The sequence below is a fragment of the Cibotium barometz genome, chromosome 33 (genome assembly GCF_041138505.1).
Source record: "Cibotium barometz isolate CiBa-2024 chromosome 33, ASM4113850v1, whole genome shotgun sequence".
In the NCBI taxonomy this organism is placed as follows: Eukaryota; Viridiplantae; Streptophyta; class Polypodiopsida; order Cyatheales; family Cibotiaceae; genus Cibotium; species Cibotium barometz.
The window spans coordinates 42,959,786-43,031,874 of record NC_141078.1 but is presented as its reverse complement, the minus strand read 5'-3'; the positions used below and the strand labels follow the sequence as shown (position 1 = coordinate 43,031,874).

At 42.3% G+C, this 72,089-nt stretch overlaps 2 protein-coding genes and 1 pseudogene across 3 annotated transcripts; 2 read left to right on the top strand and 1 right to left on the bottom strand.

Annotated features, from left to right (window-relative positions):
• Nucleotides 1-24,621: 24,621 nt before the first annotated feature.
• LOC147619595 (glutamate receptor 3.5-like) lies at nucleotides 24,622-27,055 on the bottom strand (annotated as a pseudogene).
• A 6,189-nt stretch (nucleotides 27,056-33,244) lies between these two features.
• LOC147619593 (Thioredoxin superfamily protein) lies at nucleotides 33,245-53,076 on the top strand. 2 transcript variants are annotated; one of them, XM_086773263.1, is made up of 2 exons: nucleotides 33,245-33,787; nucleotides 52,477-53,076. In XM_086773263.1, exons 1-2 carry the CDS (start codon nucleotides 33,263-33,265, stop codon nucleotides 52,696-52,698), a joined length of 747 nt encoding a protein of 248 aa, XP_086629389.1. In that variant the 5' UTR covers nucleotides 33,245-33,262; the 3' UTR covers nucleotides 52,699-53,076. The 2 variants fall into 2 exon arrangements, with proteins under 2 accessions (XP_086629389.1, XP_086629388.1); XM_086773262.1 differs by having other exon boundaries at nucleotides 52,450-53,076.
• LOC147619594 (uncharacterized) lies at nucleotides 47,833-48,330 on the top strand. Its single transcript, XM_086773398.1, has one exon. The coding sequence runs from the start codon at nucleotides 47,869-47,871 to the stop codon at nucleotides 48,328-48,330; it is 462 nt and encodes a 153-aa protein (XP_086629524.1). The 5' UTR covers nucleotides 47,833-47,868.
• Nucleotides 53,077-72,089: the final 19,013 nt, after the last annotated feature.

Sequence of the window (72,089 nt, the reverse complement as noted above, 5' to 3'; positions counted from 1 at the left end):
ACATTCCTAAAAAACCTAAGATAAACCACACAGGAGGCTAAGTGAGTTTGTATAACTCACCGAAATGTTGGCCTTTTTATAGTTGAAGCAGAGCAAAGGGTGCTAGCTACCATAGCCGTGGGCCTTCATGGAGGATCTATGTGAGATCTTGTGCAGAGATCTGTGTGAGATTTTGTGCAGAGCAACCTTTCGCATGAAACCAAGGGTTATCGGTGTGGTTACACCTAATTATGGTGGTAAAGCCAAAAGGTATAGGGCTTAAATTAAAGCCATTGATAATAATTTTTCCCAAAAAAAATATATTGAGTAGGTTGTGTTAAATAGACCACATGAGTGTGTGTGTGTGTGTGTGTGTGTGTGTGTGTGTGTGTGTGTGTGTGTGTGTGTGTGTGTGTGTGTGTGTGTGAGAGAGAGAGAGAGAGAGAGAGAGAGAGAAGAAGAAGAAGAAGGTGGGGGGGCGGTGGGAAAAGAGAGAGGGGGAGAACAAAACCCCTTACCTCTTCTTGGTTCGAAGTGCCCTTGCACCCATGGATTCCACACAACTATCATCATGCATGTAAAAAATGGTGAAAATAACAACATAGTACAAGGTAGAATGTGCATTACCACCTATTAACGTAAATAGACATTCACACTTGGATTCATGCCCTTGTGTGTATTCGTGTGTGCAACACTCCCTTGGTCCTGGATAAATACAAACAATGAACCCCTATTATAACGTTAAGCCTTGCTTTCCTTGGCTTTGTGCCTCTAGTGAAAAATCATACCCATAACGTATGAGTGGTAATATTTGTTCATTACCCTCTCCCTTGGCTACCACAATATATACACATTGCAAGCCTTGTTGTAGCTAGTTATGACCTAGAGCCTTGCTTACTTTTAGATTTGTGCCTCAAGTGGAAAATTCATATCCATAATTTGTGAGCAACAGTGTACTCCTCGCTGTTCTAGATGTCACCTAGAAGATGCGAGATTACAATGTGCGGGTTAACACCACAACCCTACTTAGTCCTCCTCCTACTCCTACTCCTACCCATTTACACTCATCTTTCAGTAAAAGTGATGTGTCCACCCTTGAAGATTTTGATGCTAGTGCTCACTTATCCCTCACTTCACACTATAGGTCCCTAGGTGGGGATGACCCATTACTCCCTATTGTAGCTATCACTTAGAAGATGCCAGATTACAATAAGCAATGTTAACACCAAACCCTACTTAGTCCTAATCCTCCTCCTACTCCTACCCATTCACTCTCATCTTTGAGTAAAAGTGATATGTCCACCCTTGGAGATTTTGATACTAGTGCTCACTTACCCCTGACTTAAAACTATAGGTCCCTAGATTTTTGAGTCTTTGGCTTATCAACTCTTATGTTAATGAGGTGTTAATGGTCAAAGCTTAAGGCCTGAGGTTCAATGCTCAAGGCTCAAGGCCTAATGATCGACTCAAGGAAATTTCCTATACAAGATAGCCATTTCTTTCTCCCTTAGATTCTTCTTGTTAATAAAGGTGGTTCCTAGTGTCTACTCCTTTCTAAGCTCCTCTAGATATGGAATGAGGGGTTTCTCTCCCATTGGGTCTCACATAACTTCCTCAATTCCTAACAATCTCTTCTCACTTCCTCTTTCCCACTCTCAAAGCTCTTCTCTCACAACTCACAAACTCCATTCCCTTCCATGTATCCACTCCACTACACTCCAATCTACATTGCAATACTAGCAAGAAAGTATGCTCTTCTACTCAAGAAATCTCTATGTAGGCTATCTCACACATGGTCATAACGTAAAGCTAAATCTTGTGATATTCTCAATCTCACTTAAACAAGAGCATAAGTCAAAGCTAAGACACACACAATTGCAACGAAACTCACAAATCATAGAGAACATTCACAATTAGTAGCATAACATGAAGGATAAGCAAAACGAAACATAAGAGACTAGTTCACGGTTGTAGTAAAATGCGTGTGTGGTTCTTAAAAAGTATAAAAAAGTATGTGTGGTCCTTAGAAAGAATAAAAAATGCATATGTGGTTCTTAAAAAGTATTAAAAAGTAGAATAAAAATGCATGTGTGGTCCTTAGAGAGAATATACAAATAGATAAGATAAGTGATGGGTGTTTTACGCTTGTCCTAGGCCTAAAACTCAAGTATACCTTAGTCTAGCTCTCTATCCCTTTATTCTTTTACAAATAAATTAAGCTTAGGCACATTTTTATCATACCCTTATGCCATCACAAGCTTTCATTGTGACATTTTACCCACTAATTGAATGGACAAGGCCAATATGATTTCTTGCTTCTTGTCATGATGTAGTCCGGTTTTGCTAACTAATGTAGTCCAATTTCGCTCATTTTGTCATAGGTAGCCTTTGGTTGATGTAGATGCATTATCCACCTTAATTGTGTGGAATCTTCAATGTGAAACCTTTCATTTAACCCTTAGTGGGATGAAGCCTGTGCCCACAAAACACAAAACACAAAACACAAAACACAATGAATTTAACTCCAAAATCGTCCGATATTGGCTCATGTCTTACCCACTATGCTATTGGTGACCTCCTTGCCTAAATCTACTATTTTAAGAAATCGCTATTGGCAAAAAGGATAGTGAGTCTAGCTCACCAAATTTTCATGAGCCTATTTTATGCAAAAAAGGGGTGAGCCTTTTTTCTATAGATGAGATTCTAGAGGTGTGAGTCTAAAGGAATAATCCCATAGACGTATATACATGAGCCTAGAGATATGAGTCTAGAGGCATAAGCCCCTAGACGTGAGCCTATATACATGAGCCTAGAGATGTGAGTTTAGAGACATGAGCCCACAGAGGCATGAGCCTAGATACATGAGTCTAGAGATATAAGTCTAGAGGCATAAGCCTACATATATGATCCTAGAGGTATGAGTTTAAAGTCATGAGTCTAGAGGCATGAGTCTAGAGACATGAGTTTATAGGCATAAGTCTAGAGGCTTGAGCCTAGAGACGTGAGACTTAAAAAAATAACCAAAAAACTCAAACTCAAAAACAAAACTTGATTTTTTGTAGCCTGAGCAGCAGAGCTAACATGTCTAAATTCATTTTTAGACTGTTTTGAGAGAAACACTCACCAACGTGAAATCCTTTGATGTGAACTAGCTAATCTGGACTAATAGTTGGAAACAATAATGCAATCTATTGTAGTGCATCAGAACACGACTCCTCAAACCCACCTAGCCCTCGGTCCTATCAACCCCAGGACTTAACAGAGTGCTCCCTTGTTGAGAAGGCAAGGCTCCTCTAGATCTACCTTGATCAAGGAGCTTTGGGATGATATGAGCCACCTAAACACATATATGAGTGAATAAATAACATAACTCTCAAAATGAGAGCCACCAATGATCCTTCAAGCCCTTGATCCACCAACTCACTCCGTAAACAATGCCATCAACTTCGTGAAAAGGGTATTAAACCGCCTTATCTTTTGGTGAAGCTCCAGTTGAAGGAATGGGAGCACAACCAAGAACCTCACGGTTGGATCCCTTAGGAAGTGATCAAACTATGTTGGCGGGATGCCAAAATGTTTAAAACCTTTGGTGCTGTAAGACTCCCTTAGATCTACCTCAAGTGAGGAGATTTGGAATAAGATAGGCCAACTAAACATAGATATAAGTGGAGGAACAATGGAACCCCTAGAAACGAGAGCTGCTACCATGGTCCTTCGAACCCCTAATTCACTATCTAGCTTTTTAAAGAGCACCATTAACTTCATGGAAAGGGAATTAAATTGTTATATCTTTGGGCAACACTCCAGTCAAGGAACATGAGAAAGACTAAGAACCTCAAAGTTTGCTTCCTTAGGAAATGATCAAACTATGTTGGTAGATGCCATACTAATTCAAACCTTCTTGCTCAACTAGAGTTAAGTTTTCCCTAAGCTAGCCATGGCTAATAACCACAGTTACGACAATAATCGGGGCATGTCTCTTTAATTATACCATGGGTGAGACAAGCCCGTGAATCTTTCCCAAAGATTAATTCCCAAAATGTATAAGCTAATCTGATTAAGCAACACATAACCCATAAAGATAATTAACTAAACATAAATGGAGAAAGAAAGATGTTGGTGGGGCCATAACACAAGCCGTGCATGCAAGATTAAGAGACATAAAAAGTTAAGCATGAACACAATCAATGGGTTAAATCTCCCCCCACGCATATGCCCAAAATGCTTGAGGATTTGAAATCTTTATTATTAAGAGTCCCATAGTGCTTGGGCATGTCGTGTACATTTGCATGAGGAAAACGTATCATATATCAGACATCTCATTACATGCTAAATGGGTAGGTTCACTTGTACCTCATGCTTACACTTTCCAAGTTTGAAATGCACGACTCACTACAACTACTAAAATGTATCAACTAATACAAAGACCTTAGGCTTAAATACTTACATAATTTACAAAGCTTTCACAATAACAATCCTAAGAGGTGTTTTCCATGCTAGCTTTCTCGAGCTATCTGCCACATCCATTCCTTCAATCTGAGTCCTCTTCACCTACATTAAATCATGTTAGCACTTGTATAAAATAATGTAGCATCCCATACACCACATCCTCATGCTGTGACACACATTGCACCAATAAATGGCCCCAAGCACATCATTTACACTAGTCATTTAACAAGGATCAACCTTTAACACATAAATGCTAGCATGATGCCCCAATATTAGGCATCCCCAAATATTGGTAAAAAATAGAGAAATACAAAGCGTGTCACATTCCTCTTGCTTGAGTTAGTAGTTGACCTCAATTGCGGGAAAAATAAGTTGAAGGATAGGTACGAAAGAAACTCTCAGGAAACCATTTAGCATCTTGAATAGGATGATTTTTAAAAGTTAGAAGATATTTTGCGTAAGTCTTACCAGTTCTTGTAGTAGTGTTTTGGTGGTCAATAATGGAATGAGGTTCTAACAATTCTTCATGTTTATCGAAAAGTGGTGGATCATCATAGATTGGTGTAGGTGGAAGTGGTCACTTATAAGGTTTAAGTAAGTGAATATGAAATGAGTTGTGAATGTTCCCAATGTGGTGGTAAGTCTAATCTATAAGTTGCATCGTTGATTTTATGAATAACCTTGAATGGTCCATAATAGCATGTAGCAAGTTTAACAGTTGGACAATCATCAACACTTTGTAATCTTAGTTTTTCAATATGCAAAAGAACTAAATCTCCTACTTTATATACAAAGGTTTTTCTTTTGAAGTTACCACTTTTAGCATATTTTAGTTGAGCCTTATGAATAAATTCCTTAACCTGTTGATAGATTTCATCAAAGTTTGTCACAAATTCATCAGCAAGCTTCTATTTGACTATCTACTCGAGTGGATGGAACAGGCAAAGTTTTATCGTACATGACTTCAAATGGAGCTTTTCCGGTAGCACTATGGGAAGTGTTTATAAGAAAATTGCAATATATGCAAGTACTTATCCTAACACTTAGGTTGAGAGTGGACATAAGCTCTCAACAAGTCTAAAATGGTGGAGTTAGTTACTTCAGTTTGTCCATTACTTTCAGGGTGGAAAGCAGTAGAGAAATATAATTTAGTACCTAAGTTAGAAAACAAAGCTATCCAAAAATAACTACAAAATTTAGAATATCATCAACTCGTGGTATTGGGTATCAATTTTTAATGGTGATTTTATTTAATGCATGATAATCAGTACACATCCTATAAGTGCCATTTTTCTTTTTGACAATCAATACAAGTGCCCCAAATGGTGAGCCACTTGGCCTAATCAATCCCTTATTAAGTAACTCCTCAATTTGTTTTTGAATTTCCTTTTGTTCTAATGGGTTCATTCTATAAGGTGCTTTACAAGGAGGTGAGTTACCAGGAATAAGGTCTATGTGGTAATCCTCAACCCTAGATTGTTGGGGGTAGTTCAATCATGAAAGAGTCCTTCAACTTAACAATGAATGGATCTTAAACAATGAGATTTGACGTTTCTTCTTGTGAATCAATAGAGTTTACTAGAATCAGAAAGGTCTTTTCATGTTTCCTTAGTGCCCATTTTGCTTGAGTGTGAGATAGAAGTGGTTGCAATTCACCCTTAGTTTCCCCTTGCAAGTGTACTTTTTCCCCATTATGGGAGAATTGTATAAAGTGAGTTTCATAGTCAATATGTGGTGAGTATGCGGTAGGTGTTGGTGTCTCCAAGGCATCCCAAGTATAATGTCATCCCCTTGCAATGGTGCAACTAGTATCTCTAAGTTTCCCCCCAAAACTAGCTCTGATCTTCTTCGTCTCTCCAACATAGTCGTTCTTTCTTTTTCTAAGTCTTCTCCAAATTAAGCTCTCATCTTCTTCTTCCGTGTGTCTTTTGCTACACAAAATGGTAACCTATAGAAAGCCTCATACTAGCATTTCAGCTATTACTGTATTCAATAGTTATAATATAGATGATGGGACATGGATACCATCTACAATTACAATCGGGAGCTGGGTACTTTTACAAAGAAGGAAGAGGAAGAGGAGAAATGCTAATGAATTTGTGGAGCCATTCAACAGATAAGTTAAAGAGTTCAAGGTATGTGAATCGAGCAAGCGTGTGACAGAGGTACTAATGCAACATGTTTTCTAGCATGTAGAATTGAGGGTGAAAAAATTTCCTCCCTGGTCTTCCACACGATATCATCCCAACTGTGAGTAGTATCTTAGTCAAAGCTTATATTGTTTTAAAAGTGTTTAATTGTTGTTATTATGCAATTTTTTATCCATTCAATCATGTCTCCTTATTGTTTTAATAGTGTCTAATTGTTGTTTTAAAAATGTCTAATCATTTGATTTTATGCAGATATTTATCCATCCAATAGGATAGACTGGCAACCAGCGGAGAGTATAAGTGGGATTTTTGACGCTTTCCATGCATATGTAGGTGAACAAATTTACAAAGGAAGAACTCATAGAGATCTTGAAGACCACAGCATATTTTTCTATGATATGCAATACTTAGAACCAAACACGTCTTCTGGATGGGGTCATTTGACTCCATTACCGCTCCCATTGTTTGGAAGCAAAGATTGGCCATTGCCAACTTCACAAACTAGTGAAAGTTATAGGATGAGGTTGTATCACGACATACAGAAGTCTCTTAAGGCATCTGTTGCAACAACAAAGAATGTCAAGCTTACTATTTTTATGCCTATCAAAGTGTTTGTTGACTTCTTCTTTAATGAAGAAATAAGAAATAATTCAACAATTTTATTTGCAAGTCAAGTAAGGCACTGGACTTTTTGGACAATGGTTGGGACAAGAGAAAGACAAAAGGCATCATTTCTATTTTGGAGAAGAATTCAATAGTTTGCAAGTACATTATTGGCTCTCAAAACTTCATTGCAACTTTTCACTACACCAGATATCATTATGTTAATGGCTACCTTCTTCCATTAAATCAAGATTTGGAGTCAGATCTTGAGAATACGCCTCTAGTATTGGAGATATATTTGGAAGGGCGATTGCTTACAATGCTAAACACACTATCTAAAACATCTCTTTCTCATATTAGAGAAGACCTTACATATACGAGGAGATTGAACAATTGCCAAAAGATTATACATTTATAATGGATACTAAAAAGCTCCTAAAAAGGTAAACCATTTATATTTACATTCACCATTTAGTATGTTGTGCAACATTATGTAATATAACACTAACAAAACCCCCTTTTTACAGGTGCCAAGGCGAAAAGAGAAAACGACTTTTTGCAAAGAATTTGTCTCTCATACTATTCACTTGATTAATCGTTGAATGATAACAGTATTGAGACATTGTAACTCCAAAAGCAATTGTATATATGAAAGATTTTTTTCTTACAAAACAATGTCAGGTCTCTTACAAAATTAATGTTAATGTTACAAATGTAAATATAAGTCTAATGATGGTGACACCGATCAGAAGAGTCACGGGCAAGAAGCAACGTCTCGTGATTGAGAGGTCGACTGCACTTGGGACTGAGGGGGGCGTCAATTTTGCTCCTCTTATAGCCTTTCCATTTCTTCCCATAGTGTTTCTTCTCTTTCCCTCTTCGCGTGCAGCTCGACCTACCTCCTGGAGTCCACCCACTCATCCACCTCTGCTTGCAACATGTCATACTCATTCTCAAGGCAGCCATATGTTCTTTGACTTGTCTTTGCCGCTCCTCGTCTCACTGACGTATTCTCTTTGCAGCTTCCCTTGCAAATTCATCCGCCCTCCTGATCTCTTCTTCTGCACGATCATGGACAGCCAAAATAATTCTTTGTACAGATTTTGTCCTGAATTGTTTTATGTGTGCAAGGGAGCATATTTGTTCAAACTTATTTCCTGTACACAAAGAAAAGCTTTATTAGGGACATTATAGCTATGTTTGATTATGCAAGTCCACGTTACAAACAGCACTTACATCAGGAATATCAAAAGTTTTCTTTATTAAAAGATAGGCATTTAGGGCCGTCCTCCATCCACAGCTGACATCATTTGGTTGGACTAGCACCCTTATCCTATAATATGTCATGCGTTGAACAAGGCTCGGCTCCATTAGGAGATGTTCCAATGCATATACAAACTTTTGAGCACATCTGAGAGGTCCAAAAACCCACACCAGCTTATCCTGCTTAAATAAATATACATGCTTGTGGAAGAGGGAAATGTCAATAGGGACTTACTCTCTAACGCGGCCATGATATTGCTGAACAAAGTTAGCAAATAAACATGTGTTTTGCTCAATATCGTACAACAACAAACTCCAGTGTTCGACTGAAAAAAACAAAGACGACATAGGTGTTATTAAAGAAAACACATATAGATTATCAAATATTTGATGTCAATTTTAAACTTAACATGAGACTCACTCTTCATGGTAAGCCGTGAAAACAATTCTTGCCAAGTCGAGGTTCACTAGTTCAAACCACGACATAAGGTTCAAAAATGTTGAGCTTTCATTTTGTAATACCGTGTGGGGAAATGAGAGGATCCACATTATATGTACAATTTTGGACCTCTTCTAGTAGTAGTAATATACAATACCTAAAGGCAACAATGAAAAGAATAAAGAATTAGTCCACTGGTACTTATAGCTCAGTCATGCATCATACTATATACATCATGCATTGTATATACTATACATACCATAGTAAAATATTGATAATGTTATCTATGATTTTGAATGCGTCATTCCTCAAAACATTTAAATCGTATGCATCCAAATGCCTTACAACTCTTTGGTCCCGAAGTGAAAAAGTCGCTCTAGCCGGCACAGCAGCCTCCAAAACTCTCAATTCTCTGATATTGTCTGCTTCAATAATCAAACTTAACTCCCTCTCTATCTTGTCTACATCTTCTTCTTCTGCAATAATTTCAACTTCAGCGGAGGGCTGTGGCTGTGCTGCAGTAGCCTCCGGTTGTGGTTGTGCCTTCGGTTCTAGTTGTTTGTGAGGTTTTGCTTGAGAGGCATCATCACTGAAGTGTTCAAGTCTCAACCTACTCTGAGAACGGGTGTCCCTGTCATGAGGAGCATGAGAGCTCTCAGATGGCCTTGTATGAGGATGGAGGGGGGAAACTGTAAGGATACGCCACATTCGAGGAGGATCGCTTACAGAAACAAGAACAAACATCTAGTCGTATCTGTACCGCAATCGACGAAGGGTATCAAAATCCCTCGACATTATTGTCAGCCTGTGGGCATGAGCGACGAGAAAGTAAGCATCTTTAAAAAACTCGATGATCCAGTCCCCTCAATGATGTCTTGAAGACACAATAATGTAGACACAATAATGTAGATGATCCAGTCCTCAATGATGTCTTGAAGACACAATAATGTAGATGATCCAGTCCTCAATGATGTCTTGAAGACACAATAATGTAGATGATTGTCACCGCATGCTGATACTCCATTGCTCACAAATTTCCCTCACAATCCTCTGGAAAGGGAGCTTGGATATCGTACACTGCACATGTGTCACTCAATGCGACGAAGCTCCTGCAAAACTGCCCTATGAGCTTGATACCTCCTTGTTCTCCCTTGCCCCTGCAGTGACTCAGTAGGTCTTTCAAGCCTCCGAGCAGTTGTCTTGGTACGAGCCATCTAAAAAAATAAACAAAGCGTTATGAGAAACACATTTAAAAAAGTCAATACCAAGCGATATAACAGAAATAGGATTCTAGAGTACATTGTATCGCTTGGTACTGACTCCATGACCCCATGACTCACAGTGGGTTCGGTACCACAAGCGATATAAAGCAGACATGATTCCCAAGGCCTTTGTATCGCTTGGTATTGACCCCATGACCAACGTTATCACATTTGGGTCGGTACCAAGCGAAAAAAAGAAGACAGGATTCCATAGGCCTTTGAATTGCTTGGTACTGACCCCATGACTCACAGTGGGGTCGGTACCAAGCGATATAAAGCAGACAGGATTCCAGAGGCCTGAATCGCTTGGTACTAACCCCACTGTGAGCGTTATCACAATGGGGTTGGTACCAAGCGATATAAAGCAGACAGGATCTTGGAGGCCTTTGAATCGCTTGGTACTGACCCCATGACTCACAGTGGGGTCCGTACCAAGAGATATAAAGCAGAAAGGATCCCGGAGGCCTTTTTTTCGCTTGGTACTGACCCCATGACTCACAGTGGGGTCGGTACCAAGCAATATAAAGCAAACAGGATCCCGGAGGCTTTTGTTTCACTTGGTACTGACCCCATGACAACTCATGATGGGGTCGGTACCAAGTGATATAAAGCAGACAAGATCTCGGAGGCCTTTGTTTCACTTGGTATACTGACCCCATGACTCAAAGTGGGATCGGTACCAAGCGATATAAAGGAGACAGGACCCCGGAGTCCTTTGTTTCACTTGGTACTGACCACGTGACTCACAATGGGGTCGGTACCAAGCGATATAAAGGAGACAGGATCCCGGAGTCCTTTTTTTCACTTGGTACTAACCCCATGATTCACAGTGGGGTCGGTACCAAGCGATATAAAGGAGACAAGATCTTGGAGTCCTTTGTTTCACTTGGTACTGACCCCATGACTCCTCACAGTGGGATCAGAACCAAGCGATATAAAGGAGACAGGATCCCGAAGGCCTTTGTTTCGTTTGGTATTGACCCCATGACTCATAGTGGGGTTGGGACCAAGCAATATAAAGCAGAGAGGATCTCGGAGGCCTTTGTTTTACTTGGTGCTGACCCCATGACTCACAGTGGGGTCGGTACCAAGCGATATAAAGCAGACAAAATCCCAAAGGTCTTTATATCACTTCGTACTGACCCCATGTCCAACGTCATTAAAGTGGGGTCGATACCAAGCGATATGAAACAAACAGGAGTCCAAGAGTCCAGAGGTACCAATATCTCTTGGTACTAGACCCATGGGCAACGTGAGCCAAGGGGGTCAGTATTAAGCGATACAGGACCAGAAGGACCCCGATGAAACCCTAATCGCTTTGTATAGACACTATTATCAACATTCACAAAACAGACAGCAAAACATTAATAGAGGGTATGAAAGAACTTTGAAATACCTATAATGGATGTAGGGGCTGATGGCGTTTGGCTTAGTTTGGGGGGCATTGAGGAGGCTAATGTAGTCGGAGACTTGGAGGACGATGGATGTAGCAGCGATGGCGTTTGGCTCTTGCTATTTTGTCGGAGACTTAGGTGAAAAAAATGAACACATGCAAGAAAGTCGATGAGTGAGCACATAGTACATACCATATTCATGTTTTGTTAATGCGGCCGACCTTTTAAATGTCCGCACGAGTGGTATGAGTCGATAACATCCCAAAACTCCTCGTGTGGTACTCGTTTTTTAAGTCCCAAAGCAGTGTTCGGGGAGGATATTTTTGAGAAACGTACCCAAATTCCCATTGGACTCCTCTCAAACTAGCAAATCAAGCAATTTGGGACATACATTTTTAGAAATTTACACTATTTCATAAAGTTTCTTTGCATGCTAAAATCCTTCTAGGTTTAAGTCTTATAGGAAATCCTAAAAGCTAACCGCCTCTGTGATAAGCTGAGACACCCATTTGCGTTGAGTTACCTACGTTGCCGTCCCTCTACATCGTTATCATCGCCCCTCTGCATCGTCATCGTCGTCCCTCTGCATCGCCAATGCCATCCCTCTGCATAGGTATGCCCATCTCTCCCTCCCTCCCTCCCTCTCTCCCTCCCTAAGGTTTCAATTGAAATCAAATTTTCTAGAGTAGTAGTGGGTTGCAAATGTGTAAACATGAAGACCAAGTAAGTTTATAGGCCTTCAAGTCGAAGCTTAGGGCACGTCTTAAATTTTCAGGCTTGGGAGACATACTATTTCAGCTTACAAAATACAACTAAAATGCAAAATATGTCGCTTGTATGTTTTTTATTTAATATATATAAAGGCTTCATCTTTAAAAAAAACAATAAAACTTATTGACCCCTTTAAGTCTCTTTAAATTTAGGGGTCAGTACCAAGCGGTGATGGGCTCATCTCTTTTGATGCTTAGGTTTATCAGTCCTCATTTCTTTCACAAGGGGCTTTGCTCGTATGAGAGCATCCTGTAATGTGCTTGGCCTCGTTGCTTCAAGGCGGGAATCTAAGGGTTCATTTAACCCTTGGCAGAATTGAGCCACTTGCTGGGAAGTAGTCATAGCTGGGGCATACTTTCAAAGAGTGATAAATTTGGAATAGTAGTCCTCAAGAGTTAAGCTGCACTGCCTAAGACTAAAAAACTCATTCATCTTTATGGATTCATGGGATGGGGGAAGATATCTTTCCTTCAATGTCTTCCCACGTTTGAGAATGCTCGGTGACTCCCTTGTCACGGCACCACTGTTTCCACCAAAGTTTAGTATCTCCGATGAGGCGAAACCGTGCAAGCATAGACTGATTTGCTACTCCAGTACTGGCAGCAGAGAAATAATCGTCCATCGCTTCAATCCAGACTTAAGCAACCTTCTCAATCTTTGAACCTTCTTCTTTAAAGAAGGGAGGTTGCATTTGCTTGAGCAGGAGCTTCTTCTCGTCGTGGATATCAATGTAAAGCGCATTGGGAAGTAGAGGGTGATCGTCCTGACCATCATTGTAAAAACAATTTTAAGATTACAAGATTCATACTTGCACAACACTTATTTTGGAGAGTAAAACATTGAAATCATTTTATTTCCAAATATTTACAAGGATGAGTTTTATTACAAAGATCTGAGACTAATATAATTAGTCTTATTTGCCCCCATCAAGGGAAATTCCTAGGCTTGACTATGACATAAGGGTAGAGCGGTCCACATAGGTGAAATATGGGGGTTCCGCTGCTGTAGTTTCTAAGACTCTAAAAACTGATGGTAAGGGTGGTAGACTCTGGATTGGGGTAGGTCCCAACATAGCTACTCTATCAGCAGGTAAGACTTGTATCACTTGGTCATACACCCAGCGATCTTGAGGTGTGCGAATCCCATCTATAGTCCAGAGGTGTCGGCCCTGGGGGTACCGACGAACCAAAATAAACGGATCATCTTCAACTTTTCAATCCAACGAATCCGCTTTAGGTCGGTGGTAAGGTTCCCAATTCGATCTGCTCGGATGAAGAAATATCTTGGTCTAGGACTCAAAAAATCTCTACCCCATCCTCTTTCAATACGAGAGAAATGAGGGAGGGACATCTTCTCTAATATCTGCACCATGGTGTCACGGAACTTGAGTGACTAGTAGTCTCGAAGATGCATTGGAAAACTAGAAACTTCGAGTAGACATCTTCGTCTTCCTACAATCATTCAAACATCAATTCAACTTGTTTGTTTTAGTAGGATGTTTTTATTAATTAGCATTATGTTAGGTAAAACATTCATTGCAAAACAGTCCTTAAATGGCAATTCCTAGGAGCTAAAATCGGCTCTGATACCAATTGTAAGGTTCCCCCTTCTAAAATAGGAAAAACACTTAAGATAGTCCACTAAGTCTTAACTTGGAGAAAATTTCCTATTTATCAACACCTTGACCATGTAGAGATTCAAGGATACGATTCATAGGTAAGACCTAGTCCTATCCCGTAGGGGGAGCGTGATCTTCTAAAGATCAAATCACCCATAGGGTAATTGATCATAAATTGGGCAACTACTAGACTTGATTTCTAGAGGCAACGCTTTTTTCCTCATCCATGCAAGGCACAGCCGCTGGCCTAGTCTTCTAGAATAGAGTTTCCCAAGAACCTATTTATCTAGTCTAGGGCTTTCACTTAATCTGTTGGAAAGCTACCCGGCTAGTCGGGTCTACCCGTTCGTAGAATGGTGCCATCGGGGCATTCCATCCTCCTCCCACTTTCCACCCTACTCACGTGTCAATTTGTTTTCTAATTAATCCTACCACACGGTTTGACATAAATAAACATGTTCCTTAATTAAGACCCTTTTCACAAGGTTTGTTAAAACAGTCTTTTTCCACAATACAATAATGCCAAAAACAAGATTTATAAAAGTTTATACATGAATCAATTTCATACAAGCCAAACCAGCTCTCTTATTCTTTTCCTTTATATTGCCGATGATCTAGAATTCGGCCTTCCAGCCTCTACATGCTAGGCGAAACCCTACGGGACCATACACCTCATCGTCGCTGGCGAGAACTCAAGCCGACCTATCGCCCTCTCACGCTCCATCGCTCGATCCTCCCGTCCCTCAGAGGGATGTCTACACACTAGGGTGGGCTTATTCACCGCACTAGCCTGGGCCCTTAGAACTAGACAGCATCATAATCGCTTCAATCGGCGAACCTTATTCTCCCAATGGTATGAGGGATACCTTGGGCCATTCCCGGGCTTTGCTTTACTAAGACGCCGCCCAGCTACACAAGCACGGAACGGAGTCAGCGTCGAAGCCAGGAAAAACTTGCACTCTTTAAAGATAACAATTTCAATACAATTCATTGAATACAACATCACTCAATTTGTAGCTTCATACAATTTTATGTCATTATTTTAAAAGGAAAAGATACACATTTATTAACACTAATATCTTAAAAAAACTCTTCTTTAAAAGATAACCAAGCTAACCTGGCCACCATTTCCTTGAGGAGCTTGTAAAGGGAGGGTTGGGGCCGCATCGGGAGCATCTTCTCTAATCTCGTTGTTGCGCGCACCTCTCCCGAGGCAATATTCTGACGTTTTCGAGAAGGGGCCATCTTGGACGTCGTCTTGTAGGGCTCACTGTCGCGGTCGAAACGCTCCAATCGGATCTCAATTCTGAGATTGTTTGCTCACCGTATGAGCAAAAGACCACAGCGCATGAACCCTCTCTTAAAGATCAGTGGCCTGCATGGCTCTGTGGGAAAGGTACGGTGTCGTTTAACAGGGAAAGAAGTAGTACGCATGTACCTTATCTGGTCTGGGGCAGCATGGGTGTCCACGTAGCGGTACGTGTGGACCACACAATGGGCGGCCGTCCTTTGGTTCTTGTGCGGCCATTGTACGGGCACCTTGGTAAGTGTACGGTCCAAATTTTGGGGTGGGATCCCCAAATTTGGGGTGCCAGCGTGTTAGACCGCCTTGGGGGAGCAAATAAAGGTCGTCGCTTTTTAACTAAAATGACTGAAATTTGCGTATAAGCTTGATCCGGTGTCCGTTTTGGATGATGTAAAATCCTATATTAGGATAAAATCGTACGTAAATTCCAAATTTGGGCTCAGAATTTGAAGATTCTAAGTATAAATGACTCATTTAATAAAATCATTGATTTTTATACCATAAAAACTCATAAATTTATCTATTACATGGACATTTCTTTATTAGTGAAGATGGGTATGTTACATATGATACCACCACTGATAATTTCATTTTTGAGGATACTCTACTATACATGGTTCATCCTCGATGGGAGCACCTTAGGCTCAATCCATTCAATGTGAGTAAATATATTTATATATGCCAAAGTCACTTCTAAGAACTTTGTTAATTTTGTGTCGAAGTGGTTTATAGGGTAACTCATCATCTAGAGTGGTGGTAATACATCGAGAGAGAACCCATGTGAATCATTCTCCTTCTTGCATCATGAGCGCACCAACAATCCTCTACTCTATTCAAGGCTAATTTTTTGGTTGGATTTGTCACACGGGACCCTTTTGTACTTCTTGAAGAACGACATCAATCTTTGCATCTTACGAGTAAAATTTCTACTCACTATACTCTGCATTTCTATCATACACCTTGTAGGTCTCCATTATTAGCGACTTTATTAGCAATCACCTTGGTTGCATCAAAGAGCACTTAGCACTTTGTAGGTTGTGTGATTTCTTGCTTGGGTATTATCAAAAATGGCAGACAATGGTGTATTTTGGATGTTATCTGCTAAGGATAAGCTTGATGGGACCAACTACTCGTTATGGTCCTATATGATGCAGCATGTATTGGTAGAGCCAAAGGGCTATGGAATGTTGTGGTTGGTATTGAAAACGTCCAGGTTCCTCTGATGAACATGATGCAGAAGGAACATATGTAGACACAGACTCAGTTTCACATGGTGCATTACCACAACATAGCATATCTCCTACACAGGAACAAACAAAAAGTGGGATGGAAGAGATGCACAAGCACATGCATTGCTTCCTTTGTGAGTTAAGAGGAGTATCATTTCTTACATTTGGTCATGTAGGACTGCTAAACATGCTTGGGATGCACTTGTGTCATTGTACCAGGTACGTAATGAAGCATGTGTTGCTTATACATGCAAGCAACGAGAGCTAGAGCTTGCTTTGTGAGTTAAGAGGAGTATCATTTCTTACATTTGGTCATGTAGGACTGCTAAACATGCTTGGGATGCACTTGTGTCATTGTACCAGGTACGTAATGAAGCATGTGTTGCTTATACATGCAAGCAACGAGAGCTAGAGCTTATGGATGAGGGAGACTCCATGGATAGTTTCCTTACAAAAATCAAGAATTTTAAGGAGCAGTTGGCCAATGTTGATGAAATATATCTTGACAGTTCATTGGTGCCTGAATGTGTTACCGGACTCGTATCAAGGTTTTACTTCTACCATCGAACTCATGATGAAAGGAAATCCAAATGCCTTGAAGTTTGAGGAGTTGGTTTTTGTGCTTTTGCAAAGAAGAGCAATCTAGGCAAAACAGATCTTTCATGCGTATAGGAGATTAGGATTTTGTTGGGCTGGTCAACAAAGAGGTAAAGTTGAAATCTGAGTCATCAGGCAAACCTGCAGACAAGGAAGGTGACAAGCCAAAAAAAAGGGCAAATGCAACTATTGCAGGAAACCTGGGCACTACATTAATGAGTGCAAGAAATGGCTAGAGAATGGGAAAAAGAAAGACTCAGGTATGGCTAGCTGATGTATCAACATCCAATGCAAAAAACTTGACTCTGATGAAATCAGTCATCAAGCAAACCTGCAGACAAGGAAGGTGACAAGCCAAAGAAAAAGGGCAAATGCAACTATTGCAGGAAACCTGGGCACTACATTAATGAGTGCAAGAAATGGCTAGAGAATGAGAAAAAGAAAGACTCAGGTATGGCTAGCTGATGTATCAACATCCAATGCAAAAAACAAAGAATCTGCAAACTATGCACATGATGATTTGGCTTTCATTGTGCAAAGCAGTTATGACCCTTCCCATAAGGATGTATGCATGGCTATGATGTACATTTTTGGTATTTTGATAGTGGTACTACTAAGTGTTATGGACTACCCCACCTCCAAGAGAGAACTCAATGCATTCACCTAAAGGAAGAGCAATAGAACACAACTATCGTAGGGCACTTACCAATGATTCGAACTTGAGTCCCTTGAGGCCTCCAAGCTCACTTGTTAAGCTCCAAACCTCCAAGCTCCACCTCCACGCTGTCACTGTAGTAGAGTCGCTCGCACCGTCGCATAAGGCAATCACTCTCTCTCTCACTCTCCCACACAAGCATGAAACATACAAGCATAGAAGAGGCACAAATGCTAGAATGCTCTCTCTCAATCTCTCTCAAGACACAAAGAAGAGCTCTCAATAGCACAAAGGGGGATTGTGTCTATTCATTTTATGAGAAAATGCCTTGTATACATTTGGCCTTTATTCACACTTGGGTGCCCAAAACTTCCTTAACTAAGGCCTTGGGTGGCCAATATCTCATAATGTACAACTTTTATAGTGCCTTTACATGACACTTATTAATGTCCTCAATTGGAGGAGCATACTTGTTAATCCAAAATGGGATTAACATCCCCCCTACTACCGGATGTAGGTTCTGCCCTCATAACCTGTTACCAAGGTCGAAAGACCTAGTCACCGAACTCATGACGGTAAAATTTTCGGCATGATTGAAGCTTTTTGAGGGTTCTCCTGAATGCTAAGTGTGATCTCCAAAACCCTATGTCCACCATGTCCTCGAATGTGACATGCATATAGGTAGGAAGACATCTTAGGCGATGATAGTACAGCATCATGCCCCTATCAGATGGACCTTGATTCATGTCGAATTGCAATTGCTCAGCTTCATATCCATCATATGCTTCCTTGGGTTGATCAATTAGGACACGAGCAATTTTAAGAATCTAACACTGGCCACTATTGCTAGGTCCAGAATACGACGCCATGCCCTAATCCAAGTCAGCATGTATTTTCTTTGCTCCTTTATGTCTATAAATGTAGCTGGCATGAAGATTGGGAAGTTATAGACATGCGAATCTCGCTGCTTGGCTTCTTGAAATTCCAGAGGAGTCCATCTTCTCTTAAGTGGCATGTACAAGGGATCAACTCGTTGAGTTGGTGGCACACACATATATACATGGCTGTATTGTGGAATTGTTAGGAAATCCTTTCTCCAGTCTGCTGGCTGTATTTCAAAATCTTCTAACTTGGGGTGTGCATCATATGTGATGATTATTGCATAGCCCCCTCGTGTGTGGAGACTGGGTGAGCTTTCCTCCACCTATGGAAGCAAATAACTAATCGTAAATGTAACCACTCTGATTTCCAACAGGTCGGCCAATTGTGGATTGGCTAATTGGTCTGTCGTGCCACGTTAGACCACAAGGTGCCCTCTCCAACCAAAGGTAGTAGTTCTTCTAAATTTGGGTGAGGTGCTCGTAGAGGGTAAGGTACATAATGTTGTTTTGTTGGTATGACATTGAAGTAGGCCTCTGGTAGAATCCTTCGAGTTGGCTCAAATGGTGTTATTTGCATTAACACCTTGAACATTAGCTTTGGCTTTAGTAGTGGATTTCCAGTTCATATGAAGCCTTCATACTCTGCACCAAACAATGACTCCAAAATAATATCATCAATAAAATCTTCAATATTGTCTTGGGGGGAAGAGTATGTCATACCTCTTGAGTTTGCCGTGTGGGGGAGACGGGTTAGGTGCTCGTACCTCCTCAAGGGAAAGAGGGTTAGTGGGAAATTCTATATGTTGAGGAGTGAGAGTATAAAAAATGCAGTCGGCTTGAGACTTATTAGTAGGCGGTGCATTAGGATATGGATTAAGTAGTTTACTAGCTACATTAGAATATACTGGGTAAGTAGGGATGGATGATGAAGTTTGTGTCTCTTCCTGACCATGGCCTAAGCTGGGGGGTGGGTGGCTAGGTTTGTGGGATTTCATAAAATCTTGAAGCTCAGTGTAATCCTTAGGACTTATGTTAGGATATTCAATATGGGTGTTATCAAAAGTGTAAAGGACACTCGTTAACATGGATTCTAAATGTTTGTAGATATTATGGTATAGTTTTAGAATACCAAAAGGGTGATATAAAGAAGACACATAAGTTTAAGTGCTGGTGAGTATTGTAGACTAGCCACCCATGGCTTATAATCCATTGATAACTTTGTGCTACCACCTCGTAGTTGGCCAGTGTTTCAAGATATCATCTAGAACAAACAGGTCTAATTTTTCAACACTGTTGTCCAAGATTTTTGAGTTTTGAAGTACCCGACACCAACTACGCGAAGGTTTAACACAATAGGGTGCAATGGATAATAGTAAATATCATGTGGATTAGTTAATACTACATCCCCCCGCAAAATTCCCATAATGATAGTGGGATCAGCATCACGCTCAGTATTTTGCTTAATGAGGGTTAGTTCACCTAGGCTGAGGTACTCGGATAGATTTATATCATATTGAAGCAATGAGAGGGTTAGTGTAGATAAAAATACAGTAAGAGTTTGAGGAGGGGCATGAGGAGTTACTGGCAAACTGACCTATCTTCGAGGCTTGCTCCATGAGTAGGCACATTTTATATGTAGGCTCTTGTCTTTGACTTCGGTCCTGTATGGCCAGTTGTCATTCCAATTCTTGTAGACAGGAGTCATTGGTGCTGAGGAGGTTTGATATGGTTGTTTCTCAGACCATCCATGCAACATCCAACTCCTCGAAGCGCCTTGTTGCTTGCTCTTGCACACGTCTGGCGGTAGCCTCCCTTTCCTGCTTTTGTGATTCTTTGAAGTCTTTCGGCAGCCAGTCTTTGACTGTCTTATAACTGTTGGGTGACTTGCGCCATTTCCTCTTGGTGTGCAATCACCATTCCCTCCATCTCAACTTGATTGGTGCTAATGGTATCATTAAGGGCTCTCACCTTCTATGCATGTGCCTTGTTTGTCTGTTCCCTTTCTTGTTGCAAGTGGGTAGCTCTGCTTTCTACCTCCTTAAGTCTTAAGGATAGCATCTGGATCTGGCTTTGTAGCTCCTCTTCTTTGGCCAGGAACGTATGCTAGAGCTCATGTACCTACTGGGCATGAATGGCTATTAACTCGTGTGGGTAACTTCCTTCAAAAGTTGCTCTTTAGCCTGCTCTAGCTGTGCCTTAAGATTCATATTCTCTTTAATTCTTTGGAAATTAGTTTGGCTGAGAACCAAATTATTGTTTTCTAGTGCTTGGTACCTAGCATCTTGCTCCTCGGTGGCCTTTAAACTCTTTATGATGTGTGGCCTCTACTGCTGCTGTCAGGTGTTTTTTTAAGGTCTGTACTTGTGTGTTGGACTCTTGAACTTGCTTCCAGAGTGCGGCATTATGATCATGAAGCATATGTGTTGTGAGGAGATGGCACCGCCATACTCGTTGCTCCTGCTCCCAAAGTGATGCACTTGTGCCCGCTGCCCCTTCCAGTCCAGCATGCGGCAGATTCAGTAGCTCATCCAAGCCTTTCACAGTTTCCTACAAGAATTGTTCATAATCTATATTCTGTAGGAATGATAGCTCTAGTATTCTTTCTTCATCCTTTAGACGCCTTCTTTTGCCCGAACTGGGTGTATCTATATCTCTTGGTCTTTTACCTGTATCTAGTGGTGCTGCTGGATCTTGCATCTATCCATTCATTCCTACACAATGCACTACTAGAATGCAAAGGCAATCATGAATCTTATGCAATGGAAGCTGAAACTCTAAGAGGAAGGAAGAAACAAAGGTATTTCCCCGGCAGCGGTGCCAAAAATGTTATGGACTATCACACCTCCAAGAGGGAACTCAATGCATTCACCTAAAGGAAGAGCAATAGAACACAACTGTCATAGGGAACTTACCAATGCTTCAAACTTGAGTCCCTTAAGGCCTCCAAGCTCACTTGTTAAGCTCTGAACCTCCAAGCTGTCACCGTAGAGTCACTCGCACCACCGTCGCAAGGCAATCACTGTCTCTCTCTCTCACTCTCCCACACAAGCATGAAACATACAAGCATAGAAGGGGCACAAATGCTAGAATGCTCTCTCTCAATCTCTCTCAAGACACAAAGAAGAGCTCTCAATAGCACAAAGGGGGATTGTGTTTATTCATTTTATGAGAAAATGCCTTATATACATTTGGCCCTTATTCATACTTGGACGCCCAAAACTTACTTAACTAAGGCCTTGGGTGGCCAATATCTCATAATGTACAACTTTTATAGTGCCTTTACATGACACTTATTAATATCCTCAATTGGAGGAGCATACTTGTTAATACAAAATGGGATTAACAGTAAGCACATTACTTCTCATCATAGTTTGTTCTCATCACTTGAATCTGCTGCATAGGGAAACACTATAACATGTGCAAACTCCTCATATCTTGTAAAAGGATTTTATAAAATTGTTCTTGCTACTGCAAATAGTGGAACAATTATGCTTTCAAATGTATTATATGTACCAGAGATCAAGAAGAATTTATTATCTATCTTGCTTATATACTTGTGCTGCCTGAGCAACTTTGCGAGCAAGCTTGATGATAAGGCTATTAAATATATTTTTGTGGGATACAGCTCAGAAAGTAAAGGTTACCATCTCTATCATCCTGCTACCAAGTGGATTATTGTGAGTAAAGATGTATTTAAGGTGGAAGATGCAATTCGACACTCTCCTTTGTTCAATGCAAGACACAATGGAAGATGCAATTCGACACTCTCCTTCCATTGTTCAATGCAGGACACATTGATATAGAGCATTTGGGTAATCCAAGGTATGCTAAAAATAAGCCCACATAGGTTACAAATCAGCATGTTTTTCATCCCATAGATCAGCCTATTGTTGAGGCAGATGTGGATGATGCAGTTGATGAGGAAAGAAGGGAAATTGTGGAGTCAAAAAGTATGTCAAAATGGCCAGTGCAAACACTACGTAACTATAAATTGGCCACTCCTTTGCCTAGGAGAACACATGCAAGTTCTCATCATACATCTCATGTTGATGCAGGTTATGCTCTTATTGGCCAGTTTATGTGATGAAGAGGAGCCTGTCTCCTTTGATGAAGCAAAAGAATTGGATAAGTGCTATGCAATCTAAGTATGATATGATACTAAAAAATGATACATGGGATTTGTAGACTTGCCTCTTGGGGCAAGAAGGCTATTAGTACAAAATGGATTTACAAGCTCAAACATAGAGTGGATGGCAGTGTTGAGTGACACAAAGCTAGGCTTATTGCAAAGGGTTATGCACAAGAGAAAGGAATTGACTATGGTGAAACCTTTTCACGCACACGTCATTTGACTACCATGCGGACTATCATTACATTTATAGCATAGAAAGGTTGGAATGTATTTAGATATAAAAAATTGCTTTCTTGAATGGAGATTTGTATAAGGAGGTCTATGCATCCCAACCTCGTGGATTTGTTTAGAAAATTCAGGAATCAAAAGTATGCAAATCGAAGAAAGCTTTATATGGTCTTAAGTAGGCTCCCAAAGCATGGTACGAAAAGATACATGCATACTTGGTTGCATAGGGTTTCTGCAACCACCCAACTGATAGTACCTTGTATATTAAGGAGACTAAGGATGTTTTATTGGTCATCATGTTATGCGATGATGACATGCTGCTCACAAGCCCTAATGGTGATTATATTTAAGCTTTTATAGCCAATTTAGAGAAGTCTTTTAAGATGTCAGATTCTTGGACTATTGCACTATTATTGGGGCATTGAGTTTTGGCAGTGTAATGATGGCATTATTATGCTACAGAGGAAATATATAGATGCATTGTTGAAGAGGTTCAATCTTAAAGATTGTAAACTTCTACACCTATGGAGCTAGGTGTAGGAGTTTACATAGATGCATTGCTCATTGAAGAGGTTCAATCTTGAAGACTATAAACTTCTACACCTATGGAGCTAGGTTTACGACTAAATCTTGAAGATGTAGGTGAATCTTTTGTTGTCGGCTTGTATCAAGAAGCTGTTGGATGCCTTATCTTTTTGTGTAAAGGTCTCAATATTGAGCAGATTTATGCATAGCCCAAGAATAAAGCATTGCCAATCTATCAAACGGGTGTTCTGTTACCTAAAGGGCATTAAGAACTTTGGGTTATTTTATCCCAAGGGGAGAAGATCATAGCTGTATGCATTTACACACTCAGACTAGGCTAGATGTTATGACACACGAGCCACGAGTGGTTTTTGCTTTTGCCTTGGTGATTCATGTATATCATGGCTCAAATAAGAAGCAACACACTGTGGCCACTTCTAGCTATGAAGCTGAGGATAGGGCAACGTATAGTTGAGTGTATTCGGCTCAAGTGCCTTATTGGGGTGGCTGATTTGGGTATTGACGAGTCCTTAGCCACTACCATATTCACTGAAAGACAGAGCGCTATGGGAGTTGCAAGGAATCCATTTTTCCATGCTTGCACACAAAGCACATTTAGATGCACTATCATTATGTCACGGAGAGATGCTCTATAGGAGAAATCTGCCTGGCTTATGTGCCAACACATGACAACTTGGCAGATTTGTTCATAAAGGCTCTCCCACGAGAGAAGTCTGAAGCTTTTCACAAAGATTTAAACTTACTTCCCTTTGGGGACTAGTCTAAGCTCCCTATCGCAGTCCAAAGAGCCTGGCACATCTCTGTACTTCTAGTGTCAACTCACTCCTTCTTCACATCATCACTCCCAGGGGGGATTTATAGCTATATTTGGTAGTGATATGTGTGAACACACTAGGACCATTCGGGGCACGTTTTCCCTCTTTAGGAGGTTTTTTCCCCCATGCTATTATACACCCATCTTGAGGTATACTTGTCTTCTTTGTACATCACACATTCATTATCTATCTATCATATCATTGTGTGCTCTCTTGAACTTCCACTGTGTGTGTGTGTGTATACATTCCTACAACCCTATTTCCAACACCAACAACATTAAAAGTTACAATAAAATATTTTTACTTACTTCAACACACTGATAAATTGTGTCTTTGGAGACCCTCGAAACTCTTCATTTACTTTATGTTCCAGCATCCAAATGACTAAGCTAGTGAATAAGAATGATAAAAGCATTGTGGTCCACATGATAAATGTGAATGGTCTAAGATAGGCCCATGGATTATTCTCCATGTTGTCCTTAACCTGGTACTAGTACAAGTAGCCCAAACTCCATGTATGGTTGAGTAAAATTGACTATTTGAAGGTGATGTGCAAGTATAGATACATCTCCAACAATAGCATCATAGTCCTGCTAATCAAACAAATGGCCAGTGCAAGTTTGACAAGTGGCACAAGATAGTTATGATAAGTTGCAAAGGTAGGTGAAGACACTTGGCAAAGGTAGGTAAAGACAAGTGGCAAGGGTTATTATGAAAAGTGACAAAGGGGGAGTATGACACGTGTCAAGAGACAAGACTTTTATTATTATCAGTAATGCGCCATTACTTGTAGCTCTTTTGACACATAAAATTACATTGAATACTCACATGCTATTACTCTTAACACACCATTACTCATGTAGCATACTCAGATGTAAGTATCCTCAAACCAAAAGGTAAGGAGATCTCAACCAATCGGGGGCACTATGCTGCCATACAAGCCCCATGTAAGTATTCTCAAGCCAAAAGGTAAGGAGATCTCAACCAATTGGGGCACTACTCTGCCACACAATCCCCATAGGAGTGGAGGAGATGAAAACACCATGGCTGAATGGTTCCACTCTCTCATTAATGAACACACCATCACTCTTAATTAATGCATAGACATATGCATTCTCTTAATAACACACACAGAGAATTACATGTGCACACACACTATTGCATGTGTGTACTTGTTATTCACGTGAATAGTGAGCCAAGGTACATGATGTGTATGCACCCGATGTTCCAATTTCAGAACCAGATCACTATATGTTGGTGTTGTCATCCCATTTTCGAGCATTTCATAGCGGTAAGACACAACATATGGGAGGTATTTGAGGGCAATCTTAAAAACCCGTATGCAGAACCCATCAAAGGTAGTCACATCATTGGAATCAGTAGTTACCTTAACCATTTGAACCATTAATGCAATTTGAGAAATTAGTAGGGTGATTTGAAGAGATATCCCTATGATTTGCCTGCCAGTAGCCTACCACATGTGGGCTTCTACCTACGATGTTGATGTGCTCAAAAGTAAACCCTATAAGGTCTCCTACCGTATCAAACTTGATAAGACCAGATGTGCCCATGAACTTTTTCTCCAAGATGTAATTCCTCATCACTATACCTCTTTCAAAGATCTTCATTTGAGCCACCTTAGATTCACCCCCGGATTCGAGGTAGTTTAGTTGGGGGGTGGAATCCTCTTTGTCATTCTCAGAAATGATGAAATGGCATAGGTGACTTCCCATACAACATCATAAGCATATAATCCATAGGCATTGATCTGGATCAGATCCTGCAAATCAAGCAAGTGGGTTGATGAGTTCTTCCCCCATTCAACCAAGAAGCTCTTCAGCTGGGGAGAATGAGCTATATATCTCCGCGTCCTAATGATGCCCTGTATGTATCTCATAATTCTGGGATCAAGGTGAAAGTCTCTCAAACTATTAGTAATGAAGTTAGTCACAATTCATAAATATCCAGAATCCATCATGTGCTGCGAGTATGCTTTTTGGAGGATCAAAAGCCCCACATCTTGATGGGTATGCAAGCGAAGATCCGAGTTTTCCTAATGGCTAGCTGTGCTAAAATATCAATGCCAGGTTTATCAATCCATGGGACAAGGGCTACTTTGTCCACTATTTTTCTCCCCCTAAACTGTAGTGAGTCACTCAATGTGGAGGCTCCATTTTTTCTATAGTCATCATCCATGTGAAATATCACCACTTCTCTCCATCCATAGTTTGCGATAAAGGCTGCCAGCTTCCATCTATAGCATGTCATTATGTGCAACTTGAATGAAGTAAGGGTAGTGCATCTTTGAGAGACTTGGGTCTGTTACTCCAAAGGAGACAAAGGGCACCCTTGCTTCCTTTCTAATGTGGGCTGCAAACTGTGAAACTACTGAAGATTGAGGGCCCACCACATCCACTACCTCTCTTTTCACAAGCCACTAGAACACAACCCACCCGTTAGCGCGACGAGCTCGAAATGATGGGTTTTTACAAAAGCGTCATTTACGCGATGACGAATGTCGTATAAGTGACTTTTTAAAGCTGAAAAAACTATGTTGCAACGATCATCACATGAACAATCGCATAAGCGACGTTATTTGTTGCATCACTTACACAACGCTATAAACAACACTTGTAAACTACTAAGCGTTGCTTAAGCGACGCACTGAAAAGTTAAAAAAAAAACTCAAAATAGATGGCTCTCGTGAAAACGTAAGAGCCATCTATTGCAGCAGCCATGCTCGACGCCTATCCCTAACATGTGCCTACATGAGCCAATGATTGCATTGATCTTGGGATCCCTTACTTGAAGAGCTAATCCTTGCAGATCATATGCCTTGTGATTCACATGGTGTTGGGAAGGAAAATCCCAAACCACTCAAGATCTCTCAAGGGCTTTGGGAAGACTTAAAAGGGCATCTTAAGGAAAATCTACCAAGTCGTCAAGTGGTTGATTTGGACACCATTTCAGGGTGCAAAGGGGCTAGTTTGGTTAGACTAAAGACCCTCATTCAATCAAAAACAGTGTGGACTGAATTCAAAGTGTTTACATAGCTTAAGAGCACTACCTAAGAGCTTCCAAATGAGCCAACAAGTTCCCAATTCCGTTACTGTTTTGGATGGTCAACCTCACATAGTTGACTTTTAGTTAAAAGTTAAAACAAAGAGGTATAGGGGTGCTCAAAGTGGTGATTCAGGGTGATAGGAGTGTTCCTCTCATCAAGACGAATGTGGACAACTAAAGAAATCCCAATTTGGTTGCCATTTTCTATACTAACCACTTGGTAGCATGGAAAACCATGGAAGGCCATCGAAAGCTCAAGCACAAGTGCCTGTGGCGAGAACCAAGTTCAAGATGATGCCAAATGAGGTGGTTCGCGGGCGATGACATGGTACATGTGGGTGATGCTCCATTGGGTGAGGATCCACATGGTCAAAATGTGGCACCACATTTCATTATTGAACAAGGGCAAAACTCAAGGGCAATGCAACAAGAAAGTGTACCTCTACATGACATTAGTGGACAAATAGTAAATGAAGGAATACTAGTGCACACTAGTGGACATGATTAAATCTCATCGGGGAACATCACTTTGGATAGGTTAAGGATTGCTCTCACCGATGCCATCAAGAATGCACAAAGAGATGCCCAAAACAAGGTGCTTTGCATTAGTAGTGAGATTGTGCGTCAAGGCAATGAGAATGCCAAGTTGATGCTTCAAATGGTGGACAAGATGGATGAAAATTTTGCAACTCTTGAAGACCGGATTTTAGGTGTACAAAGGGGTGTGAACGGGTTTGACCATGCACCAAATCCACATGGGAATCTTGGTGGTATGCAAGGAAAGTCAAATATGCCTTCAAGAGACCGTCAAAGTGGGCATGTTTCAAGTTCTAGGCTTGGAAAGCAGCCCATAGTTTTGGATCCCATGGAGGGATCCTCAAGGGGTGTGTACAATGTGAGTGGGGGATGGGATATACCACACACTACCCATCGACGTTCTACATTAGAGTCACCAAGGGTCAAAGATGTGTTACACTTCCCAAGTTCAAAGAGGTGAACACAACCACCAAAGAATTGGAGGAATGGGTTAGTAAGATGGAGATGTACTTTGCATTGTATCCCCATGTGGTGAAGAGGAAGACAAAGTACAATTTGCCGTGTTGCATTTGGAAGATTATGCCCATTCACGGTGGCGGTTTACTCAACATGAGGGTATGCATTTTGACACTTGGGAGGCATTCAAGGATGCCATGTTTCAAAACTTCACATCTCCATTGGAACGAGCTCAATTGGTGGGACAATGGTATGATTTGAAGTAAAAGGGAAGTTCCGTAAGGAGCATAGTAACCACTTTAGGAAGCTTTCCATGTTTGTTGGGGGAATGAATGAGTACAACAAAATGGTGAAATACATACATGGATTGCAATCATCACTTGGAGCTGATGTGAAGGCTCAAAGACCTCAAACTTTGCAAGATGCCATGTATTATGCGAAGGTCTTTAAATCTAAGTATAAGGTGGGTGTTGCAAATAGATGGAATGCGGGGTTAACTAAGCCATCTATTTTCAGCCCAAATGTAGTAAAATGGCCAACTTCTACCTCTTCTTCAACACCTTATGTACCTCATGCAAGCTTTACTCCAACTTCTACTCCCATACAAAGATATCCTAGTGTGTATGGATAGCCAACTTCTACCTCTTCTTCAACACCTTATGTACCTCATGCAAGCTTTACTCCAACTTCTACTCCCATACAAAGATATCCTAGTGTGTATGGATAGCCAAGGAATGTGAAATGGAGTGGTTCTATGGCCAAACCTCCTCTCAAAAGTGATGCTAAATCCTCTTCTTTTCAAGGCAAAGTGATTAAGCAATTGTCCACAAGCGGAGATGGTGGATGAGAGGAGGAAGAAAGGGGTTTGATTCTTTTGTAATGAGAAATGGAGTCCCGACGAGCATAAAACGATTTGCAAGGCAAAGGAGGTAAGAGCTAACATGATTTTTGAGGTGGTTGAAGATGAAGAGGCACCATTGGATTATATGGATGAGGCTGAATTTTAAGATTATGCAAATGATGTGATAGAAGAGCCTACTCTTGACCCTTCTCAAGAGTTTTCATTTGATCTACGTGGAAAAGATTGGGTAGAAGTTAAAACAAAAGAAAGGATAGCCATGCTATGTGCCATTTCACAAGGAGCTAAAGCGAGATGCAACACTTTGAGGCTTGTGGGGAAGATTGGGGAAATCTCCATTCACATACTTGTTGATTTGGGGAGCACACATAGTTTTGTGAACTTTAAATCAATAAATTCTTTGAAACTATGCCCAATAGAGATGATGAAGCCTCTAAAAGTGGAGGTTGCAAATGGACAGCATGAGCTGAGTAAGAGTTGGGTTGCAACAAGGATTTCTTTGTCTTCCGATTATGCCTATGATGCCCGTTTCATTGTGCTTGACATGGGGCCCATTGATGTGCTGCTTATATGCAATTGGTTACACACTTTGGGCAATGGATTTGAAGCACATGAAAATGTGGTTTATGCACGAAGGCAAAGAGCTATGTTTGGATGGAATTTGCAACCATGCTTTAACCTTGGTGTCTATGAAGCAAATGGAGAGAGAGTTGAAGAGTTTATGCCTTGTTTACATGCTACAACTCAAGAAGAGGACAACGGGCTGCAAATATATGATGAAGGGATGGATGCCTTGTTGCAAGAGTACAAAGATGTGTTTGAAACACCTAAATGCTTGCCACCTACTAGAGAAGAGTCGACCATGCTATAGAGCTTGAGAGGGATGCAAAACCAGTCAGCATTATGAAACTATGCAAGTATGTATATGAAGACGAGTATCCTAATTGGTTCCCCAAACCAATCCTTCTAGTAGTTGATGAATGGCAGCATCCACTATTGCACTAAACCATAATTCTCTCCTCTCACTTGGCATCTAACTCCGCCTATTATCACAAATATCCCAAGCTTAGTTTTATGTACACACTAACCACCAACAAGAATCATGAATAATAATGAAATAAATTACAAAACTTATTATTAAAAAGGATGTCGACTTGCACACAATGTTGAGGGTGATTCATCAAGAATTCTTGAGCACATGGAGAGGTTTATGAAGAGGGTAAAGAAAAAAAGAATGTTTTTTTAGTTTAGTTAACGCAAAAAAAGGGAGGAGGGGGAGGGGGAAAAAAAGGGGAATGTGTGAAAAACAAACGGGGAAGTTGATTAGTCAAAAACAAGGGAGGGGATGTGTGTGTGTGTGTTCTTGGGGAAGGAGAGGGGGGATACGTGTTTTGGGGAGGGGAGGTTAACTAGTCAAAAATGAGGGAGGGGATGTGTGTGAAAAAAATTGAGGGAGGGAGGAGGCTGACTAGTCAAAAACGAGGGAGGGGATGTGTGTGTGTGCTATAGTGGGAAAAGGGGCATGGGAGGGGATGTGTGTGTGTGTGCCATGGTGGGAAAAGGGGGGTAAAGGGGAAAAAGAGGGGAATGTGTGAAAAAATATGGGGGAGGGGAGGTCAAAAATGAGGGGTGATGGGTAAGGTTTAGGTTCGTTCATACGCTTTTAGGTGCTACCGGTCATTTACACACGACATAAAGGGACCTTGGTAATGATGTCGGTCCAAGCACACCTATAGGTGGCAAGTAGGGGTGATTGGAGTGGCATGGCTATGGGTGTGGAGAAGGGAGTGTAGAGGAGGGAGTGCTGCTGGACAACAATTACATAGGCAATGGTGCATTGGCATGAGGAGCAAGGGCATTTGAGGGTATTCGATGGTGATACAATGGCAGCATATGGTTAGGCAACCATAGGTGGCAAGGAGTGGTAGCAAACGAGCACTTGTGAGCCACAAGGATGATATTGTGGTGGCGGGCTATGGATGATGGCTACAATAATGGCAACAGTGGGGATGGTGATGTGCTAAGAAAATGGTAGGAATTATCTTTGTTGGCAAGGTTTTGAATCATCTTCAGAGTTTGAGGGGGTGGGGTGGTGACAAAGCAAGGATTTTGTTTAGGCTTCAGGGTTACTTGAGCCAAAGGGGGGGCTCATTTTCTATGATGAGGGAAGGGATGTTGAGTGGTTTGGGGTGTCATCAATGTCATAATAATGGCTCCGGAGTGGATCGCTCAAGGGTTGTAGTCTTCTTTTTCCAATTAGTCATAATAATGGCTCCGGAGTGGTGCGCTCAAGGATTGTAGTCTTTTTTTTTTCCAATTAGTCATGTCATCAATTATGGCTATCCATCCTCCTCCAAGGAGGATTCCATAGTGCTTTAGGGGTCATATATACAAGCTTAGTTCCAATGCAAAATTTAGTTTTGGTTTGGTAGTTTTTGAATGTGCTAATTGTAGCTATTGAGAGTGGCACAATAGGGTCACTTAAAGGAGGACCACGTACACATGGTCCATGTCTCCCAAGACATTAAATTGTCCAGGTCTCCTAAGACATGTGGTCTAGGTCTCTCCCAAGACATCAAATTGCGACTAGCCCCTGATGTCAACCAAGGCTAGCCACACAACTATATGGTCTCTTTCTAGAAACTCTAGCTCAAGAGAGCAGGTTTCATTAATGGTTTTATCTTGTATACACCTTGAAGGTTAACTTTGTGCATTTTTTATCTTTGGCCTTTCTAGCCCTTCTTTTGCCTAGAAATTACCTCAATTCTATGTCAAGAGCACATGGCCATAGAGGAATATTTGCTAGAAGAGTCACTTGCACGATCTCAAAATCACTAGTAGCTCCCTCCTAGGATGCTACACTTAGCATGAACAAAGATGTTATCTCATTCCCATCAAGCATTATGAATATAATAATGGGAGAGTGTCCATGGTTTCCGAAACATGAATTCAATCCTTGGATTCATCAAGCACTAGAAAAGACTATGGGTTCTCATCTTCGTTGTCTAATAACTTTTTACACACATTAACCAAGCGATTATGGGAGAGTGTCCATGGTTTCCAAAACATGAATTCAATCCTTGGATTCATTAAACTCTAGAAAAGACTATGGGTTCTCATCTTCATTGTCTAATAACTTGTTACACACATTAATTAGAAAGGACTATGGGTTCTCATCTTCATTGTCTAATAACTTGTTACACACATTAACTAAAGTGATTTGAGGAGTTGTCTCTATCTCCTTTGCAAGATATCAATAAAGTTGTTACACACATTAACCAAAGTGTTTTGAGGAGTTATCTCATTCCCATCAAAGGTTATGAATCTGATTTCAATTATTATGGGAGAGTGTCCATGGTTTCCAAAACGTGAATTTCAATCCTTAGATTCATCAAGCTCTAGAAAAGACTACGGGTTCTCATCTTCATTGTCTAATAACTTGTTACACACATCAGCCAAAATGATTTGAGGAGATGTCTCAAACTCCTTTGTAAGAATTACTTGACCATTTGGGTGTGTACTCCTTCGAGGTTTTTAAGTTCGCTTTCAAGGCTTGGTCACCCTTGCAGATGTACATATAGTTAATGTCCCAATCATGTAGATATAGTTGATGTTCTAATCATGTACCAACCTTGTAGCATCTCGCATGTAAAAGGCCTTTCAGGGATCATGTTATCGGATCCTTTGCATAAATTCCATTATCATAAATGAGTTGTGGAAAGGCAATTCAAATGTCTCGATCTTTACATCTTGAAGGACTCCCATTGATCTATATCTCTTGAAGGACTCTCATAAGGTTAATGACATGAATGTCATGCTCCTCATCATGTTTATTTAAACACATAATGACAATCTTAGATGGTGGTCACAATCCAAGAGTTAATGGGAAAACCTAGAAGCCTAACATTAGTAGACATAAGCTAACAGGGAAAAATAATTAATTAATGAGAAAAAAGATTTTGGTCCCTGATTTTATTTGTTTAAATTTTTAAGCACAAAGATTAAACTGTACGTATGAGGTGCCATCGCTATGGCAGATAACAACACCAAGCCCTTAGCAAAGCACGGCCAGGACTCGCAATGGCTGTGCATGAAGTGGCCATTCCTGTTTCCTGATGGAAAAGAAACGCCAAGCTCAGCCAAGGGAGGAGGCTGCAGGCTGGAGACACCGCTGCCGGTGAGGGCGTTGAAGAATCTGGGGTTGTTCCTGGTATCTCACATGCAGGAAGGGGTGTCAAGCTTGCAGGGACGAGCAAAGGCAGGATTCCTGGACGGGTTTTCAGCCACTTGGGAAAACGGCCAGAATGGCATGTGGGTATTTCCCGATAGGAAGGGGAAACATGTCCTGTCGCCGGAAGAACAAGGGGAAGCGGAGCAGAGGGCGCTTGCTCTTGCCCTCTCCAGCAAGAAGCCCGCCACCGTGCTAGAGTTTTACTCGCCCAAGTGCACCCTCTGCCGCTCCCTCCTCCCATCCATCTTGGAGGTGGAGTCCAGGAATGCGTCCTGGCTCAACATCGTCATGGCAGATGTAGAAAACAAGTTATGGCTGCCGGAGGTAAGCCTCCTCTTTGCACTGTTTTTTTTTTTCCCGTCTTCTTCTTTCTTAATTGAAGTATCTTAATACAAATTTAAAATAATTAACTGGAAGTAAATCTGTAAGGGATTTTTTCTTACAAACATGAAAACTATTATCCTCACAGTCCCTCTGGGGTGACAGAGGGGCCTGTACTAGGACCATGGTGTGCTGCTGCATTCCTGCATCTCCATACTTCAGAGATGATAAGAGCTCTGATTGAGTTCCACACTTTGTAGATTGCTGGGTTCATCCTGTCGAGATCATGAGCACTTCAATGCCATCATATGTGGTCCATTAGTGTCATTGGCATGCAAATGTCAGCAATCATGTAAGCTAGTCACGTGTCGCTAAATTCGGCTCAAGGGGAGTCAAAAGGTCATATTCAATGAAGCAAAAGGGCAAACTGTGCACTTCAATCCCTAAAGTTTTTCAGGCCTGTTGCCTGCCCATAGCATTGGCATATGTTGTCAAGAAAACTGCATCCAAAGTTGTAACTTGGTTGGGGTACCGTTTACACACAGTCAATACCCTAAGAATGTGGGGGACAATGGGACCCTCTTGTCAAAAATGTAATTTTGTATTGATTGGTCCTTCCGGATGTGCCCACCCATGTCCAGCCACTTTTGGCTGCCCAAAATTTATCTTTTGATGCGGCATCCTTGTCAGCAGGGGGCTTCTTTGTGTGTAAAGGGCCTAAGGGTCATCGCCACCTTTTGTAAACCCTTAACAAAGTAGTGATAGTCATGTATTTGATTTAATGCAAGTAATCTAGTGTAATCCAACCTAGTCCTTCATCATGTAACCCAAGGGTTTTTCATCATGTTCATGTGCTTGAGTTTCTGTTGTTTAAAAAAGGGAGAAAGATATCCTTCTATTAGTTAAAATCAACAGCCATAGGCTAAGTGTACATGTCCAAAACCCTCGTAAGAGGCAACAAAGAAAAGGCGAGGGTGGTTCCCTCATTATTGGCTGCTCTCAGAGGGAACCTACTTCATAAGGGGGGTGTTGGAATGTGCAGCGGAATGAGACAGAAATCTGAGAGCAGAAAATGCAGAGGTGCAAGAGAGCTATATACACAATATATCTGGTACATAAAGTGGGGGGGGGCAAGCGCCCCTATATATATGGCCAAGGGCTTCTGGTCGGTCCTGTCTAAACAGGCCGACAGCCCCCCTATAGGGTCCCACGACCAGCACAACCTGGTCGACCAGCATGGCCCTGTCGGTCAACCCCTAGTCGGGGGCCCCTCCTGGCCAGCCGCCCCCTATAGGCTGACTACAGAGAGAAAAATAGGCCCCCCCAACTGCACTCCTACCTGGGAAATGAAGGAAAAAAATGGGGACTCCTCCCGCGGGTGGGCACACCCACATCACAAGCCCTCACTCCCTATAGTATAATATGGTACAGATAGGAGATGAATGCTAACACCCCCTCTCAGTTCCTAGACGTGGAACCAATCCCAGTGAGCTGGAGTGTTGACGGAGCATCTGTTGAGGAAGAGGCATTGTGAAGAGGTCCGCCGCATTGTCCTTTGTTGAACAAAAAACTAGCAAGATGTCACCATCCAAAATCTTCTCTCGAACAAAGTGATATTGTATCTCTATATGCTTGGTCCAAGCATGGAAGACCGGGTTCCGAGCAATAACTGTACAACTCTCGTTGTCACATTGGATGACCGTGGGTTCCTTTTGCGGAAACCCAATCTCGTCAAGTAACCTCCTTAGCCACACCACCTCACAAGTAGTAGCACAAGCAACACGATACTCTGCCTCAGTGGAAGACAAGGCAACTTCTTGCTGTGCCAAGAAATCACTCCAAAGCCAAGGGTAAAGCCGTATCCTGGAGTAGATCTCCTCGTGTTAAATTCTCCTCCCCAATTAGAGTCACTCCAACCTCGGAGACTGACTCGGTACTTCGACCCCCCTCCAGTGTCATAAAAGAGTCCAAGATCCTTTGTACCCTGCAGATACCGCAAGATCCGCAATCTTGAGTCCTAATGAAACTTCAAAGGTGTCTGCATAAATGAGCTCAACAGCCCCAATGGAAAACTCAAGCCCAATCTGGTGTTCAGCAACCAAATCAATGAACCGACAAGTTTTCGATATAAAGAGGCATCAACCTGCTCACAAGGATCATGTACACTAAGTTTGGTATTCGGGTCCATCTGAGATGAAATAGGCATGCAGGTCTCCATCCCAAAGGCCTCTAGCAACGCATGAACATACCGTTGCTGAGAAACAAAGAACCCCCTCTAGGTCTGCCAAATCTCCAATCCCTAAAAGAAATGAAGTAAGCTTAAATCCGTCATCTCAAACTCCTCGGATTAGGTAGCCTTCGTCACGGCTATGTGCTCCACATGACTGCCAATGAGAACAAGATCATCCACATAGAGGATAATCAATGTGACCATACCGTGTTCCCGAAAGAGATACAAGTTCGGGTCTGCAATTGATCTCTGGAAACCTTGTCTCTCAAAGAAAGCATCAATCTTCTGGTTTCAAGCCCTGGGAGCTTGTTTCAAACCATACAAGGCCTTCCACAACTTGTAAACCATACCTTGAGCCCGGAACGTCAAAGCTTGGAGGTTGCTCAACATACATCTCCTCTTGCAAGTCACCATTCAGGAACATAGATTTAACATCCATTTGATACTTTGGTGTCCTATTTTAGCCTCTAGGGCTGACCATGTTAGTCTGAGGGGCTGGTCACCGCTCACATATATTTTCCCATATTTTTTCCCATTTTATGGAGTCTTGGGTATTTTCCCAGTCGTGTAGGTATTTTAGCTGCAGTTGGCTGCCTTCATGTAGAGGTATATATAGCCGGCATGCCTCCCTCATATTTCACTGCTTAGCATTGCTTGTCTAGCTGCAGTCCCTCACTTACGAGGTTCTCCCCTCTTGCTAGGGACATGTATTCCTTTTGATGATGATATTCAGAGCAAGTTCTCACCTATGTTTCCTCTCTCTCTCTCTCTCTCTCTCTCTCTCTCTCTCTCTCTCTCCTGCGTTTCCACTTTCCCTTCTTCCGCTGCACATTCTATCATGGTAAGTGCCAGTGATTGTCAGCATTGGATGCTCCCTCCTCTACCACTTCAGATCTGCGTTTTTCTACCCATGGACAGATCTGTGTTTTTTCACCAGAGATTGGTCAGTACGTTCATCTAGTTAGCTCAGCGAGTGGCTCGGTGGGGACAGCCAAGACTTGTGGGCTTGCCCACGGCTGTCAAGGTTGGGAGGTGAGTCAGGCCTGCACCCCCGTCATGTTTGTTTGGATTGTTTGCAGGTTTCGAGTCTTGTACCAGGAGCATTCTACGAGGAGATCCTATGGGGATGAGAGAGAGAGAGAGAGAGAGAGAGAGAGAGAGAGAGAGAGAGAGAAAACACAGGTGAGAACCTGCTCTCAATGTCATCACCAAAAGGAATACATGTCCCGAGCAAGAGGGGAGAACCTCGTAAGCGAGGGACTGCAGCTAAACAAGCACTGCTAAGCAGTGAAATATGAGGGAGGCATGCCCGCTATATATACCTCTACATGAAGGCAGCCGACTGGAGCTAAAATACCTACACGACTGGGAAAATACTTAGGACTCCATAAAATGGGAAAAAATATGGGAAAATATATGTGAGGAGTGACCAGTCCCTCAGACTAACATGGTCAGCCCTAGAGGCTAAAATAGGACACCAAATAGGAAGCCAGCAAGTAGGGGATGATGTCTAACACCCCCTCTCAGCACCGGATGCTGAGCAAACTCCAAGAAGCCAGAGACGTCGTCCTCGATCAAAGATGAAAGACTGCAGAAACAGGTACCAAGAAAGCTCCACAAGCAATCTCCTCAGCAACTCAGCTACAAAAGCAACAAAACAAGCTGCCAGGTACATCGCTCCTCTGGAAGAAAACAACCATATAGGCTGTGACGTGCTACTCCAAATAATGGTTCCAAACTCCCAAGTGTAAGAACACTCCCCGAAGTCGGATGTCGTGTATCCAGCCTGGAGAAGGTATGAAAAACCTCAAAACCAACCAAGATCAGATCTTGAATATAATCAATCCTAGGAGGCTCAAGATCTCTGAAAAGATCACTGCTCTCCTCCAGAAAATTGGAAACTCGTGTCACAGAAGAAAGTCTCCAAAGTTACAAAACAACTCCCGAAACTGATCCTCAAGTGAAGTAGCTGGAGAAAGGTCCCCTCTGAGTGTAGAAATCTCCTGTGGGAAGCAAAACGCAGCCAAGACACTGCTATTTATCAAAAAATAGCACTCCACCGCCAACAAAAGGCAAGGAACATGTAGAAACCGGGAAACCGTGTAGGCCAGGAACAAAACACAAGTATAGATGCTCCAAAATCAGCAAAACGTTGACTGAAATCTGCAATTCAGAATCCTCCTCAAGTACCAAACTGTCTCCAAAGCCACAATCCAAACAAGAAACCCCCTTTGCAAGTGATCCGTGTCCACTAGAGAAGAAAACGGAGCCAAACAAGGGGCTACAAACCTGAAGATTCGGGTCAACCAGTGTCCACACCTCCTATGAGGAAAAACGCTGAAGAGAAGGTACCTTTGGGTCCAATAGATGAAGCCCAATTGAAGGTAGAGCTACCAGCAAGATCGGTTCAGAAAAAACGCAGCAACCATGGCTGCAAATCTGAAAACGCAGAGGTATAAGGGGCTGTAGAACAGGCTGAATATGGAAACGTTGAAGCCTCAGATCAAGAACTGCTGTAGAGAACAATCAGGGGGAGGGGGGGGATGGCACAAGATAACCAGAAGGGACAGGCAAAAGGGAGCCTTGAGAGCTCCAAGATCAGGGCTGGGAAAGCAAGCCCAAACAGGCCAAAAATGTAGCCTGTTTGGGACAGCTATGCTGCTGTCCACACCTGGAAAAAAAAAACGCCTAAGAACCCCTGGAGGGTGCCGCCAAGATGGGCAGGTATGTACTATGCTGTCCAGAAAAACGCCCCTGTCAGGTTGCAAACTGACGCCTTGAAGAGAAGAAACTGCAGCCCACTAGAGTGGTGATGAATCAGCCCTTGAAAATCTGAAACGCAAGCTTCAACTACCTCGTGACGTCCCATACCACCACGAAGCTACCCTTGCGAGCCTCGAGATTGCTATCGGTCTCGGTTGCATAAAGCAGGTGCACGTTTGCACTAGATCCAGGCTCCTGACCATAGAGCTCTCACAAAGACACGCGAGACTCTATATGACTAATGACTAATCTTGGCCACCCTTTTATAGGCTCTTGGCCGGTCATTGGGCGTCCACACTTGGGCGCTTGCCCGTCCATACTTGGGCGCTTGCCCGTCCGTTAGTCTATCCCTAACTCAGCTCGCCATTCAGCCTGCCTAGCTCCAAGCTTCCTCAAACCTCGAAGCTAGTCTTGTGTGCGTGTAGCACACGGTAGATACCCACTGTGCACATGACATACTCCCCTTCCTCGAAGAGCTTACTCCTGAGCTCACTAAAAAGCCAGGGTAATCTCTCTGAAGAGTAGTTAATGTCTCCCATGTAGCGTCCTCCTCAACACGATCCTTCCACTTGATCTTGTATTCTGTGATAAGCGTATTATGCAATCTTCTTTCACGAAATCCAAGAATCTTTTCAGGTTCGTGTGGAACAAATGTCATGTCCTCGACATCTATGATTTCTTGAGGAGTAACTAACTGGTCTGTTCCACCCAGTACTTCCTTAAGTCTACTAACATGAAATACAGAAATAACTTTCACATGAGAAGGCAAATCCAATTCATATGCGACTGAACCACTCCGTCGTGTAATACGAAATGGCCCATAGTATGTAGAGGGTAATTTTGGAGATCAACTTGTCCGTTAAGTCTCGGAATCTTTCGGAACTCGCAAATACACCATCGTTCCTTCAGAGAAGTCTCTGGGTGAACGATGTCTATTAGAATAAAATCTGTCTCGGTCTTGAGCTAATAGATTCTTTCGCAACTTGTAACATTTCTTGCATATCTTGCATATCTTGCAAAAAATTACGTGTTGCATCATACTGAAGTCCTGAGAATCCCATTGTAACAGGTGATCTAGGTTGAAACCCATACATAAGCATGAAATGACTAAAACCTGTACTCGTATGGTTAGTACTGTTATATGCAAATTCTAACATAGGAAGATAATCCTCCTATGAACTCTGTCTTTTGGAGACATATGCACGAAGCATATCTTCCAAAATCTGATTCACTCTTTCAGTCTGGCCATCAGATTGAGAATGATCTGAGGAACTCAAATTCAAAGTTGTTTCCAATTTCTCAAAAACAAGTTTCCAAAAATCACTCGTAAACTTAGAGTCCCTATCATTGACTATGTCCTGCGGTAACCCGTACAGTCTAAACAATTGCTCGATAAACTGCCTTGCTAATTGCGTAGCTGTAATGGTCTTTCAGGTCGGTAAAAATCTAGCCATTTTTGTCAAGCAATCTACCACAACCCAAATAGAATCGTGGCCTTGATGTGTTCTTGGCAATCTGGCAATAAAATCCATGGAAATACTTTCCCATTTATTACCTGGGATTTGGAAAGGATGCAACAACCCAGCCTATCTAAAGCGTTCAGCTTTATTTGCTTGACAAACTTGACACTTGAGAATATAATCTTCTACATACCATTTCATCTTTGGCCAATAAAAAGTGTGTTTCACTAATGATAAGGTCGTGTGTATCCCAGGGTGTCCAGCAGAAGGGGTGTTGTGACACTCCTTAAGAATCTTGGACCTGGGATCTGTGGTACACAAATTTTGTCATTACGGAATAGTAAACCATTCCGAATCATCCATTGACCTCCTGCAGCCTGAATGGTAGGCTGCTCAGTCATTGAGTCTTGGTCAATCAATGAGCTCCCGTCCTGGATCTTGTGCCAAAATGGACCAAAATAACTATCAGTCCTGCAAAGCCCTCTCAATGATTGAAATAAGTCCGTAGAAATCTCGGTGAACGACAAAGTATTTACCTCTCTAATTCGACTAAGCGCATCTGCAATACTGTTCATGGACCCTTTTCTATAACGAATCTCAAAATCAAAATCTTGCATTAATTCAGCCCATCGAGCTTTCCTTCCTCTCAAATCATCGCCATCACACACATACTTGATTGATTGATGATCAGTCAATACCACAAACTTGGAACCATATAAATAATGTCTCCAAACCTTGAGAGCGTGAATCACAGCATAAAGCTCCTTCTCAAGGGTTGGCCAACGAGATTGAGTGTCGTCTAGCTTTTTACTCTCAAAAGCAACAGGGCTATCATCTTGAAATAGAGCAGTCCCGATAGCATAGTCATTGGCATAAGTTTCAAGAACATAAGGCCGACTAGGATCGGGTAATGCTAAGATAGGTGCTTCCTTGACTTTATCTTTCAAAAGTCTGAAGGCCATATCCAGATTGTTCTTCCAAGTGATAGTCTGATTTGACTTACGTCCACGACCTTTCAACAAGTCGGTCATCGGTAGTGTGAGCTGAGAGGACTCCCGCACAGATTTCCAAAGAAAAACAACAAAACCGAGAAAAGAACGAAGTTGTTTCACTGTTCGCGGTATAGGCCAAGCCAGAACCTTCTGAACTCGGTCATAGTCAATGCTCAATCCATCTCTAGTGATCTTGTGTCCCAAGTAAATGATGTCTGGCATGAAAAACTCACATTTACTTAATTTAGCATATAGTCAATTCTGTCTTAAAATAGTAAAGACAATCATGAGGTGTCTAACGTGATCCTCAAGAGTACGACTATATATCAAAATATCATCCCGGAACACAACCATAAATTTTCCCAAATGTTCACGGAAAAGATCGTTCATCATTTGCTGGAAAGTGGCTGGAGCATTGGTTAACCCAAAAGGTAATACGAGAAACTCGTAATGGCCATACCTAGTCCGAAAGGCGGTTCTTTCGACATGCCTTTCATGAATACGTATCTGGTGATAGCCAGTACGTAAATCTATCTTCGTGAAATATTTCGCTCCCGCTAACCGGTCAATCAGGTCATCTGATCTAGGGAGAGGATAACGGTTCTTAATTGTCAGCTTGTTTAATCTCTTGTAATCTATGTACATTTTCCAGGTGTTGTCCTAAGCAACACAGGTGCACCCCAAGGTGATTTACTTGGACGGATCTGGCCCATCCTCAAATAATCTGTGAGTTGTTTGGCCAACTCATCTTCCTCAGCTTGGCTCATCCTGTAAGGTGGAATACTAACAGGGTGAGCACCAGGGATAAGGTCAATACGATCGTCGATGATCTACTGTCCTTTATGGCAGTTCCTTAGGAAATATATCTTGAAACAAATCAAGTATCTTCTGTAATTCTTTGCTTTCAAATACACTTAATTCATTGACATCCATAGAAGGTATGAGAAATGAAGAAAGTGGAATCAATACACAATGGAAAGCAGTATACAAAGAAGAATCCATTATATTGCCAAAATCAATTGTATTTACAAGAGGTCCCTGAGAGGGATGTATACAATCACCTAAAATACTCCTATGTTTAAAAGAAAAAATATGACTAGATCAATCTATCTGGACTTGAAGAGTCTTAAACCACTTAATCCCTAATAGCAAGTCTACATGCTCTAGGTGCATAATATAGCATTCCAGAGTATCTTTGTAGTCCTGAATCCGGATCGGTAGCGTCTCCACCTTTCGATCCCATACTTGCCGACGCGCAGGTAGGCGTACCTCATAGGTATGATCGCTGGGTGTTGTGTCAAGACCCAATTTCTGCACAAGTTTGTAATTAACAAAGTTGTGTGAGCTGCCAGGGTCTAGAAGAATGTGGATTCTATGGCCATTCACTTCTCCATAAACTCGGAGAAATCATGCAAGCCAAAAACTTTAGAGTTGAACAGAGAATCAGAACATGTACTAGGGTGAGAAAGTACAGTAACTGACATACCTGTCAAAGACAACTGGTTAGCTGCCTTTGGCTTGGGTCCTGCGTTGGTCTTTGCACCCTTTTGCTATGGGCACTCCTTACGCATATGTCCTTTTTCTTCGCAAATGAAGCAACGTCCCTCCTTCTTAAGCTTCAAAGCCTTAAGGAGACGTTTTTTCTTTGCGGGGGTCGAAGTAGAATTCTTTGAAGGTTGGTCCGAGGACTTTCCTTCAGTCGTGCTAGTCTCATTGGTGCGGAGAACTTCCTTTTGTGCTTGTTCCCCTGCTCGGTAACGGGTTTAGACTTGGAAGAGACCATTGTATCATCATAGATACGAGCGGAATGAATGGCTTCGTCTAAAGTTTTGCATTTGTTGTTTTTAACCTGTAAACGGTATGAGTCGGGTAAACCGGCTATGAAGAAACCCAAAAGAGTTGTGGAATCCATCTTCGTAGCTTTCATCTGCAAGTCCCTAAATTTCTGGAGATAGACCTCATAAGTGAGGTGTTGCGAGGTCATGGTCAAAGTAGTAAACCGGGCAACAATATCATAGTCATTCTCTTTCTTGAGGAATTCTTTCTTGAAGACATCTTCGAACTGTGCCCAAGTCGTTGGTTTAGGGTTGAGTTCCTTCCACCAAAGCAAAGCTTTGCCTGAGAGGAAACCTGCTGCTAATTGGATCTTTTTTCCATCGTCATATGGATGAAATTGAAAATGGACTTGCCACTTATGTAGCCAAGTGTCCACTATCTCCTTGGTACGCTGCTTTTGCTCGCCCCCAAACTGTTCCGGAGTAATATTGGGGCCTAAAGCAGATGCCAAGGTATCCATACCCGAAAGAGTAGATAGGGTAGTGGTCAACAAAGAGATGGAGTTCTGTAAAGCCTGCATCTGCGCGGCGATTTGTGCTTGACGTTCAGAGGAAGAATCTTCGAGAGCAACTTTAAACTCTTGGAAATTTGATTTTGAAACATAATCGTCGAAAAGATCGACATCGGTGGCTTCCGTAGCCGGCAGGTCTTCACGTTCGAGAATGGGCTCCAACTTGGATTCTTGGGTCGACATCTTGAAGAGGGCAAGAGGAGAAAAAATATTTATCTTGCACAAGGAAGTGCTAGAGAGCTTGAGAGCTTGAGAGATGTGTGGCAAGAAGCTCGCTTAAGGGGAATATATAGGCTTCCCCAAAAGCTAACTTAGCTTTTGCTTTTGTGTTTTTTTTGAAAAAATAAAAAAAAAATAATAAAAAATATATATTCTGTTTTTCTTATATAAAAAAACATCACTTTACAAAGCAATAGAAGCAATACGTGGGTTAAAAAAAAAAAAACCCTCTCTAAGGTCCAACAAAAAAAACAAAAGCAACGTCAAACCTGGGTTTTAAAAAAAAAAAAACTAAAAAACTCCACCCCACACGTTTGCTTTTCGCTTTTCTACTGTGCCCGATTTTCTGCCACCCGTACGCCTGCATGATTACGAAGTCCTACCGCCCGTGCACAGAACTGGCCCCTACGTACGTGCGCTTGCATAACTGCCGCCTGCGCATGAATCTGAGCCGCCTGTACTCCGCTGGCGCCTGCGCGTATGTACCTGGCCGTAACCACCTGCTTGGCGTACCTGACCGCCCGCACATCCACCTGGGCGCCTGTGCTTGCCTGCGCTTGGTGTTGCCGCCTGTGTATCCAACCGGCCTGCGCAAAAGCAATCTTTTGCCTGCGTACAAAAGCAGTCGCTTGCTTGCGCCTGCACACATACCTGGCCGGTATGGGCGTACAGATGGCCACGTGTCCTGCTTGCGTACAAAAGCTTCAGGGCTGCGCTACAACACCCTGACGTCACTTCTCCCTCTCTCTCTCTTTTACGAACAATAGCCGACAGGCTTTTCTACTTTTCTCTCTCTTCAAACTGTTCATATAGTTGAGGCACCTACAGCCCTTCTTCTTGCAAAGTAAACAACCCATTCAAGACTACAATCTTCCTCACGGGTTCCTACGATGCAAAAGCAACATGCTGAAATTGAAAAAACAGCAGTATGCATAGAAAAACAGCAAGCTTCTCGAACTCATATCTTTTCTTGGACTTCTTTTTCTCTACCTACCGACTTGCTCGTTCACGAGGCTTGCTCTGATACCACTATCAAATCCCCATAGGATCTCCTCGTAGAATGCTCCTGGTACAAGACTCGAAACCTGCAAACAATCCAAACAAACATGACGGGGGTGTAGGCCTGACTCACCTCCCAACCTTGCCAGCCGTGGGCAAGACCACAAGTCTTGGCTGTCCCCACTGAGCCACGAGCTGAGCTAACTAGATGAATGTACCGACCAATCTCTACCTCGTGACGTCCCATACCGCCACAAAGCTACCCTTGTGGGCCTCGAGACTGCTGCCGGTCTCGGCTGCATAAAGTAGGTGCACGTCTGCACTAGATCCAGGCTCGTGACCATAGAGCTCTCACAAAGACACGCGAGACTCTATATGACTAATGACTAATCTTGGCCACCCTTTTATAGGCTCTTGGCTGGTCATCGGGCGTCTACATTTGGACGCCCGCCCGTTCATACTTGGGTGCCCGCCCGTTAGTCTATCCCTAACTCAGCTCGCCATTCAGCTTGCCTAGCTCCAAGCTTCCTCAATGTCATGTGCACAGTGTGTATCTACTGTGTGCTACACGCACGCAAGACTAGCTTCGAGGGGCTTCCTCAATGTCATGTGCACAGTGTGTATCTACCGTGTGCTACACGCACGCAAGACTAGCTTCGAGGTTTGGGGAAGCTTGGAGCTAGGCAGGCTGAGCTAGGGATAGACTAACGGGCGGGCACCCAAGTATGGACGGGCGGGCGTCCAAGTGTGGACGCCCGATGACCGGCCAAGAGCCTATAAAAGGGTGGCCAAGGTTAGTCATTAGTCATATAGAGAGTCTCGCGAGTTTGTGAGAGCTCTATGGTCTGGTATGGAACGTCACGAGGTAGAGGCTGGTCGGTACGTCAACCTAGTTAGCTCAGCTCGTGGCTCGGTGGGGACAGCCAAGACTGTGGCCTTGCCCACGGCTGTCATGGTTGGGAGGTGAGTCAGGCCTGGCCCCCCTCTTGTTTGTTTGTTTGTTTGTTTGCAGGTTTCGAGTCTCGAACCAGGAGCGTTCTACGAGGAGATCCTTGGGGATTTGACACCCAAACCTCGAAGCTAGTCTTGTGTGCGTGTAGCACACAGTAGATACACACTGTGCACATGACACTCTCTCCTGTGTTTCCACTTTCCCTTCTTCCGTTGCACATTCTATCATCATGGCAGTCCTAGCTGTCGCGGGGAGGCATCAAAGCAATCCACTCTGCCTTCTTGTATCTCATCACAAGCTTGGGTAAAGGAGCGGCAAAGGGTGGTAGAAATGGAGATTTGTCATACTCTTATTGAGTGTAATATATCCTTCAATGTGTTAAGGACAGACCAATGGAAAAGAATGGTGAAAGCAATTGCACAAGTAGGGCCTATTGAGACGTGGACAGGTCTTGAGTATACGAAGATGCGTACATCCATGTTGGATTTGCAGAAGGCCTTGATAGACAAGGCGCTCACTCCTGTGAAAGCAGGTTGGCAGGAGTTTGGATGCACTATTATTTCAGATGGGTGGGCAGACATTCGCAAGAGGCACATAATCAATATCCTTGTGTCATCTTGCTTGGGCACCTATTTCTTGCGTGCCGTGGATGCAGGGAGAGCAGGAGACAGGATCACAGGGGAGTTCATTTATGGCCACATTCGACAGGAAGTTCATTTATGGCCACATTCGACAGGCTATCCTTGAGGTTGGGGAGGACAATGTTGTGCAGGTGGTGACCGACAACGCCTCTAACTGCAAGGCAATGGGTCAAATGGTCGAGGCAGAGTTTCCACATATAGTGTGGACTCCACGTGCTGTCCATTGTCTTGATTTACTTATGGAAGACATTGGGAAGCTTGTTTGGGTGCAGCCCATTGTTGTAGATGCTGTAAAGATCACCACCTTCTTCCGCAAGAAGTATCAGGCTCTTGCCATCTTTCAGAGCCATAGCCCTTTGGATATGGTGAGACCCTCCAAGACCAGGTTTGCCTACATATTCTTGGTCTTGGATAGGCTCTACAAGATAAGAGATTCACTATCATCAACAATTGTGGATCCAAGGTGGCGACAGATGCATCATTCAGAGGATGAGCATACAAAATACTTGCAGAGGCAGATCCTGGATGATGATTTTTGGCGGCAAGTTCATAGCCTTTCAGTTGCAGTTAAGCCCGTGTATGTCCTTCTCCGACTTACAGACATGAAGGGCTCAACTTTGGGGCTGGTCTTTCATTTGTTTATGCAAATGAAAGACCATGTTGCTCAGTGCTCCATGATGACTGCACAATGGTAAGCAATAGTTCTAATTTCTTCCTCTTTCTTTGATTTTTATGACTTCTCGATTCTCGATTCTCATGACATGTCAGGACTGACATGTGTAACCTAAGACATGTATTTTCAATCTCTCATTTTCAGCCGAGGTGAGATCTTGGACATTGTAGACAAACGGTGGACATTCATGAGCCGTCCCATCCATGCGATGGCTGCCATGCTCCATCCTCTCTACAGGTCGCCAGAGCTATGGAATAATACTGCTTTGAGCATGAAGCAGTCAGAGTATGTTGGAAGGATGTTCTCAGAGGAGGAGCAACTTCAGATCGATAGAGAGTTCACCACGTACATGAATGGTATTGGTGCTTCATTTGCGAGAGCTGTGTCATTGAGGAAGGAAGCCATGAAATTTCCTTTGACATGTGGCACTCTTATGGAAGGGTTGGTCTTCCAAACCTTTCACGCTTTGCTCTTCGTGTTCTCTCTCAGGTAACTTGTAATTAATCTCTAAAGTATAGTCTTCGGAAGTGAAGCCTGATGTTTTAGCATTAAAAGATTTACAAATTTGCTCGCATTGCACTCATTTTTGCACAGGATTGCTCAGCTGGAGCATGTGAGCGGAACTGGAGCTCATACTCTCTTATACACACCAAGATTCGGAATCGCCTTAGTACTTCTCAATTAGAGAAGTTGGTGTACTGCAGAGCTAACATGAGGCTCATGCGAAGCTACCATGCTTTGGGGTCACCGAAGCAGGTATAAATTGGACTCAAGAAAAACTTAGAAGTAGAAAATTATTTCTAGTTCAATGAATATCCAATATGCAATTTTTGGCATGTTTAAACAGGTTGATCCAACACTACTCAAATTGGCAGATGAACCCAGCTCGGAGCTTGTGGATCGGCAGATTAGAGATGAGCAAGATGAGATTTTGAGAGCTTTACATAGAGCGCGTGAGAGTGTGGATCATTGTGTGACCCGCTCACGTGCACGATCTCTCAGCATTCCTCTACGCCAGGCAGCTCCAGATCCAGGCTCTGCGAGACGAGAGAGCATTCGCAGGGGAAAGCTTCCAGTTCGTCGCACCCAGCAGAGGCGTGCAAATGAGGCTGTCCAACTCATTCACACTCAGATTCCCGAGGCACATGACGAGGATGCACTGGAGCTTGTTGTTGCTGAGCCAGAGTTTGATGAAGAGGACAATGGTATCAATGATGGAGGCATGCTCTCTTCAGAAGACTCATCATCTTCATCTGATGATGAGATTTGAGACTCTTGTGTCCAGACAACTGTAGTGTTTCATTGTTTTGCTTTTTGCACTTGTGGACGAGGACATGTGCTGTAGACATGATATTTGTACTCTCTTTTATCATCTATGACTTTCATGGTTCTTGCTTATATCACTATGACATGAGGTATTGTGTAATGGGCTTGGTAACTGATTTTTAAACTTTAAGTAATGAGGTTCACTCTTTATTTTAAGTATTTTGGTTGCTATGTCTACAAAATATTCAGGTTTCTAGGACTGTTTACAAATGGTACGTACTGTTTATGTACGTTAAAATTTGTTTCGTACAGAAGTACGTTCCGTACGTACTGATAGCGTGCCGTACACTACGTACCTTTCCACCTTGTTCCGTTCTTTAGCATCCAGCTTTGCCTGCATAGCACGAAGCCAGGGTTCATGTGAAAGAGTCTCGTCCACAGAAGTGGGATCAGAAGGACCATGAATAATAGAGGACATAAGAGCATAGTTAACAAAAACGTTACCCTCATGAATTTATTTCCATGTAACTCTGGAAGATCGCGTAAAGCTTCCCCCATCTATTTGTAGACACTTGGGTTCTCCAACCTCTCTCTAAACTTATCCTTTAGTTTCATATTAAACATATATCATAGAAGTCCCATAAACAGATGTACTGTCAGCCTCAGTACCTTCGGGTGAGATAAAAACTACACCAAGCGACCTCTAGATGTCATCTGAGCCTGTTTGTATCAAGGGAGTGGAGGTGCTACCCCCCTCTTGAGCATCAGGTAATGCTCCAGACCCATGCTCTGCTGAACCTGAATGAGCCACAACAAGAGTCGGCTCTAACTCAAAGGCATCGAGATAAAGCTGCAAAACCTAAGGTGAATCTGTTAAGTCACCTTCCTCCATCCACTTCGCATCCATCGGTGAATAGTTCTTGAACTTCACAAGATAGTGACGGGAAACTTTACCTCGTACCTTTCTTTCCTTATGTGCCAGTATCTGCTCTAGAATAAGAACCTCATCAAGTTCCTCAACTTCCGGCTGAGCCTCATCTGATACATCCTCAAGCACATCCCCACGGAAAGGTCTAAGGAGACTCACGTGAAAAGCATTGTGAATCCTCCAGTGATCTGGTAGCTTCAAACGATAGGCTACCTCACCAATCTTTTCCGATACTTGAAAAGGCCCATAATATCGCATGCTCAACTTAGGAAATAAGCGCTCTTTACCCTTCATCCTCTTGAGTCTAGCCTTTTCAAAGCGCAAAAGAACCCAATCACCCAATGCAAACTCTAAGGCACGTCTGTGACGGTCTGCGGCTTTCTTTTGCTTCTGCTGAGTTTTCTGGAGTGCCAACTTAACTCTCCGATAAGCTTCATCCATACTCTCCACATACTGATCAGCCTCAAAAATCTTATCCTTTGTATGCAAAATGGGTGGTACCTTCTTCCCTCCTTCCACAATCTCAAAAGGCGCCTTGCCTGTCGAGGTATGTACAGTGTTGTTATATGCAAACTCCACTAAAGGAAGATACTTTTCCCATTGTTGATAACACTTGAGAAGATCTAACACTGTAGAGTTAGCCTCTTGACGGACCATCTGTTTGTGGATGAAATGACGATGAAAACTTGAGAGTTGTACCCATGTTGTCAAACAACCCTCTCCAGAACAAACTCGTCATCCGTGGATCACGGTCACTAATGATAGACGTAGGTAAGCCATGATACTTGAAGATGTTCTCCATGAACAACTTCACCATATGATCCACTTTGATCGTCTTACGCACGGGAATGAAATGAGCCTGCTTACTGAACCTGCATATGATAGTCCAAATGCCATCATTGCCCGTTTGTGTCCGTGGAAGATCAAATATAAAATCCATGGCAATGCTCTCCCAAAGTCTATCTGGAATAGGTAAAGGCTGTAATAACCCTGGTGTCTTTTGACGGTCAAACTTTACCTTCTGACATACGATGCATTGCCTCACAAAGGCATCAACATCTCTTCTCAAGGTTGGCCAATAAAAGAAAGTCTCCATTGCTTTTACCGTGGCGTCAATACCTCTGTGACCTGCATACGGTGGAGCATGACTTTCAATCATAATCTTGAGTCACAATGGCCTGGTAACACAGTCTGCCATGCATCAATAAAAACCCATCTCTGAGAGTATAATGCTCATGCAATGGAACCTTGAAACCAGCCTCTGGTATAAACCAAAGTGCGGTAGACTAGCAGTCACCCTTCCACTTGTAGTCCAGATATGAAAACAAAAATGACTGGAGCTAGAGTGCCCCAAATCTGAAAATAAAACGACACCTGTTGGCCCCAAAGCTTGGCGTCCCTTGCGGTATTTCTTTATTCAATTTCAAAAATATGTAAGGCTGAGTACAACAAAACCAGCCAAGAGATTACACCTGTATGTCCAATCTGGCAGCCTACAATACCTCTTAGCACAGAGGATTCACACACACAGATCTGTGTCTCAAAGCAACACTCTGTGCCTCCCTCTGATCAGCCAAGACCATTTAGGAGGACAACCTTGAGCATACATCTGGCATATCTCATGCACATGGTTCAACAACCCAGCACAACATACATTCACTGTTCAATCTCTGTCTCCACCCTTTTCAATCTGCCATACCCCTCCTCTCACAAGGGGCCAGATAGCTCAAATGAACAAATTCAGAGCTTACCAAAATCAGCTCGTGGATCTGCACCGGAGGAAGTGATTTTACCAGTCTGTACTTGCACACTTGTTTCATAGTTTCCACACGTATTAGTTCTGCACTGGTCAGTAACTAACAGCAGCCGCCTGTTGACTGTACCTGTGAACTCAGCCTGCAATTGTACTGTCCAGTGCCGCCTGCTCCTGAACTGTTTGTACACTGTACCTGTAGTCGTACTTGTCTGCACTGCGTGTACCAGCAACTACAGCCGCCTGCAAAAACAGCCGTCGCCAGCACCCACAGTACGGATTCCTGTCTGCGCCGCATGTACCTGCAGTCGTACAGTTGTACTTGCAGTCGTACAGCTCTGTACGGCTTGTTTTCTCACACAGTTTTCAGCAGCCAAGCTTCTCTGCAGCAGCAGCCGACTAGCTTCCTTCTCCTCTCCACGCTTGAGCATACACGTTTGTCACACGCCTCCCAAAAGCAAGAGAGAGAGTGAAGAGAGAGAGGCATGCACTCCAAAAGTGGAGTTGCCCCCCTCTCGAAACTTGTCCTAGGGCCCCAACTTTAATAATAGTTAAAGTTCCCTAGGGACCACTAAGGCCTAGGGGCAATCATACATAAAACATTAAAATATTAATGTTCTAGTTCCCCCCTTCACACCTGGAGATGTCCACACATCATTATCTCTGTCCGGGCACCCCAAATGTAAATCATTTAATATTTTGACTCAGCAACCACCATGCCCACACTTGTGTTGTTCCATTTTCACAGGGCCATGACAATGGTAGTCGGATGGAACTCCACCCAGCTCTGATACCAATGTTGGGTTAGGGTTGCACAAAAAACAGACACAAGAGATGCACAACAGCAAGCACTCTCAAGAGAGTGAGAGATGGTGATTGATGCTCAAAGAAGATAGGATAGAAAAATGTGTGTGGAGCTTGGGGGTTGACTCCACAATATCAAAATGCAATAAATGAGTGGTGTCCTTTCACCCCTAATATCCAAGGGGAAAAAACCCAAAGGGAGAAAAGTGCCCATGGTTAGCCCATGTTCACATGTGGCACTTCTCATAGCGTATATGCCAATACTTTTGGGCACTGATGACGTGAGTGGTAATGCTATGCATGATGGAGTTGATGATTTTAAGCTTTGTGAGTAGACTGTCATGGAGAGATGATTTTGTGGAGTTTGGGAATTAATCTGGACTTTCTGCTGTATCACATTTAGAAAAGCAAAATTGCAAATCATGATTGTTAGAAATAACAGATTTTTGTTTCCTTTTTTGAAGTACACTTATATGGTAACACCAAAAAAATCACTTGTTGGAAGTCCACATCAGGAAAGTGCTTTTATGATGAATATTTAAAAAACTATAGAGTCACAAATTCATAAGCATATACCCTTGCAGTAAAATTACATTTCTTCATTCTTTTTGGGCAATATTGATGTTGTGTTCATGCAGTCCATGGGAATTGCTGTTTCTTTTCAGGTACTTCTCTATGATATAAAATATGTGCCGTGCTTTGTGCTGCTTGATTCTTATGGGACTGCATTGGCCAAGACCGGCACTCCCTTCAGCCGTCTACACGTTGTAACAGGCTTGTCATACCTTCTAGAGAAAATGAGACCAATCAAAAGTACAGTGATTAATGCTACTCCTGGTGAGTCAAATAATGCAAAGAGCAGTGAAGGTCAAGGACGGATGCTTTGATTACTGTGATTTGGAGGGTACGATTTTGGTGCCCATTGCTAGTGTTACAGTGTGAGTCATTCAAAGGAATGACTATATACCATCTATTATGAACTCAATTTATGGTTGAGAGAGACCATATTTTTGTGTATACATAATTTAGAAGTGCGTTACTTGCTTTTTTACAGTTATAATTGCTCTAATTGTTACCGAGTATTCGGTCTGATTGTTAGGGCTGTGAATGTGAGCAATGCAGCCTAACCTTGTTGCACCATGGTTCAGAAGCTTCAAAACGTGGTGCTCGTACAACTCTGTTTGTGTGAATGTTTTGTGTTGTAATTGACTGTAAAACTTATGTTCCCTGTAGTGGCAAATGCTAAAATTTGCTTTGGATTTCTAGTCTCTATGTTGTCAGAATGCCATTCAAAGACTTGCAAGTTCTTCCTTTCTGGAAGACCTAAAAGGAGGATTACACTTGATCGATTGCTGGCCTGTGCCCATCCTCTTGGGAGTGTGAGAAAGAAACTAAAAGGCTCCTTTTGGAGAACATACAGGGTGTCAATCTTTGATGTCATAAAATGTGAAGTAGTGAAGTGCTCTTCTCGTCCGGCTGCTGTTAGAAGTCATCTCCTGTCTATACATATACACCAGGGCCTCTGTTGTGGGTGTGCCTGCCCGTATTAGGTGTTTTCTCATTTTTCTCCACTCTCCATATTTTTCCCCCATTTTTTCCTATTTTTCCATGGTATGGGTGGCTGCCCTGTGATGGCAGGATGACCTAGTAGCTGGCCCGACTGCACCAGTATGCATGTGTTCATTTTTGGGAGCTGTCCAACTGGATTGCACAGGTCGTGGACCTGTCTAGTGCTGGCCGATTGGATGACACCAGTCGTGAGGCTGTCGGCAGCTTTTGCACAGGCCGACTGGGTACATGGGGCCATAAAATGGCCCCATGGCCCCCATTCCATTGTATCAGTTATTCGGGATTCTTTTGTGTATATAGAGCAGAGTTACATGCCTCTCTCTCTCTCTCTCTCCTCCTCCATTGCTGTCTATTATCTGCAGTGCACTTGCTCTTGTGTTCTCAGATTTTGTCATCATCTCCGCTGCATATTCTGATGTGGTATCAGAGCCCTAGGCTCTTGATAGATCTTGGGAATTTTGTGAGCAAGAGGGGGATTGTTGTGTTGCTAATTGGTGGACTGTTCTGAACTGTTCGGGAAGAGGAGAAGCAAGAGGAAGGCGGGCTGATTTGCTGGACAGCCACTTGCAGGTGTAAGTTCTTTTTTTTCCCACCCACCCACTCACCCTTTTCAATTACATCCCCGCAGTGGCAGATTTACTTGAGATGGTTGAGAAGCATGTGAAGATCCCTACACTCCCCACGTTCCCAGTAGACAGTCAGTTGGATAGGAACAATTATGGCATATGGAAGGTTATGATGGAATCTAGTCTGGAGTCATATGACCTTGCTGATTTCATCGTTGTTGGGGTTCCACGGCCGGAGATAGAGAAAGGGGAGTTACCGTCAATTTGAAAGCATTCTACTCGTCTTTGATTACCAGTGGCAGGCTCAGCACCATCATGTGGGAGGAGCTTGTGTTCATGGTCTTGGACCAGAAGGAAAGATTCACAAACCCTCCATAGGGCGGAGGTTCGGAGGCCTTAACTGGCCAACGGTCAAAAGGCCGGAATAACAAGGACAAAGGGATGGTCTCATCGGAGAAGTCTTTTGAGAAGAAGCTTGATGCAGACCGAGAAAACTGAAGGCCGAGAGGTCCTGCAATGATTGTGGCGAGAAAGGCCACTATTGGAGAAAGTGTTCCAAGCGGACTGGGAAGAGTGCTGATTCTTCAGTCTCAGCTGCAAAGACTCCAGCATTTGTGCACTTAGAGATGATGGAGTCAGATGCTTCATCGTCTTCGAGCGAGGAGGCAGTTGGCTTCACCGCAAAGGATACCCGGGAGTGGATTCTTGATAGTGGTGCTTCCAGGCACATGACTCCTTCTCGATGCTTCTTTTTGGATTTGAAACGGCAGTCAGGTCGCATGTAACTTGGTTGAACACAATACTAATCAATACACTTAAATACACTAAGATTTGATGGACACTTGCTCAAATGCAAGAAGTAAATTGTTGAATTGACAAGAGACACACAATGAGCCGGAACGGCCAATCCCTCAAATAAAGTATACTGATCTTGGGAGAATCAAGTACATAGTGTCATGGGCATTTTTGACCAGATTTCCATACCAATGCACATGAATACAGTATTGCAAATAAGTGGTTGTCGATGTAGACTTGCAATTCACACTATCCTCTCAAGTGCCCATGTGTTCCCTACCATCTGCTCTCTATTGTTCCACCAACACATGGTAGCAACAATCTGCAAGAGAGCACGTAGGACAAGAGAGCACTACACAGGGTATGTGATCTTGTAATCCGGTTCCTCCCTTCTGTTATTTGCTTCCATATTTAAGCATTAAAGCTTACCAATTGCAAGTAGAGTCGATGACAGCGGAAGTCTTCGCGATGGAAGTACTTGGAGTGAAGAGATCTTCGATTTGTCGCATTTCTTCGCGACAAAACTCTTCAAGAGGATGAAGGGAACCTTGGGAAAGCTTCCCCTATAGTTCAACTTGAGAAAGGAGGTTGAAATTAGGGTTTTCAGCAAAAAGACCAGAAATTACAGCAATAAAGAGAGCTGTTTTGCTGAATTTCAGTCATTGGGAGTGTGTAGGAGAGTGATTAGCATCCGGAAACACTCTTAGAAGCTTGAGAAACACCTTAGCAAGCTTGGAAATGGAGTTGGGAAGGAGAAAGTGCAGAAAATGCAGCCCAATAGCCCTCATGAAGGAGGCGCCCATCTCTAGAGAGAGGAGGAAGAGTGAAGTGGTGAGTTGTCCAATGTAGGTGGCAGGCAGGTGCTTTGTGGAGCAAGCTAGAGTGGACACATGGTTGGTTACTTCCTTTGTACAAAGGGGATAAGGTCTGGGCGGTGGACATTGGGTTATGTCCACCTCGGGACATCAGTGTGTGAACACCGGGCTGGTCATAATTTATAGTGAGTTTTGGTCGCCCAAAACTTAAAGAAGTGTGTACACACTCACTTATAAATTAGTGCTAACTCTTAAGGCTAGGTTTATGACCAATACTTACCACCTGTCACATGCCACATAACCATGTCAGCAGACAGTTTCACACGCATGGTTCGCGGGTGGGCATCCCCTTACCCGGAACTACACATTGGTCAAGCAGGCATGAAAACAGCATGCTATTTCAATTGCAAGCAAGCACATAAAGATGCTGTGCAATGCAGCATTGGTATGGACAATCCCCGTTCATGAGACTATACCAAAATAGACGTGCTCCAGGCAAGTACACGAGGTACCAGACCCAATGGAACACCAATCCACCGAGCATTTCTGGGCATGTACACGAAGGCATAAGTCCCAACGGAAAGCCAAGTCCACAGTATCACATGAGTGGTATCAATCCCCGGCATATACAACTGCCATGGACACCAATCCAATGTACATACATGATAAGAAAGCACGGGTGGACAAATTGGGTGGCCAAATGGTGACATCGCATCTTCATTGGCGACAACTCCACCATTCCGATACACAGTGAGGGCCGGATGGAGATTATTCCCAACGGCAAGGAGGGTAAGCATTCCTCCCGTGTTCTTTACGTCCCTGCTCTTGGTTTTCATCTTTTGTCAGTGCATGAAGTATGCAAGACTGGCTTCCGGGTGGAATTTGAGGAGCATTCAGTTGCTCTAAGGGACCGCGAGACTGGCCAGGTTGTTTTGGAAGGCGGCGTGGAGAATGGTATCTACAAACTCTCTGCACTCTCCTCATTGACAGGTTCTCAGGTTGGTGACTTGTTGCACTTTTGGTTTGGCCACTTAAATGTGGATTCGCTGCGGCAATTGCAAAACCAGAAGAGTGATTACTTCATTTGGTTGAAGTTGAGGAAGAACCTTGCCGTCCAGTTCTTGCAAATCGCTCAAGCAGTCCGCTGCTTCATATGCATGGGTAAGAGACAACATTTTGACGTCGGAGCTCATCATGAGCCCAGCCTTTGGCGGTTCATGAACTCGAAGAACCGGTCCTCATCTGACATGTTCTTGATTTCTAGCATGAGGGCACGGTGTGTTTTGATGTCGTCACATACCGTTCCTGTGTGTTTCAGATTATCAAGGGCTTGGAGTGCTTTCCATTCAGCATTGAAGGGGAGAAACTGTTTCTGAATGGCAGTTTTCATCTTGTCCCAATTGGATATCAGAAACGTGTTATGGCCTTCAACATCGTCCAAGTAGTTTTTCCACCATCTTTGGTGAGGAACGTGGATGCATGGAAAAATTTATTTGTATCTGTGGTTAGTTTAACACTTTTGAAAAACTGTTCAGTATCACAAATGAAGTTCTCAAGTACCTTACTCTCCCTTGAGTTGTCATATGACTCGAGCTCCTTAGGCTTGATCCACGACATGGTCCCCCCCCCCCCCTCTCTCTCTCTCTCTCTCTCTCTCTCTCTCTCTCTCTCTCTCTCTCTGTGTTTCCTTGTCTCTCCTTCTCTCTAGGCTGCTCCCTCTGTGTGTGTGTGTGTGTGTGTGTGTGTGTGTGTGTGCGGCTCTCCTTCTCTCTAGGTTGCTCCCTCTCTCTCTCTCCCTCTCTCTCTCTCTCTCTCTCTCTCTCTGAGAGAGAGAGAGAGAGAGAGAGAGAGAGAGAGAGAGAGAGAGAGAGGAGCAAACAATTAACTTTGAAAAAAAACTACTTTCATAGCCAAATGGCGCGATAGAAATGCTACAAGTGAAACCAAAAAATGTATACGGACCAAATGGCTATCATTGCAGAGACAGAGAGAGAGAGAGAGAGAGAGAGAGAGAGAGAGAGAGGCAAAGATCTGAGAGAATTTGACATTTGATTAAAGTGTTTTCCCACCAACTGAAATTTTGTTGTGTCTACTTCTTTTGCCTATAGGGACTGATACTCAAGAATCGGAGCTGACAAATAAGGTCATCTGTATGGATCAATTTTCCACCAATTTTAAATTTATATGAGAGAGAGAGAGAGAGAGAGAGAGAGAGAGAGAGAGAGAGAGAGAGAGAGTCAAGCAAAAGACTCACGCAAAGAGCTGAGGGAGTTTCAACAAGATTATTTTTTTTGTATACATTAGAGTGAGAAGGATATAAGGGCACATATTTATATTATCAGCATAAAAAATGGCTTTTTTAAAAAGAAGCCTAACTTGTCAAAAGTGAGCATCCCGAGGTTCTAAATGAGAGATATATTACAGAATGGCTTTTCAAAAAGAAGCCTAACTTCAAAAGTGAGCATCCACAAAACCTAGATGTCAAAAGTGGGAGACTATTGCTTAAAAAGAGTCTTTCAGAGCTACTACTTTCCTAAGTTGAGCAAAGATTTCAGCATCTTTGGTGAAGTAGCCACTGTACTTAAGTCCCTCCTTTCTATATATTATGTGATACACTAGTTTTGCATCCCTAACCTTATACTTTAGCAACTCTTCAGCTTGGGCTATCCTCTGGTCACACTCAGATTTTGCCTTAGCAATTTTTTGTAGGGCTTCCTTGTTGGCTTCTGCAACCTCTCTTTTCTCTTGCAAAAGAGAAAGCACCGATTTAGGCTTTCCTATGGAACCACTGAGTAAAGCACTGAGTTAACCACTGAGTTATGTAGCAAGGAGAAAAGGGAAGGAGAAAGGCTTACCTCCAGAAGGGCTAGCTCCAAATGTTATAGAATTTTGAGGACTTTTATTATGTTTAGTCTCTTTCCCAATGATTGAGGGGGCACCAGGTTTTGGAGGGGCTCGAAAAACTCCATAAAGCCTAATACCTCCTCCATGCGCAAGAAAGGTGATTTTTCCATAGTTTTTACACACTCTCACTGTTAGCAAAGGATGGTGTGTTGATAAAGTGGTTGTGTTGACAAAGGAGTGCGTGTAATGTTAACCAGGGGGTGTCTTTTAACCACTGGCTCAAGCGTGTGTGCCCGTGTGAATTTTTGATGAATACAATTGGTGCGTAGGAAAGGTAAATTTTTCATAGTTTTTACACTATCTTACTGTTAGCAAAGGATGGTGTGTTGATAAAGTGGCTGTGCTGACAAAGGAGTGCGTGTAATGTTAACCAGAGGGTGTCTTTTAACCACTGGCTCAAGTGTGTGTGCCCATGTGAATCTATGATGAATACAACTGGGGGATGATTTCAAGTACTGTTTGTTGATGTCATCATGATGATTGCAAGTACAATTTGTTGATGTCATCACATGATGACATCTTCATGATATTGAGGGAGGGCAAGGGAAGTTGACATTGTTAGGGCTTGAGTTAAGGTTAGGGGTAGGTTTAGGGTTAGGACACAGAGAAGCTGGTATTTTTAAGATTAGGGTTAGCATCATGTTCATAGAGAGAGAGAGAGAGAGAGAGAGAGAGAGAGAGAGAGAGAGAGAGAGAGAGTCGACTCTCTCTCTCTCTCTCTCTAAAAATAAATTTTATGCTATTAGAGATGATAGCCATTTGGCGCACATATGGAATTTGGATTCACCTGGAGGGGTGTTTTCGCGCCAATTGGCTATCATACTATATGTTGAATAAAGTGAATTTCTTGCCTTTTTGTATAATTTTAAGTATGAGGAAGTTTGCACAATGTATTAATTTTTTAATGTTTTAAGTTTAGGAAGTTTACAATCTTCTAACCTCAGCAATTTCCTGGATTTTGCTAAGGTTAAAGAGCATGTCACGAGAATTTATGAAGATAATTCACATAAAGTAATTCTTTAGGAAGAGAATTTGGGTGACTTGGTCTTTTGAGTGAGATGAAGGTGATGTTTATTTGGAACAAAGCCTTCAACCTTGTTTGGAAGCTTTGGTCAGTGCCATATGTACATAACTCTTCATATGTATGTACATAACACTATCAATTCTTCTGGATCAAAGCTAGAGTATATAATTGTTTTGCTACAAAAATAGAAGGCGAGTACAAAAAGATAGTACATAATAAACTTGTTCCAATAAGTGCCTGTTTTTGCAACAAGGTTATTATAGTTAGAGAGGGATTAATTTTAGAAAGAGGTTATTATAAATAAAGAGTGAAATGCCTGTCAGCAAGATGTGTGCTCCAAAATGAAATTTATACCATATATAACAAAATCAAAATGTCTTTGTTGCTCCATGCAATCATATATACTTTCCTGTCCCAGCTCTCATCAAGTGGTTTAAGAAAGTACCCTCTAAATTTCTACAAAGAAATCTTTACTTTGCACTTTCCACCTGAAATACATCGAATAGCTCCACAAAAATTTTTATTGGCATGTACAAGACAATTGTCACTACTTGTGTGGGTATGCCTCAGAGAGTAGAAGTGGTCATAAGAAAGAATATGTGTGGGTATACTCCCTTCCAATGACCAACAGAGTGTAGAAGTGGTCAGCTAGAAGAATACTTGCCTCCACAAGGCTTCTTGCACTTCTCTCCTAATATTGCACTCAATTACTTGCCACTCTTCATAGGAGGGATGCACATTTGTGTACAAAAAACATTGAACACTTGAATGAGAGAATGCAAACATAAGAAGGAATAAGCTACACAAAAACCTCCTGAAATTTGTTTTCCCAAGCTCTACCTTGAAGTCTTTATTCTGAAATCTTTCTTCTCCTTGGTTCCATTTCTGAAAAAAAGAGAGAAGAAGAAAAATAGGCTAAAGGCTTTCTCCTTCCTGTTTGCACCTGGGTTAAAGAGTGGGAGAGCATTTCTGAAAAAAGAGAGAAGAATAGGCTAATAGTTAGTAAGGAGAGCAAAGGTGAAGAAGCATTCAAAATTTTCCCTCTATAGTATTTTTCCCTCCTTCTTTATACTTTGTCAGGCCTCTTTAATGCCATTGGCAGTCATTTTCTTCAAAAAGGTACTATTTTTAAGATGAAAATGGTGGTTTTTGAATATACTATAAACTTTTTAAATAGATTTTTATATTCATTTAGCTATTTTCTAACGTTAAGTTGGCCTCTTGTTGATTGGTGGGCTTCTATTTTCTCTCTCTTCTAAAAGGTCCTCTAAATGACCTCTAAAATGTCCTAATGTGGTCATCTTTGAATGGATAGATGAGTGTCAAGAAACCTTTAGCATTATCAAGCAAGCCTTAGAAAGTGCACCAATCCTAAGATCTCCCAACTAGGATATTATCTTCCATGTGCACATTAATGCTTCAGCATTTACAATTGGCCATTTATTGGCACAACTAGGAGAGTGTAACATGGATTTCCCTACTAGCTTTTCTAGCCTTGCCAATTTGATAATTGAATGATGCTAAATAGAACTACACCATCACAAAAAGAGAAGGACTCTCAATGGTCTAATATTGTCATTATCTTTTGGTGAATAAATTTTTGCTTTTAGTAGATCATCAAGTGCTTGTTTACTTGGTCAAGAAGCCTTGCGCTACATGAAAGATAACCCAATAGCATTTGATCTTGCTAGTGTCTGATTTCATTGTGAAGGGCTCATAGCATGTGCATGCCGACTACTTATCGTGCATCCCTAAGGGAGAATGGAGAACTGCCAGTTGAATTGGAGGATGAACTACCTGATGTCCCACTATTCAAACTTTGCATTATTCCAAAATGGGTTGAAGAGATAGTCCACTAGTATTTGGCTAACGATCTTCCTCAAGAGAGACCCCTTAATCACAATACAAAGCATGATGCCTTATTAAAAAAAGCATCTCCTTACTAGCTGATTGTGGAGCTACTGCACAAGCTCGGCTAAGTCAGCATCATAAGGTGTTGTCCTCCTCAAGAATTCAAATATGTCGATAGCCCATCCGGCTTGGCTGGTAGGCATTTCTAGATAGACACCATCACTAAGAAAGTCCTACTAGCGAGGTTGTGGTGACCTACCTTGTTTGGAGATGAAAGCGAATTTATAAAAGGTTGCGCTGAATGCCATCATTTTATTAGGTTTCATAACTGGAGACAGAATTCCCCTACACCCTATAGTGTCCCTATAGTAGCCATTTGAGAAATGGGGTATCAATTAGTCTAGGTGCAAGAGAAACATAAGCACAATTTATCATTGCCACTATGGACTACTATACCAAATGGGTTGAGGCCCATGCTACCACAAAGGCTGATGCCAAAGTAATAGCCGAATTCCTTTATTTGAATATAATTACTAGATTTGTGTGTCCACTTGGACAAGTGATAGGGGGACTCACTTTATCAATGATGTGGTGGCAAGTTCCTGCTTAGAAAATTCATAGTAGTGCAATGCAAATTCTAACCCTATTATCCCCAGGCTAATGGCCAGGATGAAAGCATCAACAAGATTATCTGTATGATCCTAACCAAGACAACTAAAACCTCACACAATGACTAGAAACAGAAGTTACCAGCTGCTCTCTTATGGATAGATTTTTGTTTGAAAATGAGTATTAGTGCACATGTGTGACTTTCCATGAGCAGCAAGACGATGCAATTGATTGGATTCATATATTAGCAATTATTGACGTTCCTATGCCCACCTCTAAAACCACTAGCACACTTAGTTTGTGATTGAAACCACAATAGGTATGACCCATCTCTAAAACCACTAGTACTTAGTTTGTGATTGAAACCACAATAGCTATTACCCTATTTTACCACTTAACAAATTGAGTGTCATGTCACAAGAAGATGAAATCTTGACAAAGGCCTTATGTCTTAGGGTTTGATTAGATTTTTCACTTGGAAAGAAGACAAATGCACATTAGCTTAGAAGCTAGCCACACTATTTTATCATTGGAAACATGGGCATCTCAAACCAATTTAATAAATACTCATATCCATGGTGCAAAGAAATATATCCATGGTGTAAAGAAACATAAGGTCAAAAGCTTAGGGTGTTTCATCCAAAGAAACCAATTTTTGTTTTAAAAAATACTCATCCATGGTCAAAAACTTAGAGTGTTTCATTCAAGTTTTTCATGTTGTAGCCAACCCATTCATGCAAGTTTTCATGTAGTCCTTGCATATTTTATCAAAGAGGAAGTCCCATTTGTACGCCCCATTGGCATGGTGATAATGATTCTCCATAAAGAAAAACCTACTACAAGGCTTACTTCTCTGACTCTTTCACCAATTTATAAGGCCTCAATGCCAATAATTGGTAAGCCTCCTCTACCGTCTCTTGACAAGTTAACAACTAGCAAGAAGATGTGCCCATGAGGTCATGGCTTAGATTTTTGACCAAGGCAAGCTCTTACCCTCTTACACACAAAGCTGCACGTAGATCACATCATATTCTTGGAAGCTTCAAGCCCACACTCACTTTGTCTAAATTTCATATTGCATTTAACTATCAAGTGAAGATACAAAGAGGTGGATATTTTTTAGCAAATGATATAATTGGCAATAATCCATGGATATATCAAGTGAAGATACAAAGAGGTGGATTTTTTTAGCAAATGATATAATTGGCAATAATCCATGGATATATGAGTTTTTGTCATAGATACTAGTGCACTCCATGACATGGTATGAGAGTGGATTGATGCCATTGAGTATTGCATTTGTAAGACCACACCGCGCTAAAGCTATTTGTAAAAAAATAGTGATGGCGCTACTATGCCATGAATAAAAACTCACATGTTTGGCCGCTCTTGCTAATCCCCACCATGAAGCTAAAACTTTATCATTGATCTCCACTCACCATCATTGACCATTATTCTCTCGAAACTATCTTCAATATTCTCTATAGCCTCAAACCAAATATCTTCTATATTCTCTATACCCTCAAACCAAACATATTCTATATTCTCTATACCCTAACTCTAAAGATGCACGCCAAGGGAAACAAATCTAGCCACAAGTTGGGAGTGTTGATGTCAACAGCCCTTCTCAATTTTAATCTAACCTTGTCATTGACAACCCTTTCTAAGTTTTGAATCTTTTACCTCCTATAACCATTTAATAACCTCCAAAGAAAAAGAATACGAAGTGCACTTTAACCTTATAGCATTATAAAGAAAATTATTGGTGGATGGCCAAGAAAAGGATGCCTAGAAAAGTGTTCGCTACCTTGAAGGACACACTTGAATTCGTATATTAAAAAGACCCTTGAATCAAAGTAATTAGTGTCTACTAGGATACACTTGAATTTGGATTTCAAAAATACCCTTGAATCAAAGTAATTAGTGTCCATAGGTTTCTACATGCCTATTAATACTATGAGGAGAGATGTTTCTTTGGCTGCCAATCATGTTGCATGTCCTCTCCCCCAACAGACTTGGAAGACTAACAAAGGTGACAAAATTGAATATCATGCAACCTCAAGCTCAGAAGACTCAACAATCCTGGGTGCCCAAATGTATACTAGCTCAAGCATTCTATGAAAGCAACATCTAACTATGGATTTTTAAATCTCATCTCTAAAAGATCTAGTAAGAATCCCCAAAAAAAAACAAGGGTGCTCACCAATGTTGGTTGCACAAGGATCAAGGTTTCTATAAGGGAAACATCACATATATTCATCTAGGTATTGTTACCATATTATAGTAGTGATGTGTGTGAACACACTTAGGACCGCCGGGGCACTTTTTCCCTCACTAGGAGGTTTTTTTCCCCCGTGCATTGTATATACGTCCATTATCTTCTAGGGCTTGTTATCTTTCATTTTTGGCACTCATAATACACTACTGTGTTGTGCTCAAGCTTCCTCATTTTTTCTTGAAGTTGTGTGTGCATTCCTGCAACCCTAATTCCAACAATTGGTATCAGAGCAGGCTTCCTCCTCCCGGGCAGCATCACCGGCACCTGCCGCTTCATCTCCTCCGATTGCGACGAGGTTTCACGAGCGTCTGCAGGTTAGTATATGCCGTGGGATAGCCCGTAGGGCTGGGTCGTTTCAGAATTTTGATCTGAAGTCATTTCGCCCTCCGTTTTTGCATTCCAAGTACTGCGCAGGCAAAATCGTCCTACTGTGCAGATTTTCTGTCAAGATTTAAATCTGCAGGACAGGTGCCCATTCGTCTGTTTTGGGCTGTGCTACATAGCACATGTCGATTTTATACAGGTTTACCTCTTACAGACATCATTTACATCTAGTAGTACATTCATTGGCCATGGCTGACAACAATGATGTATTCCGCATGTTGGCTGCTGAGGATAAGTTGGATGGCACCAACTATCCATTGTGGGCATATATGATGCGACATGTATTGGTAGCAAAGGGGTTATGGAACATTGTGCAGGGTATTGATGCACGTCCTATTGTGGCTGGGAATGCTGCAAACACATCAGAAACAGGTACTGTTGATGATGGTGCAGGCACAAGTGCTGTAGCAGCTGTTCGAGAACCACCACTTTCAGCAGAGCAGATTCGTTGGGATGGTAGAGATGCGCAGGCTCATGCCTTGATTGCGCTGTCTGTCAAACGTACCATTATCCCACATATTCGCTCCTGCAGGACTTCTAAGGATGCTTGGGATGTACTTGCCACATTGTATCAGGCAAGAAATGAGGCTCGTGTTGCTTATCTCCGAAAACAGTTGGAGAGTGAGCATATGAACGAAGGTGATTCTATGGATAGCTTTTTGACAAAGATCAAGGATTTCAAAGAGCAGCTCATTTCTGCAGATGAAATCCTGTCAGACAGTTCACTTGTGCAGACTGTTTTGAATGGTCTACCAGATTCTTATCAGGGTTTTGCTTCCACTCTTCGCTTGATGATGAAAGGCAATCCCAATGCCTTATCATTTGAGGAGTTAGTTTCTGTTTTGCTGCAAGAAGACCAGTCAAGGCAAAACAGGAATATTATGCGTGTCGCAGATCAAGCTTTCGTCGCTAGTCAGAGAAGCGGGAAAGGTAAAGCTGGCTTTTCTTCTAGTAAGCAGAAATCTGCAAATGCTGCGCAACCAAAGAAGGAAGACAAAGATGAGAAGAAGGGTGACAAACAGAAGACATTTTGCAAGTACTGTAAGGGAAATGATCATGTCATCAAAGCGTGTCCTAAGCTGGCTGCGAAAGAGGCTAAGAAGAAAGAGGCTGGTATGGCTGTTGCAGATGCCTCTCCTTCTAACAATGAATCTGCTAATGTTGTGCTAGATACAGAATGGGCATTCAATGCGCAGTGCAGTTATGACCCATCTTTGCATGACACATGTATGTCTGCAGTAGATTCAGATGTATGGTACTTTGACAGTGGTGCCACTAAGCATATCACCTCGCAGCGCAGTTTATTCACTTTCCTTGAGTCTGCTCCCACAGGGAATACTGTCACTTGTGCCAATAACTCCTCTTATCCCGTTAAAGGAGTTGGACAGATTGTGCTGAATGTTGCAAATTGCAACACCTTTACACTTTTTGATGCATTGTATGTGCCAGGGATCAAAAAGAATCTGCTGTCAGTATCCGCATTTGCCAAAACAGGTTTGGTTATAAAATTTGTGGATGACAGATGTACTGTTCATGATCTCTCTTGTGGTGACATCATTGTAGCATCTGGTTCACTATGTCGAGGGCTGTATAAGCTCAATATGGATGGCAAATGTGTAGAGGATTCAGCATGTGCTATTATGGATACGCAGGCTATTTCAGATGCAAAACTGTGGCATGCACGTTTTGGTCATCTGAATTTTGCAAGTTTGCTGCGCCTGCAGAAATCTGAAATGGTGTCTTCTTTGCCTAAGCTTGAGGCACCTGTCAAGCATGTTTGTGAGGGCTGTATATTGGGTAAAATGCAGCGTGCTTCCTTTCCCAAAGATGGATCAGTGAGAGCTGAACGCAGATTGCAGCTTGTTCACAGTGATGTTTGTGGTCCCATGCAAACTCCATCATTTGGAAACTACCTTAACTTCGTGACTTTCATTGATGATTTTACCAGGCATGCATGGGTATATCCTTTGAAGGCAAAGTCCGAAGTGTTTTTGTGCTTCAAACAGTTTTTGGTTATGGCTGAAAATGTGTCAGAAAGTAAGATGGGCACCCTCCGTTCAGATCGAGGGGGGGAGTATATGTCTTCAGAATTTAATGCATTTCTGGCCGAGCGTGGGATAAAACACCAATGTACAGTGCCGTATACACCACAGCAAAATGGTGTGGCTGAGAGAAAAAACAGGTCTCTCATGGAAATGGCAAGATGTATGGTTAAGAGTCAAAGTCTACCACATGGTTTTTGGCTTGAGGCTGTCATGTGTGCCACTTATGTACTAAACAGGTGTCCCACCAAAGCATTACAGGTTGTCACTCCATATGAGGCTTGGCATGGCCGCAAGCCATCTGTTGGCCATTTACGTGTTTTTGGTTGCCTGGCATATGCATTAGTGCCTGTGCAACATCGCAGAAAATTGGATGACAAAGCTGTCAAATGTATTTTTGTTGGATATAGTGCTGAGAGCAAAGGCTATCGTTTGTATCATCCACAGACAAAGCGCATTTTGGTTAGCCGTGATGTTGTATTTGTGGAAGATGCAGTTCAGCCCTTGGTTTCATGTACTAAGGAGACAGATATCAGCTCACGTGATGTCTATGATACATTGTTGCCTCTTTTCAGTGGTGCACAGTCAAGTGCAATACCTCATGAGACAGTTTTTCAGCCTATGCAGGTTTTAAATGATGGCACAGATCAGCCTATATCTGATGCAGATGTGCATGATGCACTTGAGGATGAGAGACAAGAGATTGAGGGCTCTAGGAATATGCCTAGATGGCTGGTGCAGACTTTGCGTGACAGCAAGTTGGATGCCCCTTTGTCTAGTCGCACTCGTTCTGGCTCTCATGGTGCCTCTTATGCGTCAGATTGTTATGCATTGGCTGTTTCTAGTATGTGCGATGAAAGTGAGCCTGTTTCATTTGATGAGGCACAAAGTTCAGAAAATTGGATGGCTGCTATGCAAGCAAAATACGATGCTATTATGAAGAATGGTACATGGTCTTTATGTGACTTGCCCCCTGGCAAGAAGGCCATTGGCACTAAGTGGGTATACAAATTGAAGCGTAAGCCTGATGGCACAGTGGATCGCCATAAGGCTAGGCTTGTTGCAAAAGGTTATGCTCAAGAGAAGGGCATTGATTTTGATGAGACTTTTGCTCCCACATGTCGTATGACCACTGTTCGTAGCATCTGTGCATTAGCAGCTCACAATGGTTGGAATGTACATCAGCTGGACATAAAGACTGCGTTCTTAAATGGAGATTTGCATGAGGAGGTGTATGTATCGCAGCCTCGTGGTTTTGTTCAAAGAGGGCAGGAAAACAAAGTGTGCAGGTTAAAAAAGGCTTTATATGGTTTAAAGCAAGCTCCACGAGCTTGGTATGAAAAAATACATGCATATTTGACTGCACATGGGTTTCAGAATAGTCCAACAGAAAGCACTTTGTATGTTAAACGTGTGGATGGTGTACATCTAATCATTGCTCTCTATGTCGATGACATGCTGCTCACAGGACCAAATGAGAGTCATATTGCTGATTTTAAGGCTGATTTGAATGCCTCTTTTGAGATGTCAGATTTGGGGCATTTGCATCATTATTTGGGGATACAATTTAAGCAGTGTGATGGAGGTATTGCTTTGTGTCAGACAAAGTATATTGAAACATTGTTGCGGAGATTTGGCCTTGAAGACTGCAAGCCTATTGCTACTCCAATGGAGACAGGTTTGAAGTTGAGTCTTCATGATGCTGGAGATCACTTTGATGTCACACTCTATCAGACAGCTGTTGGTTGCCTCATTTATGTATGCATTACGAGGCCAGACATTCAGTTTGCAGTCTCATAGGTGAGCAGATTTATGCATAGCCCAGGCATTAAGCATTGGCAGGCAGTGAAGCGTATCTTTCGCTATTTGAGTGGTACTCGGCATCTTGGGTTGTTTTATCCCAAGGGGGGATCATTGCCGCCAGATTTACATGCTTTTTCAGATTCTGACTGGGCTGGTTGTTATGACACACGCGTGTCCACGAGTGGTTTTTGCTTCATGCTTGGAAGCTCATGCATATCATGGTTGAGCAAGAAGCAGCCTACTGTGGCCACTTCTAGTTGTGAAGCTGAGTACAGGGCAGCTTTCACAGCTACGGTTGAGTGTGTGTGGCTCAGACGCCTTATGGCTGATTTGGGTGTTGGGCAGCCATCTGCCACCACCCTCTTCACTGACAGTCAGAGCGCATTGGCAGTTGCGCGGAACCCAGTGTTCCATGCTCGTACGAAGCACATTGAGGTGCACTACCATTATGTCAGGGAGAGACTCTCTGCAGGAGAGATCAGTTTGGCTTATGTGCCAACACAGGATAACCTTGCAGACCTTTTCACAAAGGCTCTGCCTCGTGAGAAGTTCGAAGCTTTTCGCAAAGCTTTGGGCTTACTCCCTTTTGTGGATTCGTCCACATAGCTAGACACTTCCCTATACATGAGTGCTAGCTCTTGTTCACCGCATCACTCCAGGGGGGATTTGTTACCATATTATAGTAGTGATGTGTGTGAACACACTTAGGACCGCCGGGGCACTTTTTCCCTCACTAGGAGGTTTTTTTCCCCCGTGCATTGTATATACGTCCATTATCTTCTAGGGCTTGTTATCTTTCATTTTTGGCACTCATAATACACTACTGTGTTGTGCTCAAGCTTCCTCATTTTTTCTTGAAGTTGTGTGTGCATTCCTGCAACCCTAATTCCAACAGGTATAAGTTCCCAAGCAAGGCTCATGGATCATTCTCTAACAACTCGGATGGTATGGTGGTCCAAGAAGATGTGTTACTTCTCACCCAACCTAGGCTAGAATGAGATTGCAACTATCGTGTGGGGAACTTACCAATCACCCACATCGAGCCAAGCTTTGAGATGTTACATTTAATAATCTCTTAGTCCACTCCATCGGCATGCCACCGGTTGCTTTCACACACAAGAAGGCTAGTCTATCTCACACTCATAAGCAAATGCAAGCATTAGAGAGGCATTCACATAAGAAGAAACTCTCTCAAGCACACTCTTTGTCTCTCACATGAGTTTGCCAAGAGTTCACTCACATAATGTGTAGAAGGATAAAAACAATAAGTGAAAAGTCACTTATATACTTGGCCACTTGTTCACACTTGGCCAGACATCATCGAAAAATACCAAAAAGGACTTGGCTTTACAATCACAACCTTAACATAGACCAATGACCATGACTTGTGCTAATAGTCCACAGCTTATTACATTGAAATATTTACATGATGGAATATTATAGAAGTTGGCATACAAAATGGCTTAACATGCCCCACTTCCTAAACCAATAGGTTCCATCCTTGGAAGCCTTAACAGTGTGGGCTTCAAGTGGGAGCTCATGTTGTAGTTAAAATCAATAAAGAGGTAGAGGGGTTAGTGGGAATGGAAGTAGATGGAGGAGAGAGAAAAATTGTATGGTGGTGCAGTGGTTGTGAAGATTGAAGCACAACTTATGTACTAGTAGATGTGGTGGGTGCATCTCCATGGGGCTTCTCCTTGGTGGATTATGGTGGAATTAGAAGTAGATGGAGGAGATGCAAAAAGTGTGCAATGCGGGGGTTTTAAAGATTGTGGTACAATTTATGTATTAGCAGTAGATGGAGGAGAGATAAAAATTGTGCGCGGTGCAATGGTTGTGAAGATTGTAGTACAATTTGTGTATTAGTAGAGATGTGGTGGGTGAATTGTTGCCTTGGTGGCTTCTCCTTGGTGGTGGTTGTGAAGATTACACTGACAGATTTTGTATTAGTAGATGTGGTGTGTGCATCTCCTTGGTGGCTTATGGTGGGAATAGAAGTAGATGGAGGAGAGCCAAAAAGTGTGTAGTGTAGTGGTTATAAAAATTGCGGTATAGTTTGTAGATGTGGTGGGTGCGTATCCCTGGTGCCTTATGTGTATGCACCTCATTGGTGGATGTAGAGGCATCACATTCAAGCAAAAAATTAAAATAGCTGAGAGAAGAATCCTCTTGAAGTAGATGGTTTATGTTGATCAATCGCGTACACTTCTACCAACTCCTTACCTTTTTTGGGCTAGGCTTTTCTACGTTGTTTTACCCCAAGGGATTCAAAGACTCTTCGAGTAAAAATTTAATTGTGGACATAAATTGTGCTGAATTCTTGGTGCCTTAGTCTTTACATGCTCCCTTTTCACCTTAACTATTGATAATTGGACCTCCTTTATATAAAACAAATCCAAATTTGTTTGTTGCCTTGGTAGAATCCATGACCATGTAGTAGCTTCTTTGGTAACTAGGGCTTGGAGAAAATTGATGAATATGTGCCCAAGATGCTATGGTAATTTTTTAATGTTTAGGTAACATAGAAATTCATGCACTACCTTCAAAGTATCCTTTGGCTTTAAGTAGTCTCTTTTACACCATCCACCAATGCTAAAGTGTCGTTGATTGCTATTGAGATAACAAGTGATGTTGGGTAATGTTTGTAGAAAACAAGAGGGAGTGTTATATGACCCTCAAACATTTGTGTGAGTTGCATGTGTCATAGATTATGGTTCAAAGTGTCAAAAGGAGCCCAAAGATGGAGCCCATGTGGAGGACAAAAGTAGGCACCTAGAAGAGATGCCAAGTGGGTGCTCATTTCAAGGGAGATGGTGTTCAAATCTAGGAAAGATTAGGAAGGACTTAGTCAAGCTTATGGGACATGATTAATGGCTAATGGAGATGTACTCAAGCTTATAATAGGCACTCTTATCTAATGGAACAAACGTATGAGCTTTTATGCTAAACCTCTTGCCTGGTTTGGATGCTTTCAGTAGGATTTTTGTACTGTTCTGTGATAATCCTTCCTTGGTGTTCCTTCCCCCCATCCGGATTCTCATCTTGTTTTTTTATAGGGGACTAATTAGCTGTAAGTACGTGTGAGAGTTTCCACAACAATAGCTTTCAAATTTTGCAAAAGGCTCCTCCCACACCTCTTTCTTCAATAGCATGGTCCTCCCATTCCTTCATCTTGGTTGCATCTAACTCATATACTTCTGCCAAGGATCTAGGCTTCATAAACTGCAAGCATGGACTCTGTCCTGATCTTGTCTTTATCTGCCCTTGCCTGTATGTCCTTGACCACCTCCAAGTGGCCTTTCAACACATCATGCCTTCTATGGGATGTTGTGGGATCTGTCAATGGCTTCAGCTCCCCTTTCTTAATTTGTCTTGTTTCTTGCTCCTTACTAGCCATTGTAACCTTTAAGATCCCAATTTCTTTTGCCATACATTTGTTGGTTTCCCACAAACCCAAAATTTGGGATTTGATTTTCTCCTACTGTAGCTTAGCCTTCAGGAGTGATAGGACTCTTCTCTTCTCTCTCCTCGCTCTCTCTCTCTCTCTCTCTCTCCCCTTCCAGGCATTATTGGTTCAATGGGCTTTGGCTTTGACATGGTTTGCTTCCCCTTGTTCTGCTATTATTGCTCACATTGTT

Excerpts from the sequence above, each read along its gene's own strand:
- LOC147619593 (XM_086773262.1), top strand. The coding sequence starts at position 33,263 with ATGGCAGATAACAACACCAAGCCCTTAGCAAAGCACGGCCAGGACTCG. Across the intron at positions 33,788-52,449 it reads ACAAGTTATGGCTGCCGGAG|TCCATGGGAATTGCTGTTTC; the intron begins GTAAGCCTCCTC and ends GTGTTCATGCAG.
- LOC147619594 (XM_086773398.1), top strand. The coding sequence starts at position 47,869 with ATGAATATCCAATATGCAATTTTTGGCATGTTTAAACAGGTTGATCCA.